Source organism: Equus quagga, chromosome 9 (genome assembly GCF_021613505.1).
Source record: "Equus quagga isolate Etosha38 chromosome 9, UCLA_HA_Equagga_1.0, whole genome shotgun sequence".
In the NCBI taxonomy this organism is placed as follows: domain Eukaryota; kingdom Metazoa; phylum Chordata; class Mammalia; order Perissodactyla; family Equidae; genus Equus; species Equus quagga.
In genome coordinates, this window is record NC_060275.1 from 47,871,058 (window position 1) to 47,943,146 (window position 72,089).

The 72,089-nt window shown below is 38.6% G+C and overlaps 1 protein-coding gene across 1 annotated transcript; it reads right to left on the reverse strand.

Moving 5' to 3' along the window:
* Window positions 1-16,708: 16,708 nt before the first annotated feature.
* On the reverse strand, window positions 16,709-45,852 carry IMPACT (impact RWD domain protein). Its single transcript, XM_046671977.1, has 11 exons — window positions 45,643-45,852; window positions 44,428-44,556; window positions 42,487-42,539; window positions 40,745-40,807; window positions 33,601-33,686; window positions 29,775-29,858; window positions 27,293-27,390; window positions 25,076-25,149; window positions 21,662-21,752; window positions 20,012-20,146; window positions 16,709-19,262 (listed from the first exon to the last, which is right to left on the reverse strand). Exons 1-11 carry the CDS (start codon window positions 45,817-45,819, stop codon window positions 19,194-19,196), a joined length of 1,059 nt encoding a protein of 352 aa, XP_046527933.1. The 5' UTR covers window positions 45,820-45,852; the 3' UTR covers window positions 16,709-19,193.
* Window positions 45,853-72,089: the final 26,237 nt, after the last annotated feature.

The window sequence follows — 72,089 nt, forward strand, 5'->3', positions numbered from 1 at the left end:
AAAATAATTATTTTGGAACATATGACACCAGAAGTTTCATATCTGCCTTTTATAAGACCGTTGTCCAACACGGTGACAATCACATATATCATTCTTCTTTATTTTTAATTTTTTATGGAGATATAATTCAAATACCATAAAATTAACCCTTCTAAAGTGTACACTTCAGTGGTTTTTAGTACATTCACAAAGTTGTGCAATTGAATTCCAGAACAATTTCATCACTCCCAAAAGAAATCACATACTCATTAGCAGCCACTCCGCATCCCTCACCACCAACCCCTTCTCCCCCAGCCCTTGGTAACCACAAATATACTTTCTGTCTCTATAGGTTTGCCTGTCTGCACATTTTATGTAAACACACACTATGTGGTCTTTTGTGACTGGTTACTCTCACATAGCATAACGTTTTCAAGGTTCATCCATGTTATAGCATAAATCAGTACTTCATTTCTTTTTAGGGCTGAATAATATTCCATTATATGGATATGCCACATTTTTTACTCATTCGTTCATTCATGGGCATTTGGATTATTTCCGCTTTGGGGTTATTATGAATACTATTGCTATAACACTTGTCTGTAAGTTTTTGTGTGGACATATGTTTCCAGTTCTCTTGCGTATATACCTAAGAATGGAATTTCAGAGAGTCTGAAAACAGAAAACGCCACAGGAACCAGCGCCAGGATAAGAAAATCTGAACTGTAATTTATGAATTGCTGGAGGCTCAGTGCACACAACTCCGAGAGTTAAAAACTCCAGGGAAGGGGCCAGCCTGGTGGCATAGCAGTTAAGTTTGCATGCTCCATGTCAGTGGCCTGGGGTTCACCAGTTCAGATCCCAGGCACAGACCTACTCACCACGTATCAAGCCATGTTGTGGTAGGCGTCCCACATATAAAGTGGAGGAAGATGGGCCCGGATGTTAGCTCAGGGGCACTCTTCCTCAGCAAAAGGAGGATTGGCAGGCGGATGTTAGGTCAGGACTAATCTTCCTCAAAAAAACCCCAAAAAACTCCAGGAGAACCCAGTCATAGGGAGGTCCCAATAGTATGTGAGATTTACCTCCAGGAGCTTGACCAGGTTCCCACAGTAAATATCAGAAAAATCCCCACATACTTCCAGCAGGGGGAGGGGAAAAAGAACCATTTTGAAATATGCCAGAGTGCTCTAGTCTAAACAAGGCATGCCCTCAGGAGAAACCCGTTAACCAGAGCCTAACCTGTTGGACCATTATTAGAGCCTAACAGATCACGGGAAGAGAAATACCCAACTCCAACCCACTGTCCCACTCAAGCGGGAGAAAAAAAAGTAAGAAACACTGTGAAGTTCCCAGACCAGAGGCACAGGCTCACTAAAAGATTGAGACCTAGTCGTAGGACTATATTACAGGATGCTTCCCTCCCCCGACACCTCCCCACCATATCACTAAAGGCCTATTTACAGCAGTTCCTTTTACCCAGTACATCATGTCTGGCTATCAAAAAGAAAATTACAAGGCATACCAAAAGGCAAAAACAATTTGAAGAGATAGAGCAAGCATCAGAACCCAACATGGCAGGAATGTTGGAATTATCAGACAGGGAATTTAACACAACTATGATGAATATGCTAAGGTCTCTAATGGATAAAGTAGGTGACAAACAGAAATGGCAAGCAATAGGATATATTGGAATATATGAGGAAGCCATTTGGTGTAAACCTAATTCAGCCTGACCTTTTTTTTGCCAAAAGAGCCTGACTGTGGCTGTTGAGCACGCATTGCATATCTGCTTTAAAACATTTACTATGGAAAGAACAAATGGCCTTAAGATAAAGGTGCAACTTCCCCCCACATTGGCATTTCCTTAGGGATAAGCATCTTTCCTTAGGCTAGGAACTGACTGCTATATTCACCTTTGACCACTCAGCTCGAGACAACAGACCTGCCACCCTGCTGTGTTCACCGAGACAGCAGACCTACCTGCTGTTTCCATCAATTGCTGTGCCAACAGAGCAGTCTCGTGACTATTGTAAAAGGACATTTCAATCATATGTGGAACATCCTGTTTGGGGGTATATAACCACTCTGTGCATCCTACTTCTTTGGTGCCCTTTCTTCCTTTGGAAAGAAAGGCCCTGGGCCATGGTCCTCACATTTTAGCTCAGAATAAAGTCACCCAAATTTTCATTTATAGATTGGTTATGGATTATTTTCGTCGACATAGGCAACATGCAAGAACAGATGGGCAAACACTAACCTGAAAGATAAATTCACCCCTCTGTTCACTGCAGTGTTATTTACAATAGCCAAGATATGGAAACAACCTAAGTGTCCACCGATAGATGAATGGAGAAAGAAAATGTGATATATATACACACATATATGTATACATATACATATATATACAGTGGAATATTATTCATCCATAAAAAAAGAATGAAATCTTGCCATTTGTGACAACATGGATGGACTGTGAGGGCATTATGCTAAGTGAAATAAGTCAGACACAGAAAGACAAATACCATATGATCTCACTTTTACGTGGAATCTAAAAAAAACGCTCATAGATACAGAGAACAGATTGGTGGTTGCTAGAGGCAGGGATTGGGGAGTGGGCAAAATGGTTAAAGGGAGTCAAAACATGCAATCTTCCAGTTATAAAATAAATAAGTCATGGAGATGTAATGTACAGCATGGCAACTACAGTTACTAATACTTTTAAATTGTATTGCATATTTGAAAGATGCTAAGAGTAAATCTTAAAAGTTCTCATCACAAGAAAAAAAATTCTGTAACTGTGTATGGTGATGGATGTTGACTAGACTTACTTTGGTGCTCATTTCACAATATATACAGATTTTGAATTATTATATTGTACACTTGAAACTAATATAATGTTGTATGTCAATTATACTTCAATTAAAAAAGAAAGAAAGCAAAGAGCAAGTGGGCAATATAAGTATAGAGGTGGAAATCCAAAGAAAGAACCAAAAAGAAATGCTAGAGATAAAAAACATTGTAACAGAAATGAAGAGTGCCTTTGCTGGGCTCCTTAGTAGACTGAACATGGGTAAAAAAGGAATCTCTGAGAGAGAGGATATTTCAATAGAATCCTGGAAAACCAAAAAGCAAAGAGAACAAAAATGGAAAGAAACAGAACAGAATATCGAAGGACTATGGGACAACTACCAAAGGTGTAATGTACACATAATGGGAATACCAGAAGGAGAAGAAAGAGAGAAAGAAAAGGAAGAAATATTTGAAACAATAGTGACTGAGAATTTCCCAAATTAATGCCAGACACCAAACCATAGATCCAGGAAGCTTAGAGAACACCAAGCAGGATAAATGCAAAAAAAAATACACCCAGGCATATCATTTTCAAACTAGAGAAAATGAAAGATAAAGAAAAAACTATGATGGTTAAGTTTGTGCACGCCACTTCGGGGGCCTGGGGTTCGCAGGTTCAGATCCTGGGCGCAGACCTAGCAGAGCTCGTCAAGCCATGCTGTGGCAGCATCCTACATAAAATGGAGGAAGACTGGCACAGATGTTAGCCCAGTGACAATCTTCCTCAAGAAAAAGAGGAAGATTGGCAACAGATGTTAGCTCAGGGCCACTCTTCCTCACATAAAAAAGAGGAAAGAAAAAATCCTGAAAGAATTTCAGAGGAAAAAAACACAGTACCTACAGAAGGACAAAGACAAGAATTAAATCCAACTTCACAGAATCCATGCAACAAGCAGAGAGTGAAATGAAATATTTAAAGTGTTGAGAGAAAAAAACACCAGCCTAGAATCCTGTACGATATTATCCTGCAAAAGTGCAGGAGAAATAGACTTTCTCAGTCAAACAAAAATTGGGGGAATTTGTTGTGGGTAGACCTGCCTTGCAAGAAATGTTAAAAGGGTTCTTTAGAGAGAAGAAAAATAATATAGGTCAGGAACTTGGATCCACATGAAGTAAGGAAGATCAAAGAAGAAATAAGTGAAGGTAGGTAAAAATTCTTACTTTTCTTATTCTTATTTGATCTAACTGATAATAGTTTGAAATAATAATACCAACAATGTATTTGATTATGTATGCTTATGTATATATCATTTATGTTCGCTTATACATAAAAGAAATGAATGGCAGCAATAAGAGACAGAAGGAAGGAATTAGGATGATTTTGTTATTATAAGGTACTCACACTACCCATGAAGTGGTATAGTGTTATTTAAAATGGACTTGGATTAGCCACAAAGGTATACTGCAAACAAAGTTTTATGACTTGACTCAGTAGTTTCAACAACAAGCCATAGATTTCATCATCAATAGATAGGTCCCATAAAATCCTATTAGCAAAGCCGAATTTAGTTTCTTCTAGTCCCTTATAATAGAAGCCAAAAAGAAATTCAAATTACTAAAAATGAAAACAAACAAAACTCAATTATTTGTCCAGTTATTTTTTCATCCTGATTAGAACATGTAACTAAATTTGCAATCTAATAAGCCAAACAAAATAAAATCAAAGTTAAACATAATTTGAAAAAACTGTCATATGCCAATAAAATTCTGTGATATTCCAGTTTTGGAAACAATAGCACACATTTGTCATCCTGTGTTGAGGCATGGCAAACGTGTGTCACAGGCAACTCACAAAAAAAACAGGGACAAGAGTGCCAAAAACCCCAGAAGATAAACCAAGAAAGTTCAAAAGGTAAATTTATGAGAGTAGCAGAATATAGATCTATTCCAATGGCTCATCCTGTTATCCAATCCATCACCAGATAATTTTGCTTCCTAAATATCTTTCAAATCCATCTACATAGTTTCGTTTCCATTGCCATTTTCCTACTCTAAACTACCACCATCTCTTTATTACTGCAATAGTCTCTTAAATGCTTCTCATTATCCACTCCTGTTACTTTTCAATCCATTTTCTGCCAGCAACTAGATATCTTTCTAAAAGACAAATCTGATTGTGTCACTCTTTTGTTTAAAATCCTTCAATTGTTTCACATTTCTTTTTAAGATCTTATCAGAATCTACAAGAATCTGCTTGACTGACTCATTACCTACCTTTTCTGTTTCATTTCACAAGATTCTTTCTCTAGCCCCACCCACTCCAGCCACACGGACCCTTGCTTTCCTCTAAGCAAAAGTTCTCAATAAATTTATGGTGAAAAAATAAAGTATAAGGTAAGTCCACCAATGCAATTCCCTAGATTCTTTATTTCAGCTGGAATTTCTTCTCACACCCATCAGCCCCAGGCCTTTGGACAACTTCCATCAAGCCTCTCCCACTGGAGCTTTCTTAAGCCTGCCACATCACCTCACCAGTTAAAACGAAGCCACTGCTACCTTATACCATTTAGGGTCCTACTAATTTTTTTTTAATTGTGACAAAATACACATAAAATTTACTATCTTAACCATTCTAAGTGTACCATTCAGTAGTGTTAAGTATATTCACATTGTTGTACAACCAATCTCCAGAACTCTTCATCTTGCAAAACTGAAACTATACCCATTGCCAACAAATTCCCATTTTCCCCTCCGTTCAGCCCCTGACAACCACCATTCTACTTTGTCTCCATGAAATTTCATTACTCTAGGTACCTCATATAAGTAGAATCATACAGTATTTGTCCTTTTGTGACTGGCTTATTTCACTCAACACAATGTCCTCAAGGTTTATTCATGTTGTAGCATATGTTAGAATTTCCTTCTTTTTTACAGCTGAATAATAAGCCATTGTATGTATATAACGCATTTTGGTATCTATTCATCTGTCAGTGAACACTTTGGGTTGTATCTACCTTTTGGCTATTGTGAGTAATGCTGCTATGAACATAGATGTACAAATATTTCTTCAAGACTCTGTTTTCAGTTCTCCTGGGTACATACCCAGAAGTGGAATTGCTGGGTCATATGGTAATTCGATGTTTAATTTTTTGAGGAATCGCCATAGTGTTTTCCATAATGGCTGTAGCAGTTTACATTTCCACCAACGGTGCATAAGAGTTCCAATTTCCCCACATCCTTGCCAACATTTGTTATTTTCTGTTTTTTTGATGGTAGCCATCTTAAGAGGTGTGAGGTGATATCTCATTGTGGTTTTGCTTTGCATTTCCCTAATGATTAATGATGTTGAGCATCTGTTCACATGCTTAGTGGCCATTTGTATATCTTCTTTGAATAAATATCTATTCAAGTCCTTTACGTATTTTTAAATTGTTTTTTTTTTTATTGTTGTTGACTTATAAGAGTTCTTTTATATTCTGGATATTAGCCCCTTATCAGATACATGATTTGCAAATATTTTCTCACATTCCATAGGTTGCCTTTTCACTCTGTTGTTTGTGTCCTTTAACACAAAGAAGGTTTTTTTATTTTAATGTAGTTCAATTTATCTATTTTTATTTTTCTTGCCTGTGCTTTTGGTGTCATATCCAACGAGTCTTATTAGTTTTTAAGCATTTTTATTACTAGAAAAAGACATAGAAATACTGAGTTTAAAAGAAGAAAAAGTTTCCCAAAGAGTCAATATTGATGCCTAATTTATCCATGCTATGGTCTTATTTTACTTGGAGCTCTATAGTCTTTCTGTTTTCTTCTCCTTAGGGCAGTTTAAACATCTATTTCAAACCTATAGACATTTTTCTTCTATATATTCTAGAGTCTTACCTCTGACAAATTGTTCAGTCCTGCTAATATCCTTTCTTTGACAATATCCCTTCCAATGTTAAATCTAAATTACCCCTTGGCTTCAAGCTGTGCTTCTGTACTTGACTCTATAGTGGTGCTTCCTGTTGAAAGGAGAAAAGACTTCCCTGGGACTTCTCATCTACACCCTTCCGCACATCCCACTAGTTGAGAATCACAGCTCTGCACAAGCCAACATTCTTCCTTCCTGCATTCCACAGCTGATTTCCTGACCCCTTTGCTGTCAGCTCCAAAGAGCATCCCCACTTTGACTTGAGATCATCCCATAATGTGTATTTGGTCACTTCTCTTTTCTTTTCAAGGAGGTTTCTGAGTTCTCTTCTCAGGAAATCCAATTTCTCTAATGTCTGGCTTCTCCTTTGTCCAACCTAATTCATCTGGGTCAGCCAGAACCAAAGCATTACACCGAGGCTGGCAGCATTCAGCAGGCAGGTACCTGAAGGACATCAGATAAATGAGTAAGACAGTAGGGCAACAGCAATGAAGGGGTTCAGGGCATCTAAGTGGCAGTGAAATGTCTCCCCAATTAGGAGACCAGGTTAGACTTAAATGGCACCATCAACCCCTCAACTGTCTAGCCTGGTACCTCTCTTCCCCGCAGCCCTCACATCCAATTGCCAAGTCCTCTCAATTTTACCTCCTAAATACATCTTAAATCCATCCACTCCCATCCATCCCCACTATCAATAGCTCCATTCAGGCCACCATCATCTCTCATTTTTCTTTTGACATCCTTTTTCACAGTAGGGGAGGAAAAATAGTTTTCCCTCTAACTTTCTGAGTTCTTGACTAAGACTCTCTGTAATAAAAAACGGAGTAACAGCAGAAAAACACAGAGAAGTTTATTAACACGTATGCCTCATGTTTACATGGGAGATACCCAGGGGAAATGAGTAAAAAACCTGAGATGGCCCAAGCTACCACCTTAAATACCATCTTCAGCTAAAGACAAAATAAACATGGGGCGTCGGGGATGGGGAGGCAATTCACAGGAAGGTGAGAAGAGGAAATGGTTGGTAACCAAGAGTTACCCTGACATGCAGATAAGACTCTCAGGTGAAAAAATTATTTCAAGTAATAGCTCTCTTCCCGGTACAGGCCCCCTTTGACGTAAATTTCCTTCATAAATGTCAATCTCCTTTACAAAAGGGTAACTTCTATTCTGTTTTCAGAGCTTCTGTTATGCCTGCAGTTTCTAGAAATATATCAGCTCAAAATAATCCTCATGCCCAAGAGGCATATTTTGGGGTGGCATGTTCAACTACACTTCAGCACCAAGATCTTATTAATTACAGACCAACATGATTTCACTTCTTTTCCAACGATATACATACTATAACCATCATGTACTGAGCTCTCACTGTGTGGGAAATTTTGACTAGCAAGATTTCACACATTATCTAGTAACATTTCACACATTATCTCATTTCAGTCAACCCTCCAAAAATCCTAAGAGGAAGGGTTATTAGCCCCATTTTACAGATGAAGAAAATAAGGCTCAAAGAAGTTAAGTTACTTGTCCAAAATAGCTTCTATGTCCAAGGCATGGAAAGAAAATTTAAATTCAACTCTGACTTCCAAATCTACTTCTTGATTACAAATACATACTTGTGATTTACCTTTTGCCTGTCAAATGAAAAAAATAATACAATTTAGTAACAAGTTTGATGTCCTTTTTTTCAAGGGAAAACAGTCCACGGATTGGGGGAGTATAGTGCCTCACAAGCAGCGAAGCACTCTTCCCGAGGGATTCTGGACAAGCACAGCTTTTATAAAGCTGGTAGAAGAGGCCCTGTGGAAAGAGGGCATGGCTGGCTAGGAGGTTGGGGATTCCCTTATAAGACCAGCAGGTCTCATTTTCTAGGGTAAGGTGAGCTAGCTAAAGCTGAGTTGGAGGATTGTGATTGGTGTATGTTAGGTTTCCTTCACAGGCATTTCCTGTAAGTGCAGGCTGACTGAAGTTTAGATCTGTGATGTGGGCCAGGCCACTGGGCCAGCCTCCATTTTGTGGGTCCTGATATACAAATTAACTTTACCATGCCCCTAAACAGTATGATATTAGCCTAAAGCAAGGTTGACATGAGGGAAGCCATGTTGTAACTTAGAATAACCTCTAACTAACTCACCCAGGTTGTACATGCTTTACCTTGCACCTAGCCTGGGAGATACATAGCTACCCTCCTGGAAATAATCCTGGCTGACACGTGTACCTCCCAATAGTGATAGATGATAACTTTATTCTTTTGAGTTTCTTAGGAACGTGACGACCTCCTCAGAGAAGAACATATTATGCTGGTATCCATCATCAATGGCAACTGAAAGACCTGGTGTGGTGTCTCCAGTCACTGATGCCAGATGGTCCATGTTCCAGAGCCCCTCCTTCATAGCCCACTGGTCCCTATATAACTGCCTCAAGATTACATGCTTGTTTAAGAAGGTCTTTGGGATATGAATCCACCATCTTCCAATTTTGCTGGCTAATCAAATAAATCCCTTTCTCGACCAGATTCACCTTGCACTTGAGTGGCTTCAAGGTTGTGGCGAGCAGAACGAGCCCTTACTCAGTTACAAGTATACAACTCAAAACCTGGGCTAAATGGAAGAAAACATCTTCCCTAGGCTCAGAAACCAAAATCCTGTTAGCCTTTTACTTTTTGCTTGCCTCTCACTTTCTTCCTGGTGTACACCACGGGTTGGCAAACTATGGGTCACAGACCATAGTTTGGCCCTTGAGCTAAGAATGGTTTTTACATCTTGTGATATTGTGATTTATAATAAATATATATGTTTGGCTTTCATCCTTGTTTCTCACACAGAGCTCCTAGAACCCTTGTAATTTCCTAAGTGATAAGAGCACTGGGACCATCTTTTGTTGTAGTTTTGGTCTTTTGTCCTTGGTTTCTGAAATAGCTCCAGAGCCATAACAGTAAAAGGAGTGGCTTATGATTTATAACAAGCCCCTTTCAACCACACCTGAGTTTATGTTAATGAGGTGACTTTTGGAAAGCCCCTAAGGATGGGCACTAGTTGCCAGGGGAACAAAACATATGATTAGTGGGTTAGAACTTTCAGCTCTACCCCCAACCTACAGGGAGACGAGAGGGGCTAGAGGTTGAATTAATCACCAGTGGCCAATGGTTTAATCAGTCATGCCTATGTAATGAAGGAGGGGGCTCAGAGAGCTTTGGGGTTGGTGAATCTGTGGAGATTTGGAAAGGAGGGCACCCCCGGAGAGAGCATGGAAGCTCCACGCCTCTTCCCACATACTTCGCCCTCTGCATCTCTTCTATTTGGCTGTTTCTGAGTCATATCCTTTTATAATAAACTGACAACATAGTAAGTAAAATGTTTCCTGAGTTCTGTGAGCTGCTCTAGCAAATTAATCCAACTGGAGAAGTGGTCATGGGAACCTCCGGTCTTGTGGGACTGAGCCCTTAACCTATGGGATCTGACACTAACTCCAGGTACACAGTGTTAGAACTGAGTTGAATTGTAGGACACCCAGCTGGTATTGCAGAATCACTTGATGTGTGGAAAATCTACACAAGTAGAGTCAGAAGTGAAGTATTCTGTGAGTAGAGTTTTTGAAAGTAGAGGACACACACAGGAAGAGTGTTTTCCTTTACGAATGTTCACACAGTTGAAAAAACTCAAAAGGAGAATATTTTATGACACATGAAAATTCTATGCAATTCAAATTTCAGCATCCATAAATAGTTTTTATTGGAACACAGCCATGCTACTATCAGTTTATGCAGGTTCTATGACTGCTTTCACACTACAATATTGGTTAACTGTCACAGAAACCGTATGGCTCACAAAGCATAAAATATTAAGTATTTAGCTGTTTACAGAAAAAGTTTGTCAACCCCTGGTCTATACTTCTTGAATAGATCCAGAGTTCTCCACTGCAACTCCCTAACTAAGCACTCTTTCAATTTCAGCCCATGGCTTGCTTAGCTCTTTATAAACTTTTCAAAACCGAGTACAGGGAAATTAGATAACTTGCCCAAGCTTGCAAGACTTTCAAAAAGCAGACATGGGATTCAAACTGACAGTGACTCCAGGGCCCAGCTCTAAGCTACTGTACTATATTGCCTCCCTAGGGGAGCCTAAGGGCTTAGTAACCTCGATGTCAACTTAGAATTCTAGGTACTGTTACAATCCTCAGAAATAGCCTATCTTGTAAGTGAGCAAAAAGGGGCTCGTTCTGCTCGCCACAATCTGGTGCCAATCAGTGGCCAACAAGCTGATGGTTGAGAAAGGAAAGTTTATACGATTAGCTAACGTAATCGGAAGATGGCGGACTAGTGTCCTGAAGAACCATCCTAAACTCGTACAGAATCTTGAGGTGGTTCTACAGGGGAAATGGGCAGGGAAGGAGCGGGGCTAGGGATGTTGACCATCCGGTGTGACAACCTTCAAGGCACCACATTATCTCTTTCTTCTGTCATTCGTGATGGGTACCAATGCAGAATTTTTCTTTCTGGAAGTCATCATGTTCCTGGGGAACTCAGAGAACAAAGTTGTTATAGCTGGGAGATATACATAAGCAAGAGTCATAGAACTAGCAGATCATGTATTTTGTAAAAGCGGAGGTGCTAATCATCTAGGCTACGTGCAGGCTAGAGTGTATTCACAGAGACGAGTGAGTCAGGGTCATAGTTACAATATTGCTTCTTTTCCCTAAGATGGCTTCCCTCATGTTAACCTAAGATCTAGGTGTTACAGTCTTAAACAAGAGGTAAGGCTATAGGACAGTTCTTCCCTAAATAGTGAGGAAAATATTTATTTAATGGCTTTATTGGATGTTTATCACATACTAAGCACCATGGAAGGCATCTTATTTAACCCCCATAATATTCCAGACAAGGAGAAATCATAATCAACATTTTTTACAAATTAGGAAATTAAGAGAAAAAAAGATTAAGTTCCCTGATAAATTCACAGGTGGTGATGGAGGGCTGAATTCTCAAATTAGGTGCTCAGATATGCAAAATTGTTAACCCTATTTCTCTGCATCTGAACCAAACTTGGTAACAAGCCCCCAGGTTTCCATTCCTGGAATAGGAGGGAGGGAAATGTGTCACTACAAGATTACTCAATCACTTCAGGTAAAAAATACAGTATATATAAGATATAGTAGTTCAATTTCATTAGTCACCAGGAAGATGCAAATTAAAACCACAGAATGATGCCACTACTCATTATACAGCATGATTAAAATGAAAAAAGTCAGGAAATACCAAATGTGGATGTCCAGCAACTACGGCTCTCACTCACTCCTGGCTAGAATGCAAATTGGTACAACTACTCTGAAAACTGCTCAGCAGTGTGAGCGATATGCTGGATCTCACATGAAGCGATTGGTAAATTTTCAGAAGTTTTGCAAGTCAGTTGATTTCACATGGGTAGCTTGAAATTAGACAGAATGGGAGTATTTACACTACAGGAACCAGCAAATGTTATAAATCAAAATTTATGGGATACAGCAAAAACGGTACTCAGAGGGAAGTTTACAGCAATGGAGGCCTACCTCAACAAACAAGAAAAATCTCACAGAAACAATCTAACAATATACCTAAAGGAACTAGAAAAAGAACAAACAAAGCCCAAAATCAGTAGAAGGAAGGAAATAATGAAAATCAGAGTGGAAATAAATGGTATGAAGACTAAAAAAAAAAAAGAAAAAAATCAATAAAACTAAGAGCTAGTTCTTTGAAGAGATAAACAAAACTGACAAACCTTTAGCTAGACTCACCAAGAAAAAAGAGAGAAGGCTCAAATAAATAAAACTAGAAATGAAAAAGGAGAAATTATGATGGACACCACAGAAATATAATGGATTAGTAGAGAATACTATGAAAAGCTATACACTAACAAATGGGATAATCTAGAAGAAACGAATAAATTCTTACACTTATACAACCCTCCAAAACTGAATCAAGAAGAAATAGAAAATCTGAGTAGACCAATACTAGTAAGAAGATTGAAACAGTAATGAAAAATCTCCCCAAAGACAAAAGTCCAGGAGGATGGCTTCCCTAGTGAATTTTACCACTCAAAGACTTAATACCTACGCTTCTCAAACTCTTTCAAACAACAGAAGAGGAGAGGATGCTTCATAACTCATTCTGTGAGGCCAACATTATAATCCCTGATACCACAACCAGACAAAGACAACACAAGAAAATTATAGGCCAGTATCACTGAAGAAGATAGATGCAAAAATCCTCAACAAAATACTAGCAAATCAAATATAATACATTAAAAAAAGATCATATACCACGATCAAGTGGGATTTATGCCAGGGATGCAGGCATTGTTCAACATCTGCAAATCAATCAACATGATACACCACATTAACAAAATGAATAATAAAAATCACAGGGTCATTTCACTAGATGCAGAGATAGCATTCAACAAGATTTAGCATCCATTTATGACAAAAACTCTTAATAAACTGGGCATAGATTGAAAGTACCTCAACATAATAGAGGCTGTATATGACAAACCCACAGCTAACATTACTCAATGGTGAAAAACTGAGTTATCCCTTTAAGAACAGGAACAAGATAAGGACACCCACTGTCACCACTCTTATTTAACACAGTATTGGAAGTCCTAGCCAGAGCAATCAAGCAAGAAAAAGAAATAAAAGGAATCCAAATTGGAAAAGAAGAAGTGAAACTGTCACTATTTGCAGATAACATGATTTTATGTATAGAAAATCCTAAAGACCACCAAAAAACTATTAGAAATAATACATACAGTAAATTTACAGAGTACAAAATCAACATACAAACATCAGTTGTGTTTCTATACACTAACAAGGAAACAGCAGAAAGAGAAATTAAGACTATAATCCCATTTATAATCAAAACAAAAAAATAAAATACCTGGGAATAAATTTAACCAAAGAAGTGAAAGATCTGTACACTGAAAAGTATAAAACAGGGCCAGCCTGGTGGTGCAGCGGTTAAGTGTGCACGTTCTGCTTCGGTGGCCCGGGGTTCACGGGTTCCGATCCCAGGTGCAAACATGGCACCACTTGGCATGCCATGCTTTGGTAGGCATCCCATGTATAAAGTAGAGGAAGATGGGCACGGATGTTAGCTCAGGGCCAGTCTTCCTCAGCAAAAAGAGGAGGATTGGCAGCAGTTAGCTCAGGGCTGATCTTCCTCAAAAAAAAAAAAGTATAAAACACTGTCAAAAGAAATCAAAGAAGACACAAAGAAATGGAAAGATATTCTGTGCTCATGAAGATTACCATAATTAAAATGTCCATACTTCCTAGAGCAATCTACAGATTCAATGCAATCCCTATCAAGGTCTCAACAACATTTTCCAAGGAAATAGAACAAAGAATCCTAAAATTCATGTGGAAAAACAAAAGACCCCAAATCACCAAAGGAATCCTGAGAAAAAACAATGAAGCCGGAGGTATCACACTCCCTGATTTCAAACTATACTATAAAGCTACAGTAATCAAACCAGCGTAGTACTAGCACAAAAACAGACACATAGATCAATGGAACAGAATCAAGAGCCCAGAAATAAACCCACACAACTATGGACAGCTAATTTTCAACATGGGAGCCAAGAACATACAATGGAGAAAGGAAAGTCTCTTAAATAAATGGTATTGAGAAAACTGGACAGCTACATGCAAAAGAATGAAATTAGACCACTATCTTACACCATACACAAAAATTAATTCAAAAGATTAAAGACTTGAATGTAAGACCTGAAACCATAAAACTTCTAGAAGAAAACATAGGCAGTACACTCTTCGACACTGGCCTTAGCAGTATCTTTCTGAATACTATGTCTCACCTGGCAAAAGAGAAAAAAGAAAAACTAAACAAATGAGACTGCATCAAACTAAAAAGCTTCTGCACAGCAAAGGAAATCATCATCAAAATAAAGACAACCTTACAATTAGAAGATGATATTTACAAATCATATATCTGATAAGGGTTACTATCCAAAATACATAAGGAACTCATACAACTCAACAACAAAAAACAAACAACCCAATTAAAAAATGGCAAGAGACCTCAGCATTTTCCCAAAGATACACACATGGGCAACAGGCACATGAAAAGATGTTCAACATCACTAAGTATTAGGGAAATGCAAATCAAAACTACAATGAGATATCACCTCACATCCATCAGAATGGCTATAACTAAACAGACAAGAAATCACAAGTGTTGGACAGGATGTGGAGAAAAGGGAGCCGTCATACACTGCTGGTGGGAATGTAAATTGGTGCAGCCACTATGCAAAACAGTATGGAAACTCCTCAAAAAATTAAGAGTTGGGGGCTGGCCCCATGGCCGAGTGGTTAAGTTTGTGCGCTCCGCTGCAGGCAGCCCAGTGTTTCATTGGTTCGAATCCTGGGCATGGACATGGCACTGCTCATCAAACCACACTGAGGCAGCGTCCCACATGCCACAACTAGAAGGACCCACAACAAAGAATATACAACTATGTACCGGGGGGCTTTGGGTAGAAAAAGGAAAAAATAAAATCATCAAAAAAAATTAAGAGTAGAACTACCATATGATCCAGCTATTCCACTTCTGGGTATTTATCCAAAGAACAAGATGACACTAAGTCAAAAAGATATTTGCACCCCTATGTTCATCGCAGTGTTATTCTCAATAACCAAGACTTGGAAACAACCTAAGTGCCCATCAACAGACGAATGGATAAAGAAGATGTGGTATATATCCACAATGGAATATTACTCAGCCATAAAAAAGATAAAATCTTGCCATTTGTGACAACATGGATGGACCTTGAGGGTATTATGCTAAGCAAAGTAAGTCAGATGGAGAAAGTCAGGTACTGTATGATTCTACTCATAAGTGGAAGATAAAAACAAGCATATAGATAACAGAAATTAGATTGGTGGTTACCAGAGGGGAAGGGGAGAGGGTGGAAGGCTAAAGGAGTAATAGGGCATGTGTATAGTATATAGGGCATGGATGGTAATTACTTTTTGAGTGGTAAATATGATGTAGTCTACAAAGAAACTGAAATATAATGACGTACACCTGAAATTTATGCAATGTTATAAACCAATGTTACCTCAATAAAAAAAACACTTCAGCCATATAAAAAAAAAGTTCAATTTTAAAAATTAGTCACTCCTATAATTGGACATCCATATGCAAAAAAATGAACTTCAAATTAAATCTCACACCTTATACAAAAATTAACTAAAAATGGATAATATATCTAAACGAAAAACATAAAACTTTAAAACTTTAAAAAGAGGACAAAAGAAAATCTTCATGACCTGGGGTTAGGCTGAGTCCTTAGGTATGACACCAAAAATATAATCAAAAAAAGATAAATTACATCTCATCAAAATTAAAAACTTTTACTCTGCAAAAAACACTGTTAAGAAAATGAAAAGACAAACTACAAACTAGGAGAAAATATTTCCAAATCACATATCTGACAAAGAACTTGTATCGAGAATTGTCTTTCTTGCTTTTGATAATATACTGAAGTTATGTAAGATCTTACCACCAGGGAGAGCTGAGTATTGGGCACACAGGGCCTCTCCATTATTCTTACAACTATTTGTTTGAATCTATAATTATTTCAAAACAAAAAACATCAATTTAAAAAAAGATATTAGTAGTTTTACCTACCAGACTGCCCAGTTTTCCACAGCTTTGACTGGTATTTAAGTATATTCTAATACAATGCTAATGGGGGTATAAATAATAAAACTTTTCTAGAGAACAGTTTGGCTAAACCAATCAAGCTATTAGGAAGGTGCAAATATTTGACCAAGAAATTCCATTTCCAGGAATTTTTCCTAAGAAAGTAATCAGAGATATATACAAAAATCTATATACAATGTAGTTTTCCACTGTTTAAAATAGTGAAAAAATGGAAAAACTTAAAAACTGGAAATAAATGGGGACTAGTCAGTATATTATGCTATATCCAGAAGACAGAATACAATGTAGCCATAAGAAATTAAGCCATAGAAGAATATTTATTGACATGGGAGAATGTTAACAATATACTTTTATATGAAATATGCAGGATACAAAACAGTATATTCAGTTTAATAACATTTTTCATGGAAAGAAAAATAACCATATGTATGAAAATCATGCATAAGAAAAAAACAGGATGTACATATCAAATGTTAATAATGGTTATATCTCTAGATATAGGAATTAGAGGTGATTATACAATTTTCCCAATAAATTTCACCTGCCCTCCAAACAGCATCTGCTTCCTATGACTCTTTCTTGGTTGTGATTAGTTTGGTACAATTCTCTTCAAAGAGGCTGTTTCATGATATATATCTCCAAATTATACTGCTATTCCCACTTAAAGAGTAGATGCTACTTGCTCTTATACACTGGCATATGGAGAACATTTTTAATTAATACAATATACTATTAAATACGCCACAGCATAGATCCAGCTATAGAAAATTACTTAGAGAATTTGAAAATCCTCTAATTGAGAGAAATTGTAAATACAGAAAAAAGATAGCATCATCGGTTAGAAGTCCATAATTGTAAAGTGAAATAACTCAGGCTCCAGAATTGGAGACTTTCGAATCTCTCTTTACTACCTGACTTTGGGCAAAGGATATTAGGGTTTTTAGTCAGGAAAGTGTGGTTAATTTCGTAGACAGAAGCAAAAATAAGATTTTTTTAAGTAGGGGAAAATGAGATCACAGATATAAAGGTGCTTTTGTTTTCTATGAAGACCAAAATAAATGTTAGATAAATAGCAAGAAATTCAAATTTGGTGTTACAGAAAAATTAAGTCCCACCCTTCTGCAGCATCAAATTCTTACTGTTTTATGTCTTCTTTCACAGGTTTGACATGCCCAAATTGTCAAATTATTTTAATACTAATTAATGGTCTTTAAGTTCTTTAATTATTTTAACAGTTAATACACAGGGCATTAATTAACTTTTCATGGAATCTGAAGTAAGTGTTCTAAATACATATAGGTCACCCTCTGATGCCCCTGGATAACTGGCAACATCAAACACACTTACAACAAATATAATTTAGATTTCAATTCTCAGAATCCATCCTAGTGTAACGTTATTGACTAGATTCTTATCAGAAATACCAAATAAGGATGTTGGATCTTTTAAAGGTAAACATCAAAGAACAAAAAAACCTATCTATCTGTGTTTCCTCTGAGGCTTTCCAGCTCCAGCACCATCCTAAGCTGCCTCCAATTTCTGCTCCTTCCCTTTGGAAGGGAATCACAGGCAAATCTGCGATCAATTAATAATTTTTAATAATTGTTTGCAATCATATATGAAAGGGAACAGTTTTTTTAATATATCAAAGGTAAATTTATTGTCTAGATGCCTAGAGATAAATCACACAACTTGCAGATGAAAGAAGAAACATAAAACACTGATGAAAAGGAAGATTTGATAAGAATGGAAAAAAGACAGGGATTTTCTTTGTTTTTCCAATCAAAACGTTTGTTCCTTTTCTCCACAAAGTCATGGAACCGAGGAAGGCTGGAGCGCAGATGGGAATAGTGCATCACGTTTACATAACTACACAACAGACCCTTGGCCGCCACCAGTGTTGTTCTGCCATCTCCATGCCTTCTATAAATGTCCCACTGACCACAGCATAGCTTCTAGTGTAGTTCTGATTCCTCAGTGAAGATCACAAGAAAGTACTTCCAGGTTGTTAGAAGAAACCACAGTGTTACACCAACACATTTCAGGGGTGGGAGGAGACTACTGACACTCCATATTTATTGCTTGACATTACAAGAATTAAACTAAAAAGGTAGAGACTAGAAAATCACTTTTTGCAATTTCACTATCACCAATTTGCAGACAGAAATTGAGGCATAACACTGATGCTAACAAGTATGTTAGATGAATTATCACTTCAGCACATAACTGCAGATGGATACTCCTGGATTTTCACTTAATCCATTACTCAGTGATGAACGCTATAAAATGAAAGGCGACATACTTATGAACTAAAATCACAAGAAGAAACTCTCCAAGATCAATCTTCGATGAGCCTCTATTCCAATAAGCCATAAAGAGCAGTAAAAGGCAATTTTCATTTAACAAAATGAGAGTCCCAATGACAAGAAATCAGATATTTATATTCCCCTGGAGACATTTCTTCTCCACCTAACAAAGGCACTTGACATGTACTGAAATGGACAGTTAATTCAGGTACTGCCCTGGGCAACTGTTACCTTCCTAAAATTAGATGAAGTGGTGATTAAGTTCAAATTAATTTTTCCGAATCAGCCTGAAACATACATGAATATATCACAAGTTCTCTATTTTTGGCAGATGATATAACCAAAGAAGAAAAGATAACGTTGGTGTCCACAATGAATTGGCTGACTTGAGCAGTCCAGGATCCTCTCTCTGCACAATACACTCCTTGATGACTGTGGAATTTCTATGTAATTATAGGCAAATTAACCTTTCATATACTTTCAAGTATTAATGTTCACTCCTCTTCTTGTCTTTTTTTACTTTTTTGTTCTTTCCCAAAGCCTTAGATGACTCCTCCTGGAAAAGACACAAATCAATGTACTATTCTCCCCATTTATATAAAGATACTGGCTTAGGAACCTTAAATCTAATCATACAGAATATGTATAATAGTGAAAAGTATATTACTTCCATATGCATTACCTTTCTGTTTTACAGGGCACTTTTGCTTATAGTGTATTTTAGTATTTCCAAAATAATCAAGGAAAACACTCATTTACCTAATAAATTTATGTTTGGATAATTTCGATATTATTTAATCTATTGTCCACTTTCCAAAGTAAGGCAGCAAAGTTTAAATAAAATAGATATGAATATACTTATAAAATATGAAACAAAAAAACCTCAAAGTATAAAGGAAGAGGCATCTGAAGGCATGCCGGGGAAAGGGAAGATGACATTCCCAGAGAATGTCAGAATTTTACGAATGTCTAAAAAGAACATCTAGCTCACTGTAGCATTAGCTACAGCCTCTCTGGGCCTCAATTTGAGAGAGTGGAAATTAACTGGTCTTTAAGGTTTTTATAAAACTCTAAGAATCTATGAAATTAACATTCAAAGGGATGAAATGATCTGCCCAAAGTCACAACTGCCCAGTCAAACGTTTGACTAGAACCTAAGTCTCCAGTTTCCTAGTCCAAAGGTTTTTGTAACACACTATACATTCTGATTCATTCCTAATTTTCTCTCTTTTTTTTTAATTTTAATTTAATTTCACAGGCAATGGTGAGAAACTTTCTGGATATAGTATCAATATAGCCACTTACTGGTGAGTTTGTGTAGTTCTTCTCCACGAGTATGTTTCTGGCACAGTTGTTGATGTGTTTAAAGCGATCAGGTCCTAGCAGAATCCCTCCAAACCAGCGTGATACTACCACCATGACATTTCTCACATTCAAAATCTGTTATTTTCAGAAGCAGAATTAGACACACATATAGGCATGTACAAAAGCGAGTTTGGAGAATGAAATAACCCATATATAAAACTGCACATAAAATTTCCTGGTGACCTTAATGGCAGAACCACATGAGTGAGCAGAGTGAGATTACTAACAATTCAGGGGATAAAATGTGAGGATGGGAAGAGAATTTGGAAAACAACCACTGTATGACAGTGTCCTTGAATTCCAAACTTTGGGGCAACCGGGCAGAGTGAAGGGGAGATCATGCAGGTAGGGTTCCAGTTCTTGGTGACTTCAACCAGAATACCTCAGTTTAGGCAGCCATTTACCCCTAGGCCAAACAACACAAAACCTGCTTCTGAACAACTACTAGAGAGAATGGGGCTGCATGAGCAATCACTGGTGCCTCCCAGTAAGGTCTTCCTCAGTTTAACATTTGTCAAATGCTGCCCTTAACGTGAAGCCCACCAGTCTACAGGCCTGACCCCCACAACGAGTTCCTATCAAGGGAATGGCCTGGTTAGAAAACAAACCTCCACATACAACAGCAGAAGAAACTACAGCAACTACCTTAGAGAAAAACCAATCCATTCTTAAAATTAATGGACAATTAATGACCACCAGACAATCCAGCAGCATGAAAGAGAAAGGACAAGATAAACAAACTAAAATGGACCAGAAAAAATTTAAGGGAGAAAACACCTTAAAAAAAACAGAAACTCTAATTAGTATAGTCAGAGAAATTTTAGAAGATACTGCATCCATAAAACCAGAACAGTACACGGGGCTGGCCCCGTGGCCGAGTGGTTAAGTTCGCGCGCTCCGCTGCAGGCGGCCCAGTGTTTCGTTGGTTCGAATCCTGGGCGCGGACATGGTACTGCTCATCAAACCACGCTGAGGCAGCGTCCCACATACCACAACTAGAAGAACCCACAACGAAGAATATACAACTTTGTACCGGGGGCTTTGGGGAGAAAAAGGAAAAATAAAAAATCTTTAAAACCAGAACAGTACACTACGAAAAATAGAAATTGAGAACAAGAAGTGGTTGCTAAAAAAATTTTAAATTCAATAGAAGCTTTGGAAGACAGTCAAGAAAATGTCTCAGAACATAAGGCAATGAGATGGGTAACTTTAAAAAGGAAACATTCTGGATCTATCCAGAAGGTCCAAGATCCAACTAACAGAAGTATCACAAAGACAAAACAGAGAAAATAAAGGGGAGGAAACTGTCAAAAAACAGAAAGGAGGAGCTTCTTCAGAACTGAAGACAATCTTCTATTGTCTATGATTTAAGAACTTGAAAGCACAGCACTTGTTATTAACCTTTTGCTTTCTTCCCCATATCCAGTGGTTAAAATTTTCTATCAATGATTAAAAATTAAGTACTAATTAAACCAAATGTATCTCCTGTTATATAGTCTCACTGATTTACTTATTCCTAAATGGAGCTCTGTTTGTTGAGAAATTTTATGGCTCATAGAACGGGATTAACAAGGTTTAACTTACACTCACCTCCATGAGATGGAGAAGACGCCCGCCAGCTGCTGTTTCCCCATCATCCTCACAGTCCTGTAAGAAGGTCTGTTTATCCTCACAATATATTCTAGAAATACATACAACAGTGTTACACTTTGAAACCTCAAAATACTAACAAAAGTTACTCCTTCGTAATTGTTGCGATCAATTTACTTTCAAAATAAGCACATTTGCTATTAAAAAATCCTTCTTGAACTATATATTAGATATATTTTCACTATCTACTATCCAGTATGTTTCATTTTTTATATCTATATAATATTTATATTATATATAATAAATATCTATTATTTGTATATTTATTATATTTATATAGGAACCAAGGGTGCCTCCTTAAAACAGAAATGCTATGATTATGGTTAGGTGAGTTTACATATCTGACAGTTCCCAACTTCATCTAACCTTGAAGCTATGAGGTTATATAGAGTAGTCACTGAAAAACATTTATTGAGAATATACTGTATAGATGCATTATACACAATAGGCACTATGAAATGATATAAAAGAAGTAAGTGGCATACTCCTGTCTTCAAAGAGCCTAAGATCTAGTGAAAGAGACAAAAAGTATATTAAAAATATGGAGGTGATAAAACCAATATGTTAATATTTTACACTTTTTTCATATCTTATTGTAGGCATCAAGCATTTCTCTATCTTCCCAATTCTGACTAAGAATTATAAGATTTACTTTTCTCTATAATTTTCCCAGGGATCCTTATCAATATCAGATAAATCATGGTAATTTTACCCATTTAAATTATCTAGAGAGTTAGCATTTGGAATAATAATGTAGGGATACATCATAGTAGATTAAGCTTGGCATCAAGTGCGACAGAGAAACAGTGCCAGTTAAGGTATGCCATCTAGTGGATTTCTTAGGCCCCTACAAACGGTACCATCTAGGACTAGGCAAATGCAGCAAAGATATCTTTCCAGCTGTGACTGTAAGAGGTCAGATACTACCTCATCTATACACCTAACTCAATTACATTAACTTTACTATAGCAATCATATTCATTCACTCATTCATCATTCCATCCACCAATCCATCTATTCGTTAACTCAATATTTACTGTCCACCTACTATGACTAGGCTCTACTATTATTATTTTTCTTTTTTAAAGATTTTATTTTTCCTTTTTCTCCCAAAGACCCTCGATACATAGTTGTGTATTTTTAGTTGTGGGTCCTTCTAGTTGTGGAGTGTGGGATGCCACCTCAGCATGGCCTGACAAGCGGTGCCACGTCCGCACCCAGGATCTGAACCAGCAAAACCCTGGGCTCCCGAAGCAGAGCGCGGGAACTTAACCACTCGGCCACGGGGCCGGCCCCCTAGGCTCTATTATTACTGAGTTGGCCTCATTTGAAGAAAAGAAAGTACTACTAAACAAAATTTTATACGTCAAATTTAAAGCAAAAAGCAGTCAGCGGCTGGTTTATATTAGGCTTGTAATTATAATCTAACACCATAATTTTATGGAACAAATGAAGAAAATTTGACTACATAACCAATACTGTTAGGTTGTGGAAAAAAACGCAACACTATGGACATTTTCACTAACCCTTTCCTCACATGCCAGGAAAATAATGAGGCAGCACCCAAGAGCTGTGTGTCCCAGCAGTCTGAAGAGCGCTCCGTAACTTCAAAGTGGGAATACAGCCCCAGAACCAGGAAGTAACCCTAAAAGGACCCTAAGCATTCAAAATACACAACACAAAGTCCAGGTACCAAATAAAGGTCAATTATTTTACTCCCAATGGGGTCTTTCAAGACTCCTTTGTGCCTTTTTAGTCTTATCTGACACACAATTCTGACAAGCTAAGCTCTTTCATTCCCAAGAACCAATTATGTAAGGTGCTAAGGTGAAGGGGCTGCTACATGTAGTCACAATGACATTTGTGAGAAGTGACAGCTGATCACCTATTAATACGCAAAACTACCAAAATATAAGAACTTAACTTCAAAATCTGGGGCTTGAAATAGAATATCTGGCACATTATTTAACTTTTTGATAAATTAAGATCAATATTATGTACAGCAATTGTTGAAGGTGCAGCCACACAGCATGGAGGAATAAAATAGAGATAAATGAAATTAGATTACCAAATTCAGCTCTGCCACTTAACAACTATGTGATCTTGAAAAACTTAACATTTTTACAGTAGCAGAGTTGCTGAAATAATCAGAATTAACTTTTATAAAGTGCTTGCCACAGAGTAGGCAGTCAATAAACATGTAGGATAAATAAATACTATTAATACTCTTCCAGCACATTTTAATACTCCCTGCAAGCAAACATAGTCTAATCCCTCATTTTTATATTGATGACCCTAACTCATTAAGCAAACATCAAAGTTCTGTTCAGTGATACTCTAGTAAGTAGGGAATTATATAACAAACAGTTTTTTGTAAGTTTTGGCATTTAGAGGGATATGACTTAGTAATATTAAAAACTCACCTATCCAAAGAGATGGATTTTTTAAAATTTTTTTGAGTTTCAGATAGTCTAGATTTTATAAACAGTCTCAACCACATTTTAAGTTTGCACCAAATCCCTATGTCTATATTCTGATTTATTACAGTCCTAATCCATGCTCTTTTAAGTCTGTACTAACTCACATATTTAAAAATATACCCTTCATCTCTTTGCTAACAAATCAGCAAAGATTTGTGTAAAACCTTAGTACTCAAAACTAAAAGGCATGTAGTAAAAGAAGCTCTCTTCATTCACTGCTAATGAGAGCATAAATCAGTTTAAAAGAAAAACTTTGGAAAAAACTTGGCAATGTGTATCAAGAGTTTCAAAAATCTTCAGACTTTTTAAATAATTCTGTCTAGGAATCTATTCTTTCTTCCTTTTTAATTATACCCCCATTTCATTTGAAGAAAGAATCTAGAAGCAACCAGAACTTATCCTGAGGAAGTAATCTAAAAAGTATACAAAGATGTTCATGGGACTATTCTTTACAATAGTGAAAAATATAAAAAACTAAAACAAAAAGGATATGGTTAAATAATTGTGGTATGGAGCCTCAAACAAATATTATACAGTCATTAAAATAATGCTTATAAAGCAATTATAACATGAAAAAATTCTTTTGTTAAATCAAGAAAAAACAGGATACTAGGATAAAGCATTACAAAAATACACTCTGCATAGAAAAGACAGAAAACATATCAAAATACTATCAGTTACACTTAGTGGCAGAAAACGGCTGATTTTCCCTCTGATTCTGTTTTTTTCTTTTCTGCAGTTTCCAAATATTCTACACAATTATTACTTTTATAATGGAAAACAACACAGAATAGCTATTATTTTTTAAAATCATGTATCAGTTTCCCCCATTTTTTACAAACTGCACATTCCTAAAATTGTGATGATCACTCACCGGTACGCATAGACGTTGTGGGTAGCACTAGCTATTTTCTTATTCTCATATAATTTGGCGAGAACCATTTTCACCTTAAAAACAGCAGTAATATAAATAAACTAATGTATACTTTTTATTTGCTCTGTAAATAAATGCTGGAAAAACATCTGAAAGCACATTGATATAAGTACTGTTGTACTGAAATCATTATTTAAAGAATCTACTACACTCTGAAAAACCCATTTCCAGAGTTTTCTCCTCATTTTAGGGGCAGATAGTGATACTCTCAATTGGTATAAAAATGACAAATCTGGTATTTTTGAGCCCCAATTATCAACAAATATTTGAGCATTAACCATGTCTAAGGTATTTGTACATGAAAATTTTTTCTCCAGGTAGAGCATTTTAAATGTAAATAGGAGAATTTCTAAAAATGAGTTCTGAAAATTCACCAAATTTATCTATCCAATGTGATAGATGCACAATAATGGTATATTCCAAATATTATAAAGCTAAAACTCTTTCGGGGCATCACGTAAGGTTCACAGAGGAACATGAACCCAGTCTTGAAAGATAAGTGGCAATTCTTCTTCATCAAAAGGGAAGAAGAGAGGGGTAGTGCAGAAAGAAGCCATTCCATTCACAAGAAACAGCATGTGCGAATGTACCAGACTTAGGAAATAAAAATAAAGTATGTTTAGTTAAATTGGAATTTCATATAAATGAATACTTTTTTATTATAGGTATGTCCCATGCAATAATGTTTACTTGAAATTCCAATTTAAGTAGGTATTCTATATTTTATCTGACAACCCTAGCAGAGACATAAAAGGGGTTCAAGAAGTGATGAACAGTCTTATGTAGCTGTAACTTAAGAGTACGAATGAGAAGATGATAGCAGATGTATCAGGAACGAAAAAGCTAGGGTCCTAGCACAAAGGGCCTTGTATAACAAGCTTAGATTTTTCCTTGTAGACAACGGAAATCAGCAAAGATTATGTGGGGGGAATGGTGACAGGTGTCCTGATCTTTCAGAAAGGTAACTGGCAAGGAGTATGGAAGAAATATTGAAGAAATACTGGAGGTAGGGAAGACCAAGCTAGAGTCAGGGAGACCAACTTGGATCAGAAATTGTGCAATCTTGTGTTTATCATTTTTTAAACTTTCAGGTTCTCAGATTCCTGATCAATAAAATAAAGAAGACATTGACCTCTAAGATTTGTTTCAGGTCTCACAAATTATGATCTTGTAACTCTAAGTGACTACAATCAGAAACAAAGAGGGTCAAGGATGAACGGACATAGAATAGAACGTCTAAGGACCCCGACAAGAAGATTATGAGCAACAGCCAAGGACAAAATAGGGTTCCTCAGAGAAAAGCGCAGAAGCCTGCACCAAAAACTGCTGTCTTGACCACAAGTCACTGCAGAAAAGCACTTCCTCTCCCAGAGCCTAATACAGAGTGAAAGGAGCCCAGTACAAAGCAGTGTAGCCCTAGAGGTCAGGGTTCTAGAAGAGCTTAGAGAGGAGAGTCGCTGTTGAGACCAAAGGGAAGAGACTAACGCTCAAAACCTATGCTAAGTTAATGAGATTTTTTGTTGTTAATTTAACTTTATAGGTAGTACTGAAATTGTCTCTTACATCAATAAAGTTTAAAAGAAGCTAGATTATAGCAGCAAGGAAGAAGAAAATGATTCTGCTGTAAAGAGAGTGAAAAAGACAAAGACTAGGAATACTGTTTTTGACTGAAAAGTCTCCCATTTGATATACCTGGGTGGGAGTTAGGTCACCTAAGATCAGGAAGCAGAAAGGAAAAGGAATTCAGGACAGGAAAACAAGGCTAAGCCAGTCTGTCCAGTGTCCCCCTAACTGGGCAACAATGGAACAGACTTGGTTTTATAGGACTCTCACGCAATAGGACAAATAATTCTTTTTAACAAGCTATTTAAGCATCATAATTTTCCACAACACCACAGTGGGTTTTTCCTGTTTGAAAATCCATTTGAGGGTAAGTCCTAATCAGAATTCAGATAAAATTTTGAAAGCAGTGAAAAACAGAAACAAAACAAATCGTCCATGATTTACAGTAATTTCAGGGTAGGAAAATAAGCAAATAATTTTTATGTTACATGAAAATTAAACATAATAGTAAAAATAAGGATATTATTGCAAAACCATTTACTCGACTTACTTTGGTAAAACAACATCAAAGTGAGCCGGACATGGTAACTTTACCTGCTTGGGACAAACTACTGGAGCCAAGTGTGCCTGAAAAGTACTTCTTCGGTCTGTAATAGGAATGCCATGATCGATCAGAGGCAATTCTTCTATTTCTATAAATTTAAAGAATTATATTACTTTTATTTTTAAAATTCTTACATTCAAATACTGAAAATTTGGCAATGGTGTGTGGAGGGGGGTTCGGAAAAAGACATAAATTATATTGCAAATCAACCCAAATAGCCATTAATAGTTGTCTATTAAAATCAAATTCTAATTTTAAGGGAAAGTTTCCAAATACATTGTATGTAAAACTACTTGACTTATAAATGATTTTCACCTGCCAAGGTCACCCAGTGGAAGCGGTGGGTTGGGACTCAAATCCTGGACTATTGAAGTAGTATAAGTTGGTATAACATCTAATTTTCAAGAATATAAAGGGGTCGTGAGACCAAAAAGATTGACAGCTGCTAAATACCACAACTTATGTAGCCATTGTACTGCGGATGGACCTCTGGGTTGGGAAACCTATAACTTTATTTTGTATAGCTGTAACATACAGTAGTCCTCCCTTATCTGCAGTTTTGCTTTCCATGGTTTCAGTTTCCTGCAGTTAACTTTGGTCTGAAAATATCAAACGGAAAATTCTAGAAATAATTCAAAAGTTTTAAACTGCACTCTGTTCTGAGAAGCGTGATGAAATCTTGGACTGTCCCTCCTGGGACATGAATCATCCCTTTGTCCAGCAGATCCAGGCTGTATATACGCCACCGGCCCATTAGTCACTTAGCAGCCATCTCAAGTTATCAGACCAACTGTTGTGGTATCACAGTGCTTGTGTTCAATAACCCTTACTTTATTTACTAATAACCCCAAAGCCAACTTTATTATTATTGCTGTTAATCTCTTACTGTGCCTAATTTATAAATTAAACTTTACCACAGGTAGTACGTATAGGAAAAAACATCGTATATACAGGGTTCAGTACTATCTGCAGTTCAGGCATCCAGTGAGGGTCTTGGAACGTATCCCCCATGGATAAGGTGGGACTACCACATGTCTTCTGCTAATAAAACTCTTCCTACTTCATAGGATTGAATTAGATGTATCAATAATACACCAAATTGGTATTCAATAGAGTATCAAGATTTCCAGTTATTCTGCCTCTTAAACAAGTTTAAGAACCACTAATTTACCTTTAACTATGTTGAGAAAATGACCAACTATCCTGGCTGCTGCAGCTGCCCCACTTAGGATAAAAAGTCATTCAGGAAGAAAGAATTAAAACTTTTTCCTATTCCTATTCTTTAATCTGTTGACTCTTACCAAGTCAGTTTGCCTTAAAATTGATGAAATATTTCAACTTAACATGTGTAACAACATTTCTGGAGAGCTTTAAACAACTTGCCAAAAATCACTGCACTGATTAGTGGCAGGACTAGGACAAGAAACCAGGTTTATGCAGGATGTTTTACCTTCCCCCGATAGTGTCCTCTTCTTGAACAGACTGTGACGACCATACTAGTATAGTACTAAGGTCAATATCAACAGGGTGCTGTTTATTAGTACTGATTTTCACTCTTTTTCCTTTAATAGTGGATCTTGTTTCCCAAAAGAAATCATATGCCAAATCCACAAGTATACAAATGAATAAAATGGGAGCTACTTAGATTGAAGCAGGGGTAGGAGTCCTGGCTCATCTTCTCCACTCTTTCACTTCCTCTTCACCCCCTTCCACTAGTCCTGAGACACCATGCAAGAACTTTAAACCTTCATAATACTCATTAAAATCTACTGTAAAATGGCAGAGGAAACTCCTTACCTGCAAAGAAAATGAATGTTCCCTCTGGTTTATCACATTTTTGTAAGAGACTTGAGAAAAATGACGATATCATTCAAAATTTTAAAATACTGAAATGGAACATACTGTCTGATAAAAACATAGAGCTGGTCTATCACATCAACCTATTCATAAGGTGAATAGTACTTAATTATGGAACAAATCTGCTTAAGCAGAATGGAAAATCTTAAAGGCATTTTATTAGCTTTATTTCAGTGGCTGCACCTTCAATTACTATATTTGGATTTGTGAGCACAGACTAAAATTTACCTGTGAGCCATCAGAAGAGAGATCAGGATTTCAAAATGAAATATAAAAACAGGATGTGAATTGAAAACATTAACACAGCTTTTCTTAGTTTCAATTTTTCCCATCACTAATTCAAAACTCTACAAAGTAGGAAAAAAAAAAAGTAAATTTCTATTTTTCCTCACCCGTCTGACAGACCTACCAAACACTAAAATGGCCAGCAGGCAGGAAAAAATTAATTCAATTCTCTGCAAATTAATAACTATTTCTTAACATGTGAGTGTTTACTAAATTTTTATGCCATTCCAAAAACAATACATAATATTACCATCCCACTTTCCTCAAAAGAAACATGTTAGTAACATTATACCTATTTAATTTTCACTGATATCAAAATCCAGTGCTTACCTGGATTTTCTAACTGACATGCTAAAATGAGATCATCTTCACATTCAACATCGTCCTTTTCAGTTTTCTTCTCTATGTCTGGGCCTATGTGGATATGCAACATTATGAGTTATCTACAAAGACAATACAAAATTACACCTAAAAAAAATCATTGGTCTTGGTCTCTAAATATCATTCTTCAATAGAAGGAATCCAGGTTGATTCCAAGGTTGGCGCAAGGAAAATACAAAATGAGCCTGGAACATCTTGTGATTCCAGAAAGCAAAGAAATGCTCACAAAAAGATGGGAGCTTATAAAAAGAACACAGGAGCCTACCTGAAGAAGCTCCTAAAGGCCAAACCTGGAACAATTTGAGCAAAAAAATACGGATAATATGGAATTTTAACGCATGGAATCAAATAATATACATGAATTCATACTGATATAAATGACTAATCAAATGAATGGGGAGAAGAGACATCTCTTCCTCACAATAGAATTCCGATTAATAAATGTCGAAGGAGAAGAGGAGGTAAGAATCACCATTAGGCAAACACCACAGTAATAAATATTGTTGACAAGATACACTAATGGATTCTAAAATTACTGAGTGAAAGTTTAAGTAGAAATAGGATATTAGCATAGCTTCAAAGTATCTCCCCCAAGATAATTATCAACTACAAAGGGAAAGACAGTAACTATGACAGTTAATTTTACATGTCAACTTGGGTAGGCCATGGTACCCAGATACTTGGTCAACACTATTCTAGATGTTTCTGTAAAAGTATTTCTTGGATGGAATTCACATTCAAATCAGCTGACTTTGAGTGAAGCAGATCGCCTTCCATGTGAGTGAGCCTCATCCTGTTAAGGTCTTAACAGGAAAAACACTGAGCTCCCCAGAAAAAGAGGGACTTCTGCCAGCAGAAAGCCTTCTGATTTGAGCTGCAACACCAATTCTTCCCTGGGTCTTCAGCCTGTCAGCTTAACCTGCAGACTCTGGACTTGTCAGCCTCCAGAATCTTGTGAGCCAATTCCTTAAATCACTCTCTCCTGCTCTCTCCCTCCTTCTACCCGCCCCTCCCTCCTTTCTCTCGCTTTATAAATATACAGACACACACACTCACAGACACATATATACATAATACACACACATCCTATTAGTTTTGTTTCTCTGGAGACTAATACAGTAACTTTACAATGGAGACTCTGGCAGATACCATCTTAACCAAGGGATCAAGGTTAAACATCACAAATAACAAAGCATATTCTTATCATGAGCTCCTGATATAATGCATTGTGAAGGACACAATATCATTTTTATGGTTTTCTTGCCAAAATGCCTAATGTTACTTCGATTATGAGAAAAACAATGGACAAACCCAAATTGAGGGACAGTCTACAAAACAGTTGATCAGTGTTCTTTAAAAGTGTCAGGTCATAAATGTCAAGGAAAGACTGAAGAACTGTTTATAGACTAGAAGAGAATAAGGAGAAATAACAACTAAATGCAATGTAGAAGCCTGGTCAGGATTATCTAACAGCAGAGAGGGCATCAGTGGAAACATTAGTGAAATTGGAATAAACTCTTTAGTTTAGTTAATATTATGCCAATGTTATTTTCCTGTTCATGATGATAATACTATGAGATGTTACTAGGGGAAGCAGGGTCAGGAATATTAAGAGAGGTCTTTGTACTATTTTTGCAACTTTTCTCTAAGTCTAATATTAGTGCAGAATTTTTAAAAATTGTAGGGACTGGCCCAGGGGCACAGTAGTTAAGTCTGCATGCTCTGCTTCAGTGGCCCAGGATTCCTGGTTTCGGATCCCAGCACAGACCTACATGCCACTCATCAAGTCATGCTGTGGTGGCCTCCCACATATAAAACAGAGGAAGATTGGCACAGATGTTAGCTTAGGGACAATCTTCCTCAAGCAAAAAGAGAAAGACTGGCAACAGATGTTAGCTCAGGGCCAATCTTCCTCAACAACAACAAAAAATTATAAATAACTGTATATAATTATTTCAAAATTTAATATTCCCAGAGTAGAAAAAACATGATGAAATAATAAAAAATAAATTTATACTGAAGATAACAGCAAAATCAAAATAAATTATTTGTCAAGTGGGTACCCTAGAGAGAAAACTGTCATGAGATATCCTGATTACTAGCTTCTGCTCTTACTAGTTTTCAGAATTATTAATCCTTCCATTTTAACATGAAGTCTATAAAATCAATTTTTGAGTAAAAACTTCCAAACAAAATTTCTAAAAATTATAAATTGTATAACACAAATCAATAACTCTAAAATTTGAAGAGTGGCTAAACTAAATTATGGTTATCGGTGGGAAAGGGAAAATATCATTTTTAAGATCAATAATTTTTAAAATTTCCTGAGAGTTGAGTGATCCCAAACTATTTTTAGAGTCCTAAATTTTTACCCGTGTACATTCCATTTTTGCAATTGCCCCACACTATAGAATGGTGGACTGGCAAAAGCCAATTTTGCTTTGAGACTACTTTTCTCACAGATGCCCTGAAATGCTGCAAAACCAGAACACGGATCATAAAAAGCTAAGGAAAATACTTCAAAAAACACTGTCACATGGACAGAATATCTTCATACCATTTATCTCCTTGATTTTAATGGAAGCAGTAAAAACATTCACTTCTATAGAAAAACAGTAAAATGCTCTCAAAAAATATATACTACTACCAATTTTAAACTTATACTGAGGGCTGGCCCAGTGGCACAGTGGTTAAGTGCACACATTCCACTTCGGCGGCCTGGGGTGCACTTGTTCGGACCCCGGGTGCAGGCATGGGCGCCACCTGGCAAGCCATGCTATGGTAGGCGTCCCACAAATAAAGTAGAGGAGGATGGGCACGGATGTTAGCTCAGGGCCAGTCTTCCTCAGCAAAAAGAGGAGGATTGGTGGCAGATGTTAGCTCAGGGGTAATCTTCCTCAAAAACAAAAAAACAAAAACGTATACTGATTTGGCTAAGGGAGTCCTAAATAACTGGTTCCCTGTAAATAATTTTCTAAAAGATTAGTAAATAAGCTATTGGTTTTTTGTTTTAAATCCCTCAACAATTCTCAGTGATAACAATAAACCTCTATTTGGAAATAAAATCGGGTTAAATAGAGTTATTTTCGTCTCTTAAAGGCCTTTGTGGTAAGTGGAACAAAGACTAGCAAAGTAAACAGGAAACATTAGAAATTTCATGTTGTCATATACTTAATGATTCAATAAAAAATAATAATAATAGAGCAAAATTTCAATTTCCAAATGTACTGAAATTAGATAGCAGTAATGGTTGCACAACTTTTGAATATACTAAAAACCATTGAATTATACATTCTTAAAGGGTGAATAATTGTGGTGAGTTACATTTCAGTTTTTAAAAAATCAATTTTCAAAGTCAATTTTTATATCCTAAATATCAGTCAGTGTGTTTTCCAAAGTTCTTTTTCTATAAATACTATACTCATTTGAAGGTAATGTCTAACTTATATAGTCCAATAATTCATAAAGAATGTTACATGGCTCCTATTACCTTAACAATAGTCAAAAAAGCAGAGATTTTTTGACCCAAGTTCTTTAACCATAAAATTCTATTTCTCTAAGAGTATAATATGAAACCAAAGAGGCAAAAGCTTATAGAAAGAAATAACCATTGATTACATGAGTAAACAAACTTTCCAGAGAAACATAATATTTTAACATGCATAGAACCATAAAACAGAATACAGATTTTCACTAAAAATTTCAATTAGAATATCTACACTAAAACTTAATTACTGTAAGTTAAAAGAGCATTGATAATATTTTTCAATCCTACCTGGTTCTATCATCTGAGATTTTTGTATTAGAAAATCTCTTATTTTCTCCACCCACAGGTAAAGAATACTTTCACCAATATTTTGCCTAAACAAAATACAGGGGGAAAAATTCGTTATTTAAAAAAACTTTCTTCTCAAATTCAAGAAAATACAGATATATCTTCAATCTAATAAATATGCAATCTAGCCACGCCTTTTAAAAAAGAATTTATTAAAAACATGAGATTTACTAACATTTGTGGATGAGTATTTAATATAGATTGTTTACATCAACATTAACAATCCCAACTGGCTCCAAAATTAACATTGCTTATTTAAACTAAGCAGAAGAATTACAATCAAAGAGGGGAAAAACAAATTCTGAACTTAAACTGGATGAATTTGATAGATGTAAATGTGATTTAGTTTCTATCAGTAGATACAGTTTCAGAATTGATGTCCAATCATCGCTCGCTTTTCTAAACTTTTTGAACAATTTCAAACCACTTATTTGGTATACTTATTTCAACCAAGAACGCACAGTACTTGAGGAATTCCCTCAGAGAGCCAACTGACAAGACTTAAAACACAATCGATGCAACAACTTTATACTCCTATTTTGTTTTTGACTAAAATATTCTACTGCCCAAATTGATTCATTTTGGTTCCAAATAACGTCTGCCTGCCTCAGATAATTGAATCCATCTCAAAAGATCTTTGCACAAAAGAACATATCATGGTTCATGTCTATCGAGTTATGTTAAATGATGGCAACAGCAATAAAATAAAGACCCAAGTGTCTACTCTTTAGGCAATGACACTAATTTTAGATAAGTTTTAGTTTGTGTGTTTAACAAAATCACCTCACTACTTCATAACAACACCTTACCCCCTTCCTCTAAAAGTTCCCCTTGAAACCATTATCTCCCTTTATCACCGCTCATCAGTACCCACCAAAGGAAACTTTCAAAACAAACATACAGAAGAAAACAACACTGTTCTCAAATAATTCTGTACCCGCAAACCCTCCCCATCTCACCCACAACTCCTAAGCACTAAAACCATCTTCTGTGTGCTTTGGTAACCTGTCTTTTTAGAGAGCAAAAGTCATCTGGAAAGGTTTTAAAAAGTTGAGAATGCTAGTTGAGTTTCTTTTAAACAATTGCCACTCCCATCCCCTATTCTCAATAAAAGACTTAGAAGTATAAAGAGACAGAAAGGCAAAATGTATTGAGTATATCCTAAGCCCAAAGTACATTATACATATCAACATATTTAATACTCATTATTGTCTAATGAAGTAGGTATTATTTCCCAATTGTACACTTGAGAAAACAGACCTAGAGAGATCAATAAACTTGTCTAAGACAGTCTTATAAAAATACGAAGCCCAGAGCCAGAATGGGAACGCAGACTTACTCCAAAGCTTGGGTGGCCCACTGCATTTTGCTCTCCTATCAAGCAGCTATGCCCTTAGGCAAGTAAGCTACCTGAACTCTGAATCCCAGTTTCCTCATCTACAAAACAGAGATTTAGAGCATCTTGTCTTACTTTACAAAAGTAGTTTCTTTTCAAGTGAAACTATCTTAATTCACTCAACAAATCTTTAAGGGCCTGCCCTATACACCAAGCACTATAGCAGCCCTGGAGGCATGGTAGGGAATGAGAAAATTGGGCCCCTTATCTCAGTGTTTGTAATCTTTATCCTTACAAATTTATGGTTTTGTATGTAATTCTTTCCATCTCCTAATCTCATTCTTTTGAATTCCTCACATCATCATCATCACCAAAAGTAGTAATGAAAATACCTAGTGTTTACTGAACACCTACTGTATAGAAGACACGGAGAAAACACTTTGTTACCTTGCTTAATCCTTACAACCACCCTTTGAGACAGGAAAATCATCCCTCTGTGAATATACATTCACATTCAGACTTGTTTTTGTTTTTTTGGGGGGGCGGGGACACCTTGGAAGAAATTTCACAATTAATAATTAGTTTTTCCAAATAATAAAGAAGAAATTAAACCTTAACTCCAAATCTCCTCTCCTCTGGCCCATGGCTTCCTGCAGAATATACAACAGCACTTCTGCCTAACATCATTTATTGAATGCTTCCTTCTTCTCTAGTATTTAACAAGACTTCCTGAAATCCAGTGTAAGTTGTAGGGCATGTGAAAGGTTTCCTGAAGAAAACGAAAATTATTCTTTCCTTTGGACCCCAAAATTCTATCATGGTGGTGGTTTTTTTAATTTGCTGTTGTCATTACTACCGTATTCATGTTCTCTCTTATGACAATAGTTTGTTCATGTATTTTAATTATCTACCAGGATTTGGAGGTTTTCAAACTTTTGCCATCACTATAATGAAATCTCTCACAGAATGAGAAACAAATTAAGAGACAAAAGCTGGGAGTCCTCCCCGCTGTGTCTCTCCTCCTCTCCTGCAATGGTCCTGGAAGAAGTCTGCTGAATCTAAGGACTCACATGCAAAATCTGAGAACTGCTCATTATAGAGTGAAATGTTAAGTTGTATTTATGAAATTAAATATGGTAAAGTAGCTAAATATAAAAAGTCTGAAAAAAATTTGTTTCAAGTTAAATAAAAGACCACCTTGGATTAAAAACTGACATTTTAGTTGAGATACTTTGTGAGTAACTATACTCAAATAACTACTATCCAATTCAGAAGGATCAAAACAAAGTCAAGTGACTCTAATTTTACTTGTGGCTCTAAGTTTTGTATCTTTAATTTTCCAATATTTATATTTTTCAATTTAAGGGTAAAGTTACTCATTAAAATGCACTACTGAGTTGTGTGACCTTAGACAAATTACTTGATCTCTGAGTTTTCGTCATCTCATTTTCAAAACGACAAAGGTGGATGATGTGATTTTTTTAATAAGAACAATAAAAATGAGAGCTGCTAAAGTACGTTATATGAATTATATCATTTAATCCTCACTACTTTATTACTCTATTATCCTCATTTTATAGATGAGAACACAGACTATTTCAAAAACGGACTCCAGAAGCCTGACCAAGATAGCCTTAACCTCAGGTTAACTTCAGACAAGCACAACTTCCTGACTCTAGACCCTGACCTCCCTTTTCTTACAGCATTTTCTTTAGAAAACTTGTTATTAGAATTCTTTCTTTGTTCTTTTGGGATTATGGACATCTTTCTTGATGACTCTTGTCAGTTTTACAACCTAGGAATGTCTTCCTCCAGGACCTGGGAGCCATCGTTCTGAAATGTAATCATCAAGGAAGACAGCGCCCCCGTCTCCCAGTCTCTGGGGGAGCAGAGGAGCCTCACTTCTGATGAGCAAAAAGTAGCAAACACACAGAAACACATTCGCAAACTCAGGAAGTAACTAAATGTGCTGGACACATCTCATTGACCAACCTCCCTCCAACAGCCTCCAGTACTTTTCTACTAGCTCATCCCAGCCCTTAAAAATCCCTCTGCTTTTTGCTTCAGGAAGTTGAGTTGCGTCCGAGTTCTGGCCTCTCCCCGATTACAACAGCCTAGAATAAAGTCTTCCTTACCTGTTTAACTTTGTCCAGTGCAACTGTTGCTCTGACAAGCCTCATTCTCCAACTTTCAAATCTAAGACTACACGATGCATCAAAACGTGAAGAACTGTGGAAAATTAAAATAACCATTCTCCTGGATTTTAAATTAAGGACTGCTGAAATGGACCATCATAAATTCAAACACTACAAAAAAATTTTAATCCCTTTCCTTTTCTCTTAAGCAACACCAATTCGTATAATGTTGTAAGTATTTTTATGTTACTTACCTTTTGTATTACTAAAATATTTTCATATATTCAAAATGTCCATATGCACACTATTCAAACAAAAATAATTATGATAAGCAAACTAATCTTCATCTAATCAATCACCAAATCCTAGTTTATATTCTTAAGTATCTCTTCAACTGACGATTCTTCTCCAACCACCTTCTTGTTGCCTTAATCAAGGCCTTCACCACCTCCCTCCTGAGTTACTGATTGCTCTTCCATGGTGCCCCTTCCCTCAAACTCTTCACAAGCCATCCTCCACACTGCCACACAAATCTGATTACATCACTCCCCTGCCCAAAACATCTAGAGCCTACACCTACAAGATAATGCCCAAACTCCTGATCCCGGCTTGTAGGCTTCTTCTTACACCTACCTCAATTTACACACCTGGTATCTTAAACTACTTGCTGAACTCTGAACATCCCAGGTTGCTTCACATCTACGTGATTCTGCTCATGCAGTTCCTCCTATCAGAAAACCTCTCTTCCTTTGACAACCTGGCAAACACATGCTCAAAGGTCACCTTCACAATGGAACCCTCTTTTACAACTTTATCCATATGCCCAGAGACAGCCTGTTATTAAAACCTCTAACTATAGCACTTAGTCCAAACCTACTAGCAATTATGTCACTATATTATACTGGTACACATCTATCTTAATTTTTAAATTCCAAACTCCTAACAGAGTGCCAGCATATAGAAGATACTCAATAAACGTTTACTGGAAAAACTTAGGTTTCTGACTTCTTTACCTCCCGACATAAGAGGAAACAAAGCATAGCTGCATCTTCTTATCTAGGAAAAAATCAAATTTAGCATTCAAAATGATGCTAAATCAATATGAAAATCTCAATAGTGTAACAATATTTAGAACACAATGAAATTATAAACATTAAGAATTATATTCACACATTTACCTAATATGTTTAATTTTCAAAGACCAAGAAGATTTTTTACTTGCTGCCCACTGCTGGGATTTTATGGAAAAATATGATTAAAAGTTGTCACACAAAACTTTTAAAAACAGAACGGGTATTTCTATTTAAACTACATGTGTGAAAATAATACCATTGGACAGTTTATTCAAGCACTTTTAATAAACAAGAGACCATGAACCATATTCTGGTTTTAGAACAAGCTGCTTTCTAAATTATGACCCTTCCTAATTCTCAAATAGCTCAACTGCACTTGTTATGGAGAACAGCAACTTGTGTCCTATGGAACAGTATCTCCCGAGTAAAGGGGGAACTTTCTGGACAGAGAAAAGGCAGGTAGGAAGCCATTTCAGAGTGCATGACACTGTGCATAGGGAGGAGAAAAATCTAATAGATGCATATGATTAACATGATGGAAGCCAAGTATGGGAAGACTTTCGAGAAAGAGGAAGTGTTCACCACCACCAAAAGTTAGTCCAATAAGATAAGAAGTGAAAAATGACCATAAGATGCACAATTACATCATGGGTGAGCAAATTTGCAGTATATTTATCTTAGTGTACTTTAAGGAGGGAAAAAAATTGGCAAATAAGCATAAATAAAAGATTACAGAAAGAAGTTTGTTGAGGGCACAAAAGTTGGAGCGACAGTAACGTTAGGGACAGGTATCAGAAAACATTTAACTGAGGAAATAAATAATATTTATATGCTGAAGACGACGAATCACTAAATGACGGCATTCTTTAACGCTATGTCCAGTTCTTGGTTACTTCCAGAGTCCAGTGTAAACCTGGGACTCAAAGAAGACCACACTTCCTACAGGAAAGAACTAATAGAATCAATTCCATGAAGATTTAGTGGTTTTTTTAGTTAAATATTTTGGAGGAAAAGAACCATAGCCTAGATCCCAGGGATACAAAGGGAGTACTCTCGATGTGCCAAATGGGGTGGCCACCTAGAACATGTAAGACATCCTTACCTGTTCCTGGACTACAGTGAAACTGATATTCCAGAACATAATTTGTTTTACTAAATTAATATATATCACTAAAATTAATCCAAATCACAGTCATTTCTTCTCTGGACTACTGCATTAACCTCCTAACCCATGTCTCACATGTATTCTTGCACCCTTCCAATAGTTCCTCATATAGAAATAGAATGTTGTTTTCAAAACGAAAATCTTATCATGGCATCACACCGGTTAAAAACTTTCTCTGCTTCCCAGGGTCTTAGGATAAAGACAAAAATCCAGAACTTGGCCTACAGGACTCTGCATGACTTCCCCTATCTACTTTGCCAGGTCATTTTCCCACTGTACTCCCTTCTCTCTGCTCTTTTCTACTCTTACTTCATACCACCATTACTTTTTGTTTTGAAATGTGCCAAGCTCCTTGACACAGAGCCTTTGCACATGCTGTGGCCTTTCACTGGAGTTTACTTTACCCAAGTAACTCAGCTCTTAAATCAAATAAGCCATCGCTAACCTCCCAGACAAGGTCAGGTCTTGTTTCAAACTCAATTAGTACTCCACATTAATATCTTTCTTTTACAGAACTTATCACAGTTACAGTTCTACATTCATTTTTACATTGTTGTGAGTAATCTCTCTCCCACCAGTAAATTCTAAATGCCATGAAAAGAGGGACCATTGCTGTTTTTGGTAACTATGTGTAGCCAGGATCTAGTAGAGTGCCTGCCATATAGTACTTGTTGAATGAATGAGTGAAAAATACAGTAAATCTATAGATTCTCAGTCTTTTTAAAAAAATTTTTTACATCTTATTGAGGTCATACTGGTTTATAACATTGTGTAATTTCAGGTGTACATTACTGTATATCAGTTTCTGAATAGACTGTATCACGCTCACCACCAAGAGTCTAGTTTTTATCCGTCACCATACATATGTGCCCCTTTACCCCTTTCACCCGCCCCCTCAACCCTCTTCCCCTCTGGTAACCACTAATCTGTTCTCTTTATCCATGTGTTTATCTTCCACATATGCAGACTCTCAGTCTTACAGCCTAATACAAGAAAATTATCATTAAAAGTATATAATAGTTTAATAAGTAATTATGCTTAGGATTTTGCTGTTACCAGTTTCAATCAACATAGCCTATGAAAATATCAAAACAAGAGCAGCATCTCTGAATTTACTTTTACAAGCTGGCTAAGTGTTTCTATAGCTATTAGTTCTAAATATTACTGTATTTTTGTATATAAGTAGAAGCCCTATCAAATGTACATATAAAATTATACTACACAACCAATCTTTCAAAGACTCTTCAAGTGTATCCTTTTGGTTAATGGAAAGGCAGCATAACGAAAAGTTTGGAAAAGGCCCTAAAATATCATGGTTCCAATAAAAGCCCCAACAGAAGAACTAATAGAACTTTTTAAATCACTTGTCACTTACATATATATTTCCTCAAGGCTATTCGATAAATCTGCACGTTCTTGCCCTTCAAGCCAAGGAGCACTAAGATTAAACAAACACAATAAAGGAGATTACTCAAGAATGGGGTTTACATCTCAAAGAGAAATTACTGATTAAGTGACAAAGTGGCTTTACTGACCTTTTAAAAATTACCTATTTTCATTAAAATGTTACATTGTATAAATCTACACAGTTCCAAAATGCTTTCATTTGCATTAACTCACTTAGTCCTCCAAGGAAACCAGGATGAAGCCAACACCAATATTATTCAATTAAAATATGGTTTTAAAAACAGCAGTGAGTTCACAGGATATCATAAACCTGGCAAAGTTTACATAAGTGACATAATAAGGTCCCGAATCTAAATTTCCAGATGCGTAGTATCTGCCACACTATCAGGACTTCCCAGTTTTCTATAACTGGTGTCTCAACAACTCTAACAAATAAGCTGGTTGTTAAATGATGTAAAAAAACTAACTTTTTCTGAAAAAGGTATTTATGTTTACAAGCATTCTATATCTACCATTTTCGATAAATAAAAATACAAATTACAGAACCATTATTAATAGCAAATTTTACTTTCTGGTTTTAAAACACTCATACAAAAAATAATCCCACTGGTAGGTAAACATTTCAGTAACTGTGATTTAATGCAATTTCGTTCACATAGGTTTATATATCTTAGTAGGTTAAGTGGGCAAGGTTGATCAAGGTTTACTTGCAACCAAGAGGGCATGACTCATTAAGAGAATGTTATATTGGGCCAGCCCCATGGCCAAGTGGTTAAGTCCACCTGCTCTGCTTCAGCAGCCCAGAATTCCACTGGTTAGGATCCTGGGTGCAGACCCAGCACTGATCATCAAGCCACACTGAGGCAGTGTCCCACATAGCAGAGCTAGAAGGACCTACAATTAGAATGTACTGAGGGGACTTGGGGAGAAAAAGAAAAAGAAGAAACCAAGAAACTTAAAAAAAATAACATTATAAACCAATGTGACCTCAATAAAAAAAAAGATTAAGCTTGAGCTGCTGAGAAGCTGGTTCCTCAACAACAATGGGCAGGGAGAAGCACCATGGGTAGTTACTGGAAGGCAGGCAATCTTAGGCAGAGACATATTAAGGAACTATGCAGCAGAACCAGGTTAGGAGAAACTCTACAGGCCACGGTTTCCAGATTCCTAGGTTGTCTAAAGAGGAAGGTTTCCTTCCCCATCTCTATAGACAATTCTGTAGCTATTTTAGCCCTTCTGATTCTCTTTTACACTAAGTGGCATACTTCAGTGTATTTTATATAATTTAATTTTTTATTTAAATGCTGTATACCAAGTCCAAAAGGTTTTTTTTTTTTTTTTGAGGAAGATTAGCCCTGAGCTAACTGCTGCCAATCCTCCTCTTTTTGCTGAGGAAGGCTGGCCATGAGCTAACATCCACGCCCATCTTCCTCTGCTTTATATGTGGAACGCCTACCACAGCATGGCTTTTGCCAAGCAGTGCCATGTCCGCACCCGGGATCCGAACTGGCGAACCCCGGGCCGCTGAGAAGCAGAACATGCGCACTTAACTGCTGCACCACTGGGCCGGCCCCCCAAAAGGTATTTTCAATGGCTATATACATTTTGATAAGAAAGGTATTTAATATAAACACAATGTACAGTATAGAGAAACAACCTTTGAAAAGTATAATCTCTTTATAAAAATATTAATGTAGAAATACAGCTTACTTCAATTGATAAATAGGTGGAGCTGTACCTGGGTATTCATTCGGTAGCATCACCTACAAAGCAGTTTAAAAACAAATCTGTTTATATTTCATCATGGCTCAATAGTAAATATTTATAAAGCTAATGGCTGGACAAACTTCTAACTTGCCAAACTAAAAACCAAAACCATTGTTTTGTTAAATCGCAGGAGAGAATTCCCTCCTCCTATTTATGCTTCTATCTTAAATATGATGTTAATAATGATGCCAATTTTTTTTAAGAGCAAGCTCATTATTTGCAGAGAAAGTATAAAAGCAATGAAAGTTAGAAAATAAGGATGGGAAGGACAAAAATGAAAGGAAAACAAAAACTGAAATAGGGGCATTATACCCCAACCCCAAATGAACAGAGTAACATTATAACCTGTTCCAGGTACTTTTCTGAAGAAATACTCAAAAAAATCTTACTGAATATTGTTAAATACATTAAATAGCTAACACTTAGTAGAGAACTATATACATTTCTTCTCAAATCAGTATTATAAAACCAAATACTGACAAAAACTCAATTTGGCATCTTTTATGTTGAAAGTATAGGCAGTCATCAAAGAATAAGCCTTAAAACAGTAAGCCATACTGATATTTTCATTTATTTATCCTAATCACACTGATGCTCAATTAATAAAGAAGTATCTACTCTATGAATCATCTACATTACTAACTTATTCTTCCCCTTAAATGTTAGCCATCTTCCCAAGTTTAGACCTTCTCCTATTAAACAGATAAGGAAAGGAAGTGAAACTCGTCTGTCAATGGTACATTAAAAACACTTCAATAATTAAAATAATTGGGATAGGACCAAAAAGGGGTTAATCTCCATAATATATAAAGAACTCACAAAACTGAACTACAAAAAACCAAACAACCCAATTAAAAAATAGGCAGAGAATATGAACAGACATTTTTCCAAAGAAGACATACAGATGGCCAATAGGTACATGAAAAGATGCTCAACATCACTAAAGATCAAGGAAATGCAAACCAAAACTACACTTAGATATCACCTTACGCCTGTTAGAATGGCTATAATCACCAAGACAAAAAATAACAAATGTTGGAAAGGTTGTGGAGAAAAGGGAACCCTCATACACTGCTGGTGGGAATGCAAACTGGTGGAGCCCCTGTGGAAAACAGTATGAAGATTTCTCAAAAAATTAAAAATAGAAATACCATATGACCCAGCTATCCCACTACTGAGTATTTATCCAAAGAACTTGAAACCAACAATACAAAGAGACTTACGGACTCCTGTGTTCATTGCAGCATTATTCACAATAGCCAAGACATGGAAGCAACCCAAGTGCCCATCGACTGATGATTGGATAAAGAAGATGTGGTATATATACATAATGGAATACTACTCAGCCATAAAAAACACAAAATCGCCCCATTTGCAACCACATGGATGGACCTTGAGGGTATTATGTTAAGTGAAATAAGCCAGTCTGAGAAAGACAAACACCATATGATTTCACTTATTTGTGGAACATAAACTTACGGACAAAGAGAATAGTTTAGTGATTACCAAGGGGAAGGGGGGTTGGGGGGTGGGCACAAGGGGTGGAGGGGCACATTTATATGGTGTCTGACAAATAATAATGTACAACTTAAATTTCACAATGTTATAAACTTATTATGACCACAATTTAATTTAAAAAGCTGGGGAAAAAAATAATAATTGGGATAGGAAAGACTGAAACTATTCATTAAAGCATGACTTGAGAGTGACCTGAGATTCAATTACCCACCCATTTAGATAATCAATCGTTAACAAAAGCCAACAAAAAAACCAAATTTTTAAAAAGTCACACAAGAATAGTCATTAGAGGAATACAACAGTAGTCAATCATATAGAGTCAATGTCTTAACTGGAAAATGGCTGTAGAGAAGGGGGAAAAAATACCTGCAAGCAAACTGTCCACTTGGGGTCATCAGTATCATCGCTAATTCTAATACAGAATATTTTGGCGCAGTCATCAATGACACACCATTCATCACCATATATGGCTGCCATTGCTTCAATTTCCTCATTCTGAAAGAAATTGATGGGGGAAAGAAGTCAAGGAATGCACATACCCTAAAAACCTGAGTTTTCCTTACTCCTTTATAAGGTATTTGCATTTAACATCACTAGCCTGGATGAAAGATCCCTAAAGAACGCTGCCAAACGTTCTTAGCAGCGGGTCACTACGTTCTGCTCTCTGGGTGGTTGCCAGACCCTACTGCAATGACTGGAACCAGCCTTGCTACATCACTGCGCTTTGGGCCACTACTGAGCCAAAATATCCAGGCCCTCTCATACCCTGCAGTGAGATTCAGAAGTGAAAGGATAAACCTATCTTCTCTGTTCCACTTTCTGTTTTTCAACAGGAAATCCCCACCCCCACTCTCTAGCAGCGTTGTCACATAGGAGCCCTATCTTCCTGCTGGGTATCTCCTTCGTTCTTTCTTGTTTTGGATTTGGGCACGGGGCCAGGCGATTTTTTTGGATTTTGGGTAATCCAACCTTCAAAACATAAATTATTCTTTAGGTTTAGGGTTAAAAAAGAAAAACAAGTGACCTAAAGGTGAAAATGGGAAGCAAAGTACCCATTCATCTTTGTATCATCTCATTTCGTCCTCATAGCCCAGCAGGAAAGGCTTTAAAAGCGCCCACGTGAGCCACGCACTGGGGAAACCTCAATACCAAGCGGAGTAAGATTTCGTAGGCCCTCGGGGCGCTCTAGGATCTGTGTTGTTACTGCCCATTTTGCAAAGGCAGAAACCGGGGTTCTTAAATGGCCTGTCGAGGGTGACCCAGCAGCGACAGGGCGGTGAGCATAACCCGGGTTTCTGCCTCCCGCCCGGAGCAGCTCAGTCGCATGCTGATGGTTAACCATGACGCCGTCCAGGCAATCTGAGCCCTCCACCGCCCGGGGGCGGCCGGCCGGGGAGCGATCTGCCGAGAACAAGCGCCAGGAAATCGCGACGCGGTGGAGCAACCCGAGCAGCTGGCGGCCCGGACGTGCAGACGGAGCCGGGGGCGGCGCCGGGCAGAGGGCCGGTCGGCGGGGGAGGTCCGGGGAGGCGAGGCGAGGCCGAACCCAGCCTGGAGGTCGGCGCCCCGCCGAGGCCTCACCTGCTTCTGGCTGCTCCCTGTGTCCCCCTCAGCCATGTGGCCCCTAGAGCGACCCAGCGGCCGCGGCCCGCCCAGGTTCAAAGCGCGCGGACAGGGCGCTGCGGCGGCAAGCAGAGTGCGGCCAGCTGCGCGGACCGACCCGGAACCGCAACCCGGCCCGCGCCGCGCAGGTCGCATCTGCTTCCGGGGTGCGGGCCAAGCGGTGAGAGGGGCTCCCCGCCCCTGTCCCCGTGCCCCCCTGCCAGCCCGGGTCTAGCGCCCGCCTCCCCCAATACCCTCCCCCGCCCTCTCCCCCTCCCCTCGGCCGGCAGGGGAAGTCGTTCTGACCCCAGGGCTGCCCGGAGACCTTCTCGGCTCTGTCTCATGGAAACTCGCCGGGGCTGGGGGCTTCTGCTCGCCCGCTGCGGCCTCGTTAAGATCTGAACCCCCAGAAGACGTCGGGGAGTCGGGTTTACCGCCATGTCCCGGGAAGGGACTCGTCTGCAGGCCACAGCCCCAGACTCGTCTTTACGTTTCAAGGCAGAGGTTTTTTACGTGCTTTTAAGAGAGGGATTTTGTCAGATTTGGGCAAGGGTGGGTTTGATTTGCCAAAAACTGAAGAGCAGGAGAGGGCCGGCGGCAATGTTGAAAGCGTGCGGAAAAACGTAATCCACCCACTCTCTGTTGTGTTGTGAGCGTTTTCTTTAGTGTTCTTGGACATTTTGTCTGGGAGCAACTTTTGTACAAGACATTAGTTATGCCAATCAACATAAGGGTCATTGTTTCATTATCCAAAAACATCAGTCGGTTTGTGTCATTTTTCTTCCCCGCCAACGCATACATTCTAATACATCGGTTGTGAATTAGATCAGTTGCCTTACTGGAGACACCTTAATCAAGCCGCTTTCTCTCTTATCCTAGAGGCATTTTATCCTCTCTTGCTTCATATTCTTCGAACACATATACACAAACGAAAACTCAAAATATTATGCCTTTTTTCTCTCCTGTCTTCCTTAATCATGGGCATGTTTAATTCCCCTTTAAAACTCTTCCCTGAGTCAAAGGTGCGATGCATAAGTACCTGTAAAGAATTCCTCTGGAATTACCTTGAGGGGATCCTAGTATATAAGCTTTGTGGATTTATTAATTCAACATTTATTAGGCTCTCGTTGTGCTCATCTTTGTAGATGCAGATTAAGATGTCATGCGTTGCCTCTAAGGAGCTGAGGGACAAGGAAAGTAAGTCAACATTAAAATGGACCAGAATTATTTGTTGTGTTAGTAGCACAAAGAAGGGCCATCCATCCAAAGTTTATGGGGCTGCTTGTTCCGGAGAATGCTTGAACCAAGTCAGAAGAACAGGTAGAGGTTAGCTAATTGAGGAAGGGGAGGGAAACTGTTCCAGATGGAGAGAGAAATATTGGCAGAAAAGCTATGGCCTGTTTAAAGAACTTCATGCAGTTCATTGCCTCTAACATCACAGCTGTCAACCTCCTCTTGTCACATGGTTTGCATAACCTCTTTGTGATGGTCTCCATAAATCTGCACATGTGCATTCATTTTGGTTCCAAGAGGGCTTAGCCCTCTGTGATATCAATCACATCCCCTCACTCCAATTATTTGGTTTGGACAGTGTATTTTTTCTTTATCTTGAGCAAAAACAGTTTCAGGCCCCTCCTTCCAACCAGATTGGGCCCCAAAGTCCGTGATGTTTCTCTTCTAAGTGAGAAATTTGCCTGGAACTGTTACCAAGCCTTAAGGGACAGGTGACCTGCAAGAGGGTCCTTTTGCCTCAGCCAGGGTCGCTGTTGCCAATAGAACAAGACCAGGTTCAGAATAGCAGAGCAGAAACTTTATTGCTTGATCAAGGAATGGAGAAAGGGAGAGCTGGTCCTCTAAAACACCTCCTTCTGGAAGGGAAGGTGAGCAACATTCTTATGGGATGTGAAGCGGGGGGCATCTCCCCATCACCGCTTGGGGGCCAGGGGCATTTGGGGCATGTGCAGATCTTCCCTTCTTGCACATGGCACCTTTTGCACACGTTTCCTTTTGTACCAGACACCCTGTCACCATCTTGGACCTTTCTGGTTTGGATCAGTTCTGCAGTTTGGCCATCTAGCAGTCTTCTGCCTTGGTTCCTGTAAGCAAGCACAACTTAAAAACAAAGCATTAGACGTGGAAAGTGTTTTAAGGACTTCCCTGGGTGACAGAAGTGTTGAGGGATTTGGCCATAGTGCATCTCCATGTTGCCTAAAACCTGCACTTATAATCCTAATACTACCTAGATGTCTATCTATTGTTAAACGGCTTTCTTTCTTTCCTTCAGTCGGAACTCTTCCTTCAATGCCCCTTCGTGTTGTACAGCTTCCATTGCATAAAACAGTGTTTTTCACACTTAAAAAAAAAAGCCATAGAATCCTTTCCTCAATGAAAGCTTGTGTAAAATAGATTAGGTTGTTCTGGCTGCAATAGTGGTGATGGGCCTGAAGTCCCAACTGCTCAGCAACTCTCCCTCCCTCCCAGTGGCCCCTCAAAGAGTTTAAACCCAAATTTGAAAATTACCACTTTAAAATGTAACAGAAAACAAGGCAAAGCATAATTTAACCTTATAGACAAAGCATAATATATCCAGTTTATTATACATAGCACCTCTTTTTTACCACATGTCATAGCAACCCAGACTATTTTACCTTCTGCAGATTACACCTATTATTTTCTATATATTTCCTCATAGCTAGAGCAGTTAAATCTTCTTTTGAGCTCAGATGCTGAACAGACATGACGCTTTCTGCTGAAGGGAACAGAATAAAACCATCCCTATTTCTCTGAGTGCTTAAGCATGTGGCCAACACGGAGAACCCCAAACTCAGAAATGCAAAGAGCACTGTAAAGGAGGGAGAAATATTCCTCTATCCTCTAGGTCCTTCTACCTTGTCTAAGAATTATATTGACATGAGATGGAATAACAGGAGAAAATCAAACAAGTTTAATAACATGTATATATGGGAGAAATGCAGGAAAACTGAGTAACTCACCCAAATGGCCAAAGCCACCACCTTAAATACCATCTTAAGGGTCCAGCCCAGTCGTGTAGTAGTTAAGTTTGTGTGCTCCACTTCAGAGGCCAGGGGTTCATGGGTTCGGATCCTGGGTGAACCTACACACCGCCCATCAAGCCATGCTTTGGTGGTGTCCTACCTACAAAATAGAGGAAGATTGGCACAGATGTTAGCTCAGGGACACAGTCACACAAAAAAACCCTTCAGCTAAAGACAAAGGAGAATGTTGGGGGTAGTGGTTTGGGACTTCAAAGGAGAGGAAGACAATTCGCATGGAGATGTAAAAGCAAATGTTTGGTAAGTAAATGTTTGCCATACCTTGCAAAGACAATGGGACACAGAGAGGACTTTGATCAAAGCAGCCTTGCTAGGTTCTTCCCTGTCTATCACACCTAGTTCATATTATGATATAATTATTTATGGTAATAGCTCCTTCCTGGAACAGGCCATCTATATTAAATTCTTGTAGGCATTAGGGGGAAGGTCAAAGTTTCTTCTTGAGTCTTCTATTCTTAAAAATAATCAAGCCAAAGAGACACATTTGAGGATGGCAAATTCTGATCCCCCACACAGCACTTTGGAAAGAGAAGGAGAGAAGTAATTATTGAGGTAACAGTTGTAACAGACAACCTATATATAACCTACATTTGCAGAACATATAGACAATTCAGTTGAAAAAGGTTTTACATAATATGAACTTTGAGCAGTTGCCTAAGCAGAAGCTAAGAATAATCTGCAAATAGTAACGTGGACTTGGATACAAGATGGGTCTGTAAGCGAAGTTCTGCTGATTTCCACATCAATTTACCAAATGGTTGGTTACTGCATGTCTCCTTCAAACTCAGTATGTTGAAAACTGAACTCAATATCTTTCTCCCTAAACCTATTCCTCCTCCTATCTTCCCCATTTCTGTAGTTGGCAACCCTGCACCCCTGCATCAATATTTGTCCAAGTTTGAGAGCCGGAAGACCTACTATCCTCCTCTCTTTCACTGCCTCCGTATCCAGACAGCAAGTTCTGATGATTCTGATTTATTAATATCCCTTATATTCCTCATATCCTCCCTCCTAGTCTTTCTGATTCCATCTGGACCCTCTTCCAGTTATCCTCCTCGTGTCTGCCAGAGTGATCATTCAAAATGTACAAGTCTGATCACGTCTTTTCTATCTTGAAATCCTTTTCTTGCTCCCCATAGCTTTCATGAGAATGCTTAAACATCTTAACACACAAGGGATGTTCCTTGCTTCCCCTCTAATTTTATCTCCCACTGTTCCAGCTAGACCAGCCTAGTTTATTTTATTTAAGCTTTCTTTGATGAAAGAATTCTATGGCTTTAGAAAAAATTATGAAAACTGCTATTTTACACCATAGACCCTGTGTGGGGAATTGAGTTAAGATATACAAAGAGGCCAGTGACAAGAGTGGAGGAAGAGAACAGATCTGTTTAACAGTAGGTGGACAGCTACAAGGTGTTAGGATGATAACTGCAGAAGTTCTCAGGCAATCTGGAGGAGATGCATGTGGCCAGATCCCTCAGAACTCTCACACAGAACAGAAATATGCTGACTGGCTGCACCAAGATTTCTATGTAGGATTGACTTTAGAGCCCAGTATGATTGGAAAGAGGTGCTTGAAACTTTGGCTTAAGATTAAGAAACATAAACTGTCCAAGTCAAATAATTGGAGGGAAGAAAGAATGTTACTGAGATTACAAAGGACCAAAGTGCTCTCTTGATACCAAAAATGAATGCATATGGATAGAGAGATGACATAGAGATGATCATTAATGGGCTGTGCAAGCAGTGTGACAAGAGGGGGTTGATAGCTATGGTATTAGAGGCAAGGGGAATGAGTTATTTGAATGGAAAAACCTAACCTGGAAGTGTATATGTCTACTGGCTGCAGTGGAGGTGGCTGTCCCCTCAGGGCTGAGGTATTAAGCCTGTAAAAGATTCTCCACAAACCTACTTAGATGGTTGAAAAGCTCTCTTCCAAATACTCTCTAGGACCTTGCTACTCAAAGTGAGGTCTGTGGACCAACAGCATCATATTACCTGAGAGCTTGCTAGAACTACAGAAACTTAGGCCCCGTCCCAGACCTACTGAATCTGCATTTTAATAATGGGTTATTTGTGTGCATATTACTTACTTATTTATTTATTTATTTATTATTTTGAGGAAGATTAGCCCTGAGCTAACATCTGCTGCCAATCCTCCTCCTTCTACTGAGGAAGACTGGCCCTGAGCTAACATCCATGCCCATCTTCCTCTGCTTTATATGTGGGATGCCTACCACAGCATGGCCTGCCAAGCGGTGCCATGTCCGCACTGGGATCCGAACCGGCGAGCCCCGGGCTGCCAAAGCGGAACGTGCGCTCTTAACTGCTACGCCACCAGGCAGGCCCCATGCATATTACATTTTTAGAATCTTGTGTGATGACCATGAGAAAGTGTCTCTCAGATCTTGCAGAGCAGGGAGAGTAATTGACTGAGGGCCCCAGCTACTGTGCTCTGAGATCTGTTACTCCATTTGCGCTTAGACCATGATTCCCATGGTGACTATTTTAAACAGTATGCTTGAAAATATTCATTGGGCCATTTCACAAAGCTACCAAAAAACTGTATCTAGGAGGCAGTAATGATGATTTATGTTTACATTTACTATTTGTACAATTTACTACCACTGTTTGTTTTTAATGCCTCCTGAAACTGTTTCTTACAGAGCTACTGAAAAGTTACTAGTTTGGTTGAATTCAATAAATATTTATTAAGTTTGTATTTTGTGCTATGTACAAGGCACTATGTAATTCATTTCCAAGAAGGCTAAGAAAGTATAAAGGAAAAGACATAACTGTGCCCTTTTCAGTAAGACCTATTTTCGATTATGTGTAGCACACTGAATTATCCCAACTAATTTGTGCTGAAGAGATTCAAAATTGCTAGCCTTAGCCAGGCCCTGTTGAATATCATCTTGTGAGGTTGAGATTGTGTACATTTAAGCTGAAATAGGTAGATAGCTTGTTCATGTACTTTGAAAGGCTGCCAGAGCCAGGATGTTTAGGTGCAAATACTGACTTTGCCAATGACTAGCTGCGTGACTTAACAGCTCCATGCCTCCGTTTCCCTGTCTGTAGATGAGGATGATAACAATAGTATCTATTTCATAGGGTTATTGTAAAAATTAAATGATCTAATATATGTAAAGGGCTTAGTATATTGCCTGGCACATAGTAAACATTCAATAAATATTATTTTTATTATAGGTTACACTATGTTATATGTTATCATATTTTTCTCATAGAGTTTACAGAGCTGTATAATTAATAAACATTTTACAGTAAACATCTCCACAATGTTTCATACAGAAAACAGTAGGAAGTTTCACTATCCAACTTAGTCAATATTTTTTGCTGCTATTTTTTTTTTGCTATGCAATATGTTTTGCTATGTAGAAGTTTCATAATAGTTGCTGGAGATATAGATATTAGTAAGACAGTTTCTAACACTGACAAACTTCCATCTGAAAACTCAGCAACTGTTGTGTGGGAACAAAACTCCAGATCTCTTGTCTATTTTTTCTAAATGTATCTGTGAAACCAATTTTTCCTCTTTCTCATCTCCTGTGACCTACATTGCTTATCTAAAGTGATCCTTATCACCACTGTGTAGCTCTGTTAACCATGATCTTTGTACAATGCCAAGGAAATCTCTCTGTCAAATACTCATTTATACACCCATTCTCTCTCTCCTTCCCACTACTGCTGTTCTACCATTACCCACCACTTATTTGGGGTTTTTTTGGTTTTTTTGTTTGTTTGTTTGTTTGTTTTGAGGAAGATTAGCCCTGAGCTAATATCTGCTGCCAATCCTCCTCTTTTTGTTGAGGAAGGCTGGCCCTGAGCTAACATCCATGCCCATCTTCCTTGACTTTATACGTGGGACGCCTACCACAGCATGGCTTGCCAAGCTGTGCCATGTCCGCACCTGGGATCCGAACCAGCGAACCCTGGGCCACTGAAGCAGAACAAGCACACTTAACCGCTGTGCCACGGGGCCAGCCCCCTCCACCGCTTATTTCTATGCACATCACACAGTTTATGGGTTTTGGGGCCCTAATAAGATAGTATAAAGGTTAAGGGCATGAGCTTTAAAAATAGACTATTTGATTCATATTCTGACTCGTATACTAACTTTGTGACCTTGGGCAAGTTATTTAGCTTCTCCAAGTCTCAGTTTCCGTACTTATAAAATGAAGATGTTAATGTCCATTTTGCGAATTGTTAAAAAAATTACATAATGGAGCACCTAGCACATTTCTTGGCATGTAGTAAGACTTCACGAAGTGATAGCTAAAGTGACTGAAAATACATCTATGATTTTGTATCCTTGGGTGCATGATAAGTAGAAATGGTCTCTAACAGGAAAAGGAAGAACAAAACTACTGAGAAAAAGAATAGAATGGCTCGGATTACTTTATGGGGTGTTTATAGGTATGGATGGAGACCAGAGTCGTCATGCATAACCATTTCTGGAATCAAGCGAGTGAAAAGAATGGATTCTCTCTTGGTATAGAATGTGTAGACTTAAGACTTTCAGGATGAGGTTCTTAAATGGCATTTTGACTACAGTGGTCACTTATACCCCTTTTGATGGAACAAATCAATGAAATCACTCACAAAATAGTGCATTGGTCATTGAAATGGAATGAATGTGAGCTAGTCAACAATGTGTCAGTTAGGGTTTTGGCAAGAAACAAATGGCATACTCAGAGGATTTAAATGGAAACAAAGGAAGGGACGATTTACAGAAGAATGGGCAAGGTTCAGGGACCCCACAGGATAGAAAATCAGCCAGGGGTTATTAACTGCAGGAAGCTGTTAAGATGCCAAGAATTGAAGAAACAGTGTTTTTTGGAGGCCAGCAAGAGCTGGAGCCATAGGAAAGGGTCTGCCCCACAGAAGCTGGGGCTGTAGAAAAATGCAGCCACTGCCAGAAATTCTTGACAAAGGGTCAGGGGTAAGGATGTGATAGATACCTCAAATTCAATCTCTTCCTGTTGACACTCTCCTGCTTGCACCTCTCATTCTCTGAACCCAACTGGAAGCCAGAAGGCAAGGAGGCTCAGGTGGTTCAATCCGTAGAGGCCAGGCTCCCAGGACACAGAGCAGAGGAGAGAACGGGAGAGAAGGGATTAAGAAGACAAATGGATATTCCAGAATAACAGTCAATCTGGAGTTTGAGGCCAAGGAGAGAACAAAAACAGGCGGGTAGACTGATATAAACCACTTCCAGTCCCATCCATAAAACCTCCAGTACAATCCACTCCGCTCTCTCTCCTTCTGCAGTGACTCTGGAGTCAGTAAATTGACAATGATGATGTACACATGGAAGAAACCTGGATCTCTGAATGACTCTTCAGAGCAGAACCTCCATGCTGACCACATTGTATACAATAGGAAGCCACTGAAGCTTTGGCGTTGTTTGTTTCAAATGTCAGGTGGTGCTAGGAGTTTGCGGGGTGATTAACACGGATGACTCCCTAATGTGCTTCTCTCCAGCTTTCTTCTCTCAACTGAGCTTCTGAGCACTTACTCCTTCCGTAAGTATTCATTTACAGAATTCATTATTTTAGATGTCATCTTAAACTCAGCATTTCATAGCCAAATTCAAAAGCTTCCCCAAACTATCTTGTTTTCATATGTACTCTGCCCCCCCCCGACTTATTTATTTGTTGAGTTGGTCATTTCACAATATTTAATGAGACCTGATCTGTATCATAATCTGGGCTATATATTAAAGATATAAAAATAAATAAGACATAGTTTCTGATTTCAAGAAACCCATAGTCTGATGGAGGGAAACATGTAAACAAATAATTACTGAAAATGTGTGATGTGCCATGGTTACATGTCAGTTGCTTCCTCTCTTTTACACCTCACAGTAAATGAGTCGCAAGTATCTTAAATTCTTCCTCTGGTAATGTCCACTTTCTCATAGTGTTATACTTGAATAATAACCGCAGCCTCCTTGCTGCCTCCATCCTTTCCTCATTCTAGTTCTAGTGTACCTTGTATACTATTGATGGACTAATAGTCCTTAAACGCTACATTGTTCAGGAACATTTTAAAGTTTTATCTTTCCCTACTGAATCAAGTCTCAATTGTTCTGCTTGGCCTTCGGAAACCTTTAGATCAGCTCCCCTAACGCAGCTATTTAATACTATCCTCCAGGATTCTCCACTGTAATTGCCAAGCCCTGGCTACTGTAGTCCACCTTCCCTTCTAGTCCACTGCTCACCTTAGTTCAGGCCCTGTCATCTCACCCTAGACCACTGCAGGAACTTCTCAGCTCATTTTCCTGACTCTGGACATTTCCCTTTCACCCATCCTACTTCCTGCCAACAGAACTCTCTCATTAAAGCATCATTTTGATCATGTTAGTCCTCTGTTCAAAAGCTTTTCCATCTTCTGCATTCCCTGTCTCAGTAAAGGAGCCTCTGTATACCAATTGCTTGTACCAGGAACTTGGATGCCATCTCTGTACTTCCCTGTCCTTCCTTCCTCTATTACCAAATTCTTTCTGTTCTGTCACCTAAATATTCCTTGGATCAGCTTACTACTACTTTTCTCCATTCTCAAGGTTCTTGCCAAAGATCAAGCCACTACTGTCTCTTGACTGGACTACTGCAACTGCCTCCTAACTGGTATTCTTGCCTCTAACATCACCGTCTTTCAACTATTCGCCCCCTAGCCACCAGACTTATCTCTTTCTATAATAGAAATCTAACATTGTGACTCTCCTGCCTAAGACTCTTCTGGGTTTTAATTCCATGGCTTTGAGGATGAATCTCAAATTCTATGACATATTGTAAAGGACCCTTTATGATGTGGCTCCTGTTTATCTCTCTGGTCTCATCTCTTCACCCCAACTCTCCGCAGCTGCCTATTCTGCACTGTATGTTCTAGCCTTACTGAACCACGTTCACTTCCTTTGTGAGGCACATGATCACTTGCCCGCAGTCATTCTCACTGTTACTCCTCTACTTTGGAATGCTCTTTCCTCTCACCTCCTTCCTACTACACATTGCTTTGGACTCAGCTTCCTTGATGGCAGTTATTATGTCTTTCTTTATCCTTGCATTGTCAGCACCCAGTGCAGTGCCTGGCATCTGGTGGGCTCTCTATTTAGAGAAGTTACATAAATTGTTCGTGGTCACATAGCTGGTTAAGTGGCAGAGAGCTGGGATTCCATCTGGCTTTCTGATTCTAAATTTTATGTACATTCCACTTCACTATACTGCCTCCCACTTTGGATAAAAACATCTTAGACATAGTTTAAAGTCCAAGTTCATTCATTAACTCAACAAATATTTATTGATTTCCTAATATGTGCCATGCACTATGTTAGACAAAGGGAGTAAACTGGTGTACAAAGCATTCCCTGCCTTCAATATATTTCTAGTCTGATGAAAGACATAGAGAAATAAAGAGGAATTTGTAGCACAGTGTGATGTGTCATCATAGAAGTAAGTACAAGGTAAATCAGTAACCCTATAGGAGGGGCAATAACCCAGTCATAGGGGGTCAGGGAAGGCCTTTGGAGAGAAGTGATTTCTAAGCTCAGACTGCACAAAGTATAAGCCTCAGCATGAGGAGGAAGCTGGGGAAGAGGGTTCAAGGCACAAAAAAACAACACAAGCAAAGATCCTACAGCATCAGAGACATTGTTCATAATTGCTGCAGTGTAAAATACCAGAGTGATAATGATGAAAGATGAACTCGGATATTGCAGGGCTTTATGATGCTAAGGTGTTTAGACTACATCCCAGAGCAGTTAAATGGCAGAGTAGAGTCTTAAGCAAGAGAATTATTTGATCAGATTTAAAATTTGGAAACATCTTCTGACTACAAAGTAGAAGAAAAGATTAGAGTTGACATGAGGGGAGATGGGGGACAAGGTAGGATGGGGAGAGTGGAGGAAGAGACAGGTGTGCTTGCCACTGAGAAAGAGAATATAAGGAGGGAAGCAGGTTGCGGTGAGGGGGTGGGGAGGAGAGAAGAAATTGCCCTTTTGGTTGTATTGAGTTTGATTAATTAGTGTATGAGTCAGAAGCTCAGGAGTGGTGTTTCGACCTGAGTTACAGATTTGGGAGACGTGAGCATACAGAGGGTTAGTAAGACATGGGTGCACATGAACTCACCCAAGAGGGGTATAAGGAGAGGTAGAGTTTAAGGCAGAACTTGCAACATTTAAGGAAGGGCCAAGGACGAGGAGCTCAGGGAAACTAAAGGAAGAGAGCGTTCCCAGGAGGAAGGGGTCACGTGTTAAATGCTGCCAAAAGGGCAGATAAAATTAGGACTTGTAAGGGTCCGCTGGACTTTCACTAAGGAGGCCCTTGGTGTCCTCAGCAGGAGCAGTTTCAGTGGAGTAGTGGGAGCAGAAGGCAGAGTAGAAAGGGGAGAGGAGAGAGGGGAGAGGAAATGGAGAGGGCCAGTGTAGACCACTCTTTCAACTTCAGAGTTTAACTCTGAAGGAAGAAAGGAAGGGTAGTACTGTCTGGTAGGAGGGCTTTTAAAAGATGGCAGAGATTAGAGAACACGTGCAGCAGATACACCGGGAGAGCACTTGAAGATCCAGGAGAGAGACTTGATGGAATGAGGTCACTGAGGGGTAAAAAGGAGGGATTGTGAACATGAGTGGAGGTTCTGGCCTTAGACAGGAAGGATCCCTCTTCTATTTTAACAGAAAAGGAAAAGTAAGAAAGGGTGTGGGTGCAGGTAAGCTTGTTGGTTTGGTGGTAAGAAGTTTGGGGGGTTCTCAACAGTATGGCTTTTGTTTACTTAGTAAAGTAAGAGGCAACCGCCTCTGTTGAGAGTGTGCAGGGGAGCTGGCGGGGTGAAGTATTTGAGGAGAGTGAAGAGAGTGCTGTGAAGGGCAGGAAACAAAGCTCAGTCCTAGCCTCTTCCATTCTCTATTCTTCTTTCTCCCTAGGCCATCTCCTGCAGGGCTCATGGCTTCCAGTCACCTCTACACAGATGATCACAGATTTATATCTCTAGTCCAAACCTCACCTCTGAGCTCTCAACCATCTACCTGTCACCTCCACTTGAGTGTCTCAGAGGCTGCTTCAAATACCTACCCTCCAGCTTCAGCTCGGAACTGACAGGGGACAGAAGGTTGTTGGGCAGTGCTGAGAATTCAGGTGATGGTTAGTTTCATGCATTTGCAGTGAGGTCTGCTATGTGCAAGGCGAGATGCTAGCTTTTATGTCCACCCATCCCTCACTTTGTTAGTTTTGCTCATACACTTTCACCTGCTTAACATGTCATTTCCCCACCCATTTCCACATGTTCAAATCCTGCCCATTTTAACGTTAAACCCCAACTTTTCTGTAAAGTATTCACTGATACCCCCAGCTAGAAAATAAAACAAAACTCTCTTCCTTTTATTCCGTCTTTATCTGAACTTTTCTTATGATTCTTATTTTCTCTGTCTTAATATACCTGCTGATTTACAAGTCTTACATTGTCCTATCTGCATTACTAGGTTATTAAGTTCTTGAAGTCAAGGCTTTTATCAGATTCATCTTTTATCTGTCAGCCTCAAAGAGTGCCTTACACATGTATCCACTCACAAAATTATGTCATTTACTAAGTTAATATATGTTTACTGACTAATGAATAAACGAATTCATCAATGATGAATGACAAATTCTCTGCTCTGGTAAGTCTTCACATGTCATTTTTCCAATCTTCTTTCCATTGGTAATCCTATACAATGTCATGGCTATTTGTGGTTGATTCGTAAATCCGTTTCCAGACCTAAGCTCTTGCTCAAAGCGTACTTCCACATTTTCAGTTTCTTGCTGCGTCTCTCCAATTTACTATGTTAAAGGACTCATTTCCTGTTTTCTTGGGTTTCCCATCTAAAGCTGAGGCTAAGTGTAAATATCACCATTTCTAAATGTCCTCTCTATTCTAGTCCTCACTGATCTGGTCTTCCCAAATCCTTTAGAATTTATTTATCACTTTTAGGTGTTATTACGGCTTGTATTTTTTGTTAGTTTTAATTGTATACTTTGCCTCCCAAATTAGATTTTAAACTTCATGAGGCCAAGAATTTGTATATAAATGTATCAGGTTTTTGGGGCTGGCCCCGTGGCCGAGTGGTTAAGTTCACGTGCTCCGCTGCAGGCGGCCCAGTGTTTCGTTGGTTCGAATCCTGGGCGCGGACATGGCACTGCTCATCAGACCACGCTGAGGCAGCGTCCCACATGCCACAACTAGAAGGACCCACAACGAAGAATATACAACTATGTACTGGGGGGCTTTGGGGAGAAAAAGGAAAAAAATAAAATCTTTAAAAAAAAATTAAAAAAAAAAGTATCAGGTTTTTGCAGCATTCCCTCCCTCCTTTCTGAAATCTTTCTCTCCTCTGTTAGTTGAGAAAAAAAAATAGTTACCACCAGAGGGCAGTGGAGATGTCAGAGATAATAACGGAAAAAAGGCCATAGGTTTAGCAAAGTTGATATAATATGATTTACTAAGATTTCTCTACTCTCTTTAGCTTCATAGAAATGGATGTGATTTATTTAATTCTGGGTGCTAAATTTTAACAGAGAAAACTATAAACGGTGTATCAGAATGCCGTGACCAGTTGGAGTATGAGGAGAGGTTGGAGCATCTGGGAATGCAAGCCTAGAAAAGAAAAGTCAAGGCAGCTCACGCCAGCTGTCTTTGACTTTTTAGAAGAATGGCCTGTGAAAGGGTCATTAAACTTATTCGGTTCAGCTTTCATTGAGGACTAACCACTGAGAGCTGTGTGGAGCCACATTTGCCTCAGTAAGAGGAACTTCTAACCGTAATGATGTTGGAGGGAAAAATGGTTTGAGCTTGTAGGGACAGAAAACTTTTCCCTTCTTCCCTTCTAGGGTCTTTGGCTGGTCTAATAATTAAATCTACATAAGACAGATTAACAGGAGAAAAATAAATTTTGTATGTACTAGAGCCCCATAAAAATATGAGACTCCCCTGCAGTCAGATGCCTGAGGCTTATGTACCACACTGACCTAAGGAGAAGGAGGTAGGGGTCTGCGGCTTCAAAGGGGAGGAAGGCCATTCACAGGAAGGTGAGAAGAGCAAATGTTTGGTAAACAAAAGTTTGCCATGCCGTGCAGATAAATTTTTCTGATATAAAAACTTCTCTCTCATAATAGCTCTCTTTGGGGTAAAGGCCCCCTATCTAAATTCTTTTTGGCAGTTAAGGGGGAGGTAAAAAGCTCTTCCTGAGTCTGCTGGGCCCCCAGTTGTCTTCAGCTGGAAATAATCCACATGCCAAAGTGACACATTCTGTGGTGGTATATTCTGCCCCTCTCAAGCTACACTGTGAAGTGTTGGTCTGCCAGGCCTCAGGCTGGGGAAGCATCTCTTCAGAATGTGGTGGAGGACAAGCTGGCTTTAGGTTTGTGATCGGACTAGTTGATTTCTGGTGACTCATCCAAATCTAAGATCTAGGAGTCTGTGGTTTGATCTTACTCCCACTATCTAATGCTAAACACTACTAACAGTTAGTATTTCCTACAAGGATTTTTTTCTATGCATGAGTTTAGTTTTTCTTTTATACTGTAAATATCATAGTATACATAAGATGTTGCATCTCTCCTTTTTTCTCTTCATTTTTTAACAAAAATATTTTTATGTTATTTATAATAACAACAGCAGTTTTTATGCATGCAGCAGCATGGTAGATTTCATTTGTATTATCTCTAAGGCAGCATCTTAACTGTTATAGTTGAGGGTCATAAGATCATCCTGAGATTAAGGGTTAAAAGAAACTGAACATGATCAGCAAATTGACTTTGAGAGCATTCTAGACTATTACTTTAGTAATTGGATCCTCCAGCATTTCCAGGATTAAAATCCCAGCACAATTTTCTATACACTAAAGCCTCATTTTGTACAAAAATATTTTAAAATGTAGATATTTCTGTGAACTGCTTATCATTTATGACAACTTTCTTGTAGGATAATAACCATTGTGCATATGTATGTAATTTACTTTTTATAATTTTTATTTGACTCCAACAATACACTAAATTCATTAATATTCAGGGAGTTTTGCTACTAATATAGCAGGACTTTTCAGAACTTTAAAAAATAGACTAATGCTTGCCAACAAACCTTTGTAATACAATCTGTAAGTTGGAGAGGTACTGCAATTAAATGTGTCTGATCAATTCCTTATAAGGAATACTCTTTGAATTCTGATAAATACAATCATAATAAGGTGAAATACCCACTGGGTGGATTAATTTTAAAAACTGATGATGAGGTGTTCTTGTATCTATCTATTTCTCACATACAAAAACCTCATGTGTCTCATTTTGGATAAAATGTGTGGTGAAAAAGGAAATTCCTTCTTATTACAATAACAAAAAATATTTTATTTTCACAGGCCACACCAGAGCTTGACCTGATGTTTCAAAAACAAAAGACAAAACAAACCATAACAACAACAACACCTCTTACATCAGGGCATTGTAGTGGCATTTGAGTTTTACCCTTGAAACTACACAAACACTTAATGAAAGTCATAGGTTAATTTTTGCTGTTAATTCTTTGGGTTCATCTAAAGAAAGAACACTTTTGTGCTATTAGTCAATCTGTCTTTAAGCATTTTTTCTTAGTGGACTTTTTACATTTAACCAACAAGATCATTATTTTGATTTATGTATCTGGATATCCCCAGATTAGGCATTTTTACTGATGCCAAAGCAAAACTTAAAGGAGGTTAACGAAGGAGACCACATTTCAGACACGCCCCTGTGAGGTCAATTACCACCTGTAAATAGCTATATAATCTGTCACTTAATGACAAATCAATCTTTCTAAAACATTTTTGTCAGTTGATTGTTCGATAACCTCTCCACAGATATTAATAAAACCCAACTCATCAACTCTGTATTTTAAGACAGCCATCAACAGAACTTGTCTTATCTATTTGTACTATTTCTAAGTCAAACAATTTCAACTTTTTACTTTGACTTTCCTCCTTTCTTCACCCTATCAATTCAAATACTATTTCCCCTACACACAGAAACTCATTATTGAATTTATTGACCAATATCCTACATTTTCTTCAGTCATAGCCCATTCACTTCTTTTATTTTCATGATTTTTATGACTGCTAATAATATTTAAATTCTGTAGAACCCTTTATATTTCTTAAAGAATATGTGTGTCTATGACACACAAACACACACACATACAATACTGAGCTATAGACTAGAAAAACATCATTGGTCCCTTTAACCAATAAGGAAACAGAATGTGGTTGGCTTGAAATAACCAGTTAATTGAGAGCCAGAATTAGAGCTAAGAACTCAGTTGAGCACACCACTCTGGGTGTACCATGCCTCACGTGTTAGCACCTCTCTTCCACCCCAGGCTCCAGAAAGCAGAGCCATGACCTGGTCCCTGCACCTCAGGGGGCCTAAACTTTGGAATGCCTTTCTCAAAATTTCTATGCCTCCCTCTAGGGTCTGAAACCAGCCAGAGCTGTTTCTCCCCTTCACAGTGCCCTCCAAACCTCTACTCTGTGTGGAGTCAACCAAATGTCCTAAAAAGCACCAAGGCTTGTGACTGTGGAGTCAATCTGGGGTCCCATGGCCAGGCCCAGTTCCACGTGGGTGGCCTGGTTAGTGGATTGCTCCTGGTGGCTGATGTGGTATTTCTTTCAAGGGATCACAGGGGACTGGGCCACCAGAATAGTGCTGACACCCTAATTTTGGGGCTACTTTTTAAATTCACACAGATGGAGGCCTCCACAAAAAATATTTTCTAGAAGCCCACTCACCCTAGGGGTGTCCTTCCTTCTGTGGGCGTGAAGAAGAATGAGAAAGGTTTACGGTAGTGGAGAGAATAATTTAATACTGTACGTTTGTAGTGTATTTTAGAATTTATAAAACATATCATCTTATTTGATCCTCATAAGTCTTGAAACTTTGTAGAAGAATGGCCTGTGAAGCGTCATTAAACTTGCTCTGTTCAGTTTTACCTAGAGGACTAACAGGTGAGAGCTGTGTGGAGCCACATTTGCCTCAGTGAGTGGAACTTCTAACAGTAATAGTGTTGGGGACAAATGTGGAACAGAGGGAGCTGCACTGTGAAGTGGTGACCTGGCAGGCTAGGAAGTTGCCAGCCTCATGCTGGGGAAACACCTCTTCAGAATGTGGCTGAGGACAATATGGCTTTAAGTTTGAGGTTGGACTAGATGATTTCTGATGACTCTTCCAAATCTAAGATCCAGGAGTCTTTGGCTTGACCTGTACTTCCAATTCAGGCCCTAAGACTGGCCCCTCAAATCCCCTTTGATTAGATCTTTGTGACTTCAGTAAATGCACTCACACTGCATGCTGTGGTAACTCATCAAGAATGGGGCCCTTGACCTGGCTGTATTTAGGTATTGCCAGCTGATTTGGGCATGGATAGTGGAGGCTAGTAGAGATCTGGAAAAGAGATGTGTTTTAGAAGGCTTAGAAGAGCGAAGAGCAGTAGAGACCCTGAAGGAGGAGACTACTGAAAAGGCGATATTGACAGAGTTATTGGAGATAAAAGAAAGAACGGAGAGCAGGAAAGAGCAATAGTGGTGTGTTAGGCTCTCTCTGGGTTCAAGGAATAGAGAAACACTCAGGTTACATCAGGTAAAGAATAGAAACTTACTGCAACAATACAGAGATAAAACAGACACACCTGTGCTGCTCTGAGAGGTTGTTGAAGATCCAGCTGCAGCCGCCAGATAGCGCCGCCTCAGCAGGAGGCTCACCAATTAGCTCCCTCCACTAGCGTTTCCACACTCTGGGCCTGACCACCTTTTTCCTACTCTCCTCCTTGCCTTCCCATGGATCCCGTTTTTCTGCCTTCACTTCCCGCTATGTGCCATTCTGCATCTACCCTGGCTAAAGACTGTGTTTTGTATACTCCACAGTCAAATAGACCCAGAGAGAATCTAGGTGGTGTAATGCTACTCAGTGGAGAGCTTTCCTGATGGGCAGAGCGTATCTACCAGGGCTTTGGTAAGCCCAATAGAAAGGTGCCATTTAGTCAGGTCCCCACCCTGCCCCTTCTGCCCAGCCAAGAATAGACAGCATAAGGAAGCCCTCAACAGGAGGCAATAGGCAGAGCATACTTCCTGAGGCTTCCAAGAAGTGGTAGTGTAATTGTCAGGTGCACTGCTTGACCAGCCAATTATGGATGGAAAAGCCAGGTATGTTCATGATGAATAGAGCTAAGGGCTAAAGGTGTAGCTGGAAATACTGCCAAAGGAGCACATGCCTTATGAGAAAAGCTAGGAAAGAGAAGGGTTTGATTGAAAAACAAAAAAGGGGAAGAGGCTGTAACGGGCATCTTTGTGGTTGTAGCTGTCCACCAACCATCTCCCCTTCTTCTGGTAACAGCACTCCGCCAGGATATTGTGTGTGCGTGTGTCTGTGTGTATGCATGCGCCTGTGTGGTTGCGTGCAGGTGGGGAGCTGCCCCTCTATGGAAGGTAGTCTCATGGGATTGTCAGCCTAGCTGCCCTGCCCTAGAAGCCAAAAAGTCTCTCTCTGAATTTTGCCTCTTCTGAAGAAAGACAAAAGTATAGGAAAACAAAAATTAGAATTTATTCTTTCCCAGTGGTAGTACCCTGGAAAAACTGTTGAATAGCTCCTCCTACCCAGGTCCCTGGACATGCCCCAGTCCTGCCCTTGCCAGGCCCAGTTTTCAAGCACTGTCAAGCACTATTGCTTTGACACTGTGATACATCCGTATGGGCTTAAGTTAACCAGTGTCAGTGCTGGTTGCTTGCAACCAGAAACTCTGCAGATATAGGGGTCCTTTCTAAACTTTTTGTGTGGGGACCCAGCAAAACCAACCATTGGTGGAAGGTAGTTGCTTAGATGTCTGTGTCACACACCTAAGGAAAGAGGGACAGGCACAGAATTAAGCCTAGATAAAAAATAATGTAATATCTGAAAATATACCAACTCACTTATTTCAGTTATTAAACAAACTGAGTATAAGACAAAAAAAATTTAGACAGTCAGCTTTTAAGAGAGAAAAAAAACCCCCAGTGACCCCATTTCCTTGATGGTCTGGAGTTAATAATAACAACAAAGTGCTTAATATGTAGGTGCAGGGGATGGTTAATTTCCCCCAACTCAACAATTTGTCTGGATTTGCCTGATGACATCTGACCTACTTTTCAGCATTCCAGGCAATAACTACCCAAAGCTCTCCCCAAAGTCTCAGTCCATAAAATCCTCCTTTTAATAAGACTTAACAAGCCTTTAGTGTGCTCCTGCAGCACTTCAAAGTCACACTGGCATCAAGAGAGTGTTTATAAAACGTTCAACACACGAAATGCATTCTGGGGTGTTTCAGGCTTAAGACAAAACTGCAGGGACACAAACATCCGGTACTGTAATCTGGAGGGAATCATATTCTGGAGGGAATGGTTGGGATGTGAGGGGAGGAATAGTGGCAGAGAGCTGTGGGCTCCCAAGGCTCCTGGAACAAGCAAACAAAAGCATCCTAGGTGGATCCAGTCTGAACCAGGCAACGGGCAATTCTGATGAAGCTCATCGCAGTCTAAAGTTACCTCGTTAGCTTTTCAATTAGGTCAGGCAGACACGGGAATGGCAGTTACTCCCAAATCCCTTTTCCATCCAGAGCTTCCATTTCTACTCCTACGTAAACACGTTGTAGATAGGAACATAGTTACTTTAACATGCTCCATCTGCAAAGTTAAAATATCTACCTGCTCATAAGCTTAGAAAAAGAGTATGGAGAAAATATTTATTGTTTCCAGAGGTTCTGTGTCTGCCAAACATTTCTGAAAATAGAATATGACATGATTGGGGACAATATCGTAATTGCTTTGTTCTAGAACAGCGCTGTTCAATATGGTAGCTGCTAGCCATATGTGGCTATTTAAATTAAAACTAATGAAAATTAAATAAAAATTCAAATCTTTAGTCACACTAGCTACATATCAAGTACTCAGTAGGTGAATGTAGCAAGTGGCTACTATATTAGACAAGACAGAATTATAGAACATTTCCATCGCTGCAGTAAGTTCCATTGGGAAGCAGTGTTCTATAAATAACAATTGTTACAAAATCGTGTTTTTATCTGGACCAGTCGACGATAAAAATGCCAAAGAGATACTTTTCCCTAAAGATTGTTTATGTAAATACCAAAGAGACTCCTATAAAAATACAGCACAATTAGTAATCTTATCAAGATTAGAACTTCTCTTATTGGCAGTCGTAATGATTACCTCCTATTACCTTCATGCTTCTATTGGCTAGGGTCTGTTTTCATTTACAAACTCAGGAAGAGAGTAAAGTGAATCGAAAAACAAGAGTAGTGAACTTAGGCAGTGAAATCCTCATAGTGAGAATGAAGGCTTTTGTGGAAACGTGGAAAATTATTTCATCAATTTTTATTTTGGCTGTGAAGATAATTTCATATCCTTAGAAAATAAGCCCTGAGGTTTCTTTGTTGCAAGGCAAATATGACTCTTAGTTACCACACATTTTGCAGTTGAAGTATTGTGCTAGTCAAGTGCCTTTTTTACTCATAAAAGATAATGCTAGCCCGGGATACACAAGGAAGGTTGCTTGTGTTCTCAAAGACATTCTGAGAGATCTGCCACATGATGTCCCACATGTAGCTCAGTGACCAACCAGCCTATAATAGGTTCTCAATATATCTGTCTAGATTTGAATTGACTGAAAAACTGTGTCCCTTAAAAATGATACCTATTTATTAATTTTTCATAACCAAAGAACATATTCATTAAATACATTGGAAAATACATGAAAGTTGAAAAAATTTTCATATGCTTATAATTTCCTGTCTTTAGTTATGCATAAGTTTTTGAAAAGTTGTAATTATACTAGAGTTTGAACCGTCACATTATAGACCATGTGTTAACTCCTCTGGCTAGACTTGTGCATCGAGTCTGAAGAGGTGGACTCTATGAGAGTAGATGAAAGAGGAAGTGAAGGAAATTTTGTAAATCCTTCTCTCTTTAAGCATCCCTCACTTATATCTACCTTATAACAGTTACACCTGTATGGCATTTTAAGATCATCCTTTAAGACTAGTGAAAGGGCCCGCCAGTGGTGGAGTGGTTGGGTTCTCAGGCTCTGCTTCTGCGGCCCAGCATTTCGCTGGTTCGGATCCTGGGCCCAGACATGGCACTGCTCCGTCAGGCCACGTTGATGGGGCATCCCACATGCCACAACTAGAAGGACCCACAACTCAAAATACACAACTATGTGCTGGGGGGATTTGGGGAGGAAAAAAAAGCAGAGAAAAAAAGACCTATTCCTGATAATCACAAAAAGTAAATTAAAACTACGGTGCAACACTCTAAAAAAAAAAGACTAGTGAAAAGAAAAAGGGGTGTAGCTAATTTAAATTGCCAATTAAGTTCCCATGGGTAAAGTCACAACCAAAGAAGAAAAGAAAAAATCTGGACAGCTGGGTGATGTATTTGTTTAATAACGAATTTCGGGCGCATTAACCCAGCATTTATACTTGCTTTGCCTTGGGGAGCTTCTTCCCCCGCCACAGCTCCTCTGAGTCCGCGAGGTACCATCCACCGCTTCTTTCTGGTCGGCGTGTGGTGGGAGGATCGCGGAGGCTTAGCTCCTCCTGGCAAAGCCTGGAGCCGGCGTGGTAGGTGATCCAGGCAGGAATGGAGCGTGGCGTGCCGGGGGCGGGGCCGGGGGCGGGGCGTGCCGCGGTGGCTGTGGCGCTGAGCAGGGGCGGTGCAAATAAGCCGGACTCGAGCATGCTTGTGCGGCGGCTCTTCCCCGCGGACTGGTGCGCTACTGACTTGCCCACCGCGCCGTTCCCGGCGCCGAACCGTGTCTTTCCCCGGGGTCGCGAGTGCTCTGGGCGTGCCAGCCAGAGTCAGTCGGTGACGGCCGTTTCATCGACGTGGGGCGGGCAGACGGGAAACCTGCGGTCGTGGCCACCACCCCGGGTGCTCTGGAAGCCCGGGTGACCGCGTAGGTCAGTTTCCAAGGCCCGTTCTGGCGCGAGCAGGTTCTCCCCTGCCTGGTGCTCGGGGGAGGTGTGTCTGCCCTCGGTGGGGAGTGCGCGCGCCTCTCCCGTACTTTTCCTAAGATGGTCAGGGTGGCGGCACGCCGATGCTAGGCTCCAAGCCGGAGCTCCGCTTCCTGGAGCGCTGGCTACTCCGGCGCTGCAAGGAAGTTAGATGTTAAAAGTAGCAAGGTGTTGGCATTTGTTGCACTTCCACTAGGGGGCCACGTGCGTTCCCCACCAAGTCATCAACTGCGTGCTTTTTCGGTACTAGGATATGTGCATCGTAACTTTTAGTTTCCTACTTAAGTGAGGAGGATTGGTTCACGGTGCAAGTCAGGAGCAGTTCATGTGACCATTTTCAGTGTACTGCATGGTCAATTCAACGAGCGTGAGACTGTCGGAGGAATTCGGAAACTATGAAAGCAGCCGCGTGATAGAAACAAGGATTCATTTACTGGGTGGCCCTATTGGATTGGCAGGAGGCGTTGAAGGGTGGCCCTGGTTTGGTTCATGTTAGTTTTCAGTTGTCAAAGTCCTTGTTTTATGCAGACCATACTGTGAAGTTGAACTGTTTGCAGTTGCGATGTTAACTTAAAGCTGCCTGAATGTTGCAAATTTAGCGATTAGGCTTTTGTGAATAGTTGATAATATAAAGTCGGCTTTAAAATCAATCATGTGTTTTCCCTGAAAACTTCAGCCTTAGCATTGTAGTTGATGCCTTCTGGATGTAGAGTTTGGAATATCCTTGCCTCTTTATCCAGCATTTGGAAAATCCTTTGTTGATTTGTTTTGAGGGCTAGCAATGTTCGTATTCTAACCCTGATAAAATGAATTTTTTGCAGCTACTGTGGTGAATATAATTTACGAATCTCCTAGCTGAAAATTTAAAGATCTCGGTATTAATTTAGAATAGTTAGAAAATCTACCCTCTTTTCATCTCCTGGTTCTAAACTAGGGGCTCTATCTACAATCTGTAGGAGAAAAAAAGGGGAGAGAACCGTCAGTAACATTCTTTTTAAAGATTTAACTATCTTTTTCTTTTCTCTCAGGCAGAGTAACTCTCCCTGAGCATTGAGCATCTGATACTCAGAACAGGAGTTAACTGTTGCAGGTTGAGTAGATTTATCTGAAGCAGTTGTTGAGTCTCAGTGGAGGGTTTTGTCAAGGTCAGTTTGTCAGATAACACTTGCTAAATAGCTAGCTGTTCCTCAGCAGAAATTTGTGTGGGTGGCTAATCCTTGTCTCTGGGGACTGCTCAGTATTATTTGAGCAGCACTTCCATCTGTAATTCAGTGAGGCTAGATGTTATTTCTCTAAAAATATTGCTCCCCCACTGTTCCTCTAAAACCAAGGGAAATGATTCTTGTTTAGAACCAACAACCAGGTAGAATACAGCCAGTTTCTTTTGAGTGATAACATGGTGCCGTATTTATTAAATAAATTAAAATTTTTCTTCTTGTGGCTTTATTTTACTTACAGATAAATCTATATATTTAATCCTAATATTTTTAAGTTGGAACTCTGTGGCAATTTCTTTCCTCTTGACATTACTAGAAGCTGAGGTTTTGTACATTATAGCTATTCACTAAGGAAAGTAGTAGAAAGTAGAAATCAGCGTAACTAATAGCATATGGAGGAGAAGGAACAAGATAGCAAGTGCATGCGAGAAATTTGAAGTGGTTCAAAATCTTGTCGGTTGTTTCAAGCCATGTCAGATGGAAATAAGAACCTTATTGATGACTAGGAAATTCTTTCTAGTTCCTAGAAAGAGGGCAGATGTTAGCAGGTTAGGCATCAGCTTATGTCAGTCTCAGGAGAATTCAGTAATGAGGCATCAGAAAAGATACTGTCATGCACTCTGTACAGTATGCAGTCATGCACCATGTAACGACATTTCTGTCGGTGACGGACCACAGATACTACAGTGATCCCATAAGATTAGTGCCTTATAGCTTAGGTGTGTAGTAGGCTACACAGAAGTACACACTATTCTGCGCCCACAAGGACGAAATCTCATGACACATTTCTAAGAACATATCTCTGTCATTAGCCGACACGTGACTGTATATTGATGATCATAGTATCATATAAGTATCTTATAGGATGTTCTTGATCCCTAGAAATGTGAGGTTTTCCTCACTTACCTGACCTCACCCACTAATAAGGTGGGCAACTGTAAGAAATAGTTTTAATGCTTTTAGTAAGAGGATATACTAGGTCACTCACCTTATCTGAGTTTTTATTCATCAGTGAGCAAATAGGAACTTACTTTATAGTCAAGGCAGTCCTTAACTGAACATTTTCCTATCATGTGACACTGGAAAGTAACCATGTGTTTTTACCTTGTTGTTTAAAGTTTTCCTTTAAAGAGAAACTTCTGGCTATATGGTGGATAACTGGTCAGTATTATTGTTCGTTAGTTTGGTTATGTTTGGAAAATAATTTTCAAATGTGCTGTAATCAAAATGGGAAACATTTAAATTTTGTCTAAAATTTATGGAATTTTGTCATTAAAAGGTGACATTCAATCAATCTCCTTGTTAGTATTTTTATTACCTAAAACTGGATTTATCTAATTTGTGGACTTCTCTGCGCTTTGCTTCTATGGATCCAACCTTTTTTGAAACAGTCATTAATTGCTTTCAGAATCTATCAAGTTGAAATGCAAATCAGGGGTGCATCTAAGGGTTAGTTCTTGGTTGTTGAAGCAGATAAAATGTGTAGCAACCTAAGGTTAGTTTAAACAGTGGCATAAGGGAAAGCCCCATGAAGTTTATTTAATTTTTACCAGTTTTCTCAAATGCTTTTTCTGTGTCTATCGAGATGATCACATGATTTTTATCTTTCATTTTGTTAATGTGTATCATGCTGATTAATTTGCAGATGGTAAACCATCCTTACATGCCTGATATAAATCCCACTTGATCATGGTGTATGATTTTTTTCGTGTATTGTTGAATTTGGTTTGCTAATACTTTGTCAAGGAGTTTTGCATCTATGTTCATCAGGGATATTGGCCTGTAATTTTCTTTTTTGTGTGTTTTCCTTGTATGGTTTTGGAATCAGGGTACTGCTGGCTTTGTAAAATGATTTTAGGAGCATTCCCTTCCCTTCAATTTTTTTGAAAGAGTGTGAGAAGTATACGTACTAAATCTTCGTTGAATATTTGGTAGAATTCACCAGTAAAACCGTCTGTCCTGGACTTTTGTTTGTTGGGAGGTTTTCGATTACTGATTCAACCTCCTTACTAGTAATTGGTCTATTCAGACTTTCTATTTCTTCGTGATTCAATCTTGGAACATTATATGATTCTAGGAATGTATCCATTTCTTCTAAGTTGTCCAATTTGTTGACATATAATTGTTCATAGTAGTATCTTAACAATCTTCTATATTTCTATGGTATCAGTTGTAACCTCTTCTCTTTATTTCTGATTTTATTTGAGCCCCATCTCTTTTTTTCTTGGTGAGTCTAGCTGACAGTTTGTCAATTTTGTTTATCTTTTCAAAGAACCCGCTCTTAGTTTCATTGATTTTTTTTCTATTGTCTTTTTATTCTCTATTTCATTTATTTCTGCTCTGATCTTGATTATTTCCTTCTGTCTGCTGACTTTGGGTTTCATTTGTTCTTCTTTTTCTGATTCTTTTAGGTGTAAAGTTAGATTGTTTGAGTTTTTTTCTTGAGGTGGGCCAATATACTATGAATTTCCCTCTTGAGAACTGCTTTTACTACATCCCATAGATTTTGGTATGTCATATTTCTGGTTTCATTTGGCTCTAGGTATTTTTTTATTTCTCCTTTGATTTTTTTCTATGAGCTGGTAGTTGTTTGGTAACATGTTGTTTAATCTCCATGTATTTGTTGTTTTTGCAGTTTTCTTCTTATAAATGATTTCTAGCTTTGTACCATTGTGGTTGAAAAAGATATCTGATATGATTTCAGTTTTCTTGAATTTTTTGAGGCTTGTTTTGTGGCCTAACATATGACCTATCCTACAGAATGTTCCATGTACACTTGATAAGAATGTGTATTCTGCTGTTTTTGGATGGCGTGTTCTATATATATCTATTTAGTCCATCTGTTCTAATGTATCATTTAAGGCCAGTGTTTCCTTATTGATTTTCTGTCTAGATGATCTATCTGTTGATATAAGTGGAGTGTTAAAGTCCTGTACTATTATTGTATTGCTGTCAATTTCTCCCTTTTGGTCTGTTAATATATGCTTTATATACTTTGGGGTTCCTATGTTGGGTACCTATAATTTATAAATGTTATCTTCTTGCTGGATTAACCCCTTTATCATTATGT

Coding starts and splice junctions, on each gene's coding strand:
- IMPACT (XM_046671977.1), bottom strand. CDS start 45,819: ATGCGACCTGCGCGGCGCGGGCCGGGTTGCGGTTCCGGGTCGGTCCGC. Junction 21,753..25,075: donor CACAACGTCTATGCGTACCG/GTGAGTGATCAT, acceptor ATGTATTTCTAG/AATATATTGTGAGGATAAAC. Junction 19,263..20,011: donor AGAACTACACAAACTCACCA/GTAAGTGGCTAT, acceptor TGTCTTTTCCAG/GAGGAGTCATCTAAGGCTTT.